Source organism: Catharus ustulatus, chromosome 1 (assembly GCF_009819885.2).
Source record: "Catharus ustulatus isolate bCatUst1 chromosome 1, bCatUst1.pri.v2, whole genome shotgun sequence".
Taxonomy (NCBI): Eukaryota; Metazoa; Chordata; class Aves; order Passeriformes; family Turdidae; genus Catharus; species Catharus ustulatus.
Window position 1 is genome coordinate 4,817,144 of NC_046221.1, and position 71,540 is coordinate 4,888,683.

The 71,540-nt window shown below is 47.0% G+C and overlaps 1 protein-coding gene across 1 annotated transcript; it reads left to right on the plus strand.

The window, feature by feature from the left end:
- The first annotated feature begins 39,943 nt into the window (after positions 1–39,943).
- Positions 39,944–54,912, plus strand: CSRNP1 (cysteine and serine rich nuclear protein 1). Its single transcript, XM_033075847.1, has 5 exons — positions 39,944–39,979; positions 46,685–46,880; positions 49,113–49,372; positions 49,808–50,104; positions 51,055–54,912. The coding sequence occupies exons 2-5, from the start codon at positions 46,709–46,711 to the stop codon at positions 52,036–52,038; spliced, it is 1,713 nt and encodes a 570-aa protein (XP_032931738.1). The 5' UTR covers positions 39,944–39,979; positions 46,685–46,708; the 3' UTR covers positions 52,039–54,912.
- The last annotated feature ends 16,628 nt before the right edge of the window (positions 54,913–71,540 follow it).

A 71,540-nucleotide genomic window follows, 5' to 3' on the forward strand; every position in this document is an offset into this window, starting at 1 on the left:
AAAGCGGTTAAAAAAAAATAAAATTACAGCAGCTCTTCTCTGCGATTTTTATCACAGGCAGACAGCAAACCCACACAGCTGGGTGCTGGTGTCTGCCCAGCCTGGGAAGAGGAGGGAAGGGCTGCTCTGGGCAAGGTGCCTACCTGTGCTGAGCCAGCTGCATGCAGCCATCCTTGGGACAGGGATGGAGCTGGACCGTGGGGTGGGCAGTGGGAGGTGTGTGGTCCTTGCCCAGCGTGCAAAACTGCTGACCCTGTGGGTCAGAAAGAGAGGTACAGTAATTTCATGATTATAAACCGCACCTTACAATACAGAGTGAGATAAAAGGTATCTGTTCTATCACCATCTGTTCAGGGTGGGGCAGGGATCCTTATCTCTGTGGGAGATATTCTGCTAATGGGCCATCCATTGAAACCAGGCAGGGCATTGTTCTTTATCTTTTCACAACCCATCCTTCCTCCAGCGAGTCATTTTCTGCTCATGGCCATTGAGTCCCACTGTGGCACTGATAAAATTACTGCATCCCATTGGGAGTTGCTCCAGCCAGGGGGAAGAGCCCAACATTTCTTACCAAGATAAAAACAGAGGTTTTGGGACACTAAGGGAGCCCCTTTCTCCACTGGACTCCAGAGGAAAACCGGATTTCTCCACATCACCACTGGAGCTCCGGAGGGAAACTGCACCTTGTACAGGAGCACTGCTCCAACTGAGCCACATCTGTCACTGCAGGAGGATGCAGCCACCATGGGATGGGACTGCTGCCAACACCCTGCCTGACGGGTGTCAGGTTGTACTCTGACTGTGTCAGGGTTTGGGGTTTGTTCTTTGTAGTACTGTATTTCTATTTTAATTTCCCTAGAAAAGAACTGTTATTCCTAATTCCCATATCTTTGCCTGAGAGTCCCTTGATTTCAAAATTATAATAATTTGGAGGGAGGGGGTTTACATTCTCCATTTCAAAGAGAAGCTCCTGCCTTTCTCAGCAGACACCTGTCCTCCAAACTAGGACAGCAACTTTTCGTTCTTTGTCCATATATAAGCCACACCTGATTATAAGCCGCACTTTGGGTTTGGACCAAAATTTTAGTCAAAATGGTGCTGCTTATAATTGTGAAATTACTGTAATGGCCTCAAACTGCACCAGGGGAGGTTCAAGTTGGACATCAGGAAGGATTTCTTCACTGGAAGGGTTGTCAAACATTTGGACAGGCTGCCTGAGGAAGTGGTGGATTCAACATCCCTGGAAGTGGTCAAGAAATGAATGGACGTGGCACTTGGTGCTAAGGTTTAGTTTGGCCAAAGGTTGGACTCAGTTATGTTAGAGGTCTTTTCCAGCTTTAATGATTCTCTGATTCTGCAGTGCCTGGTCCCAGCATCTTCATCCCTTGAACTGTCATTCCACTACCTCTCACCCAGTGCTGTGCCTTCAGAGTGCCAAGGCCAGAGTTTTAGTGCAGGTAAAACCTGCTCTGAGGGTTTTCCATCAGCACTCAGCCCTGGCCATGCTCAAATCACACCAAGGCTGGCTGTCACTGATGCTGAGGGATCCCAGCCCCTCTTTTTGCCTTTCTGAGCTGAGGGGTCAGGCTCAGACCCAGTGCAGACTCCAGGAACAAAGCTGGCTCTGCTTGACCTTGTGCAGGCTGTTCCCTCTCCTCCTGGGACCTGACAACCCTGTTAGTGGGAAATGTCCTCATTGTCATTGGTGCCAGGCAAATCTGCCCAGGGCCACCTACTCCAGAGGCTTTTTCCTGGTAATTTTGCTGGCACAGTGTGTGCTTGGACAGGTCAGGTAGCTGTAGAGCTGTCCCCAAAGCCTGTCTGAGTTTGCACCTGGGTTGGGATTCTTGACAGGGAAATGAGTTCCCATTAAATTAGCCAACAAACTTAGAGCAAATTGCATCCCCTCATGCTAGGTATGCTCTGCTTCAGGCTGAAGGAAACCTCTGAGGACAAACACAGAGGAGGACACAGCATGATAATCAACTCTGCAACGTGCTGCTCAACACAGCAGAGCAGGGGAGCAGTTGTGAAAGAGTTTGGGAAGAACAAAAACCCAGTTGGAAGTTTCATTACCAATATTTATGATGCAGAGCCAAAGGCTCTCATCAGGATTTGGTGAGACAAAGTCCTGCATCTCCCTCCTGAGAGCACTGGGGATCTCAGCTGGTTTCTCTCCCAAGGCGTGACGCCAGGCATCTTGCACGATTCCCAATCTTTGCTCATGTTTGCAGGTTTTTGAGAGTTGCAAAATTTCCCCTTCCACCCTCATCCCGAGGAGGGTGGACACTAGCACTGTTCCCAGCCCCAGGGTCAGATTGCTCAGCCTTTGAAGATATTTCCTTGGAGTCCTTGAGCCTGAGTTTCTTGGCTTCTCTTTGAAGTTTCCCCTTGATGTTAGTGCATCTCTGGGTGACTCAGTTCCCTCCCTCTCTGAGTGAGATCAGATCTTGTTTGCCAGCTTTGTCTTATATCCCCATGTTCAGATATGTGGTCTTGGGCCACTGAGTCCAAGGGCTCTGAATTTATGGTGGACTCTGAGTGCACCAGCATCATCTCATTACTGCTTGGTAGCACATTTCTCTGGGACAGGGGTTTTTGAGGCATCCTTTCTTTCTGGAGTGAAATTCTACAGCCCAACTTCTTGGGTCCCAGGGCTCCCATGAAAACCCTCATTTGCTCCCAGTTTTGCTGTGTGGGACTGAAATGAGGATGAGAGAGCCAAAACACTTCTCCTAGAGTCATGAGGAAAATCCCTTTGACCTTTTTATTCCTCCTTCAGGAATGACTCCTTTGCTCACATCTTTCCTGGAGAACTTTTCCAGCTGCAGCTGTCTCCTGAGGGCTGTTGTGGTCACCTCCAGCAGCAGGACTCAGCCTTGAGCTCTCCACACTGCCCAAGGCTGGCATGAGCTGCACTCCGGGTGTTGTTGTCCGTCCTGCAGCCACAGTGAGCGTGCAGAGCTCACAGCCACACAGAGCCAGGTTTGAGGGGAGTTGCCCTTATCTGACATCCACTGATTTATGCCTTTAATCTGGGAAGGAATTTGCTGCAGGTCACAGGAAGCCAATGGATAATTCCACAATCCTCATGGTGTCCCAGTCCTGCAGAGTCAGCCTCTCAGGCATGTGTTTCACCAATGCAGATACTTGTGCACTTCTGGATGAGGAAACCAGTCCCTCACTCAGTCTCCTTATACCCACTGACCCCTGAAACCTGGAATCTTTTTTGGAAAAAGCAAGGATGTAAATGCTAACAGCCAGAGGGCAGAAAGCAGAGCCCATCCATGGAATGGAGTGCCATGGAGTGAGAAGGATGGGATGGGGAAACCCAAGATAATCAGGCTCATATTAGTGCTGGTGTCCCAAGCCAGCAGTGACTGCTGCCACATGAGAGTAACCCTCACTGAGCTGGGGAGCTGCACTGCTTGTGGAGTTACAACAAAAGATTCAAACGTGTTTCCTCTTGGAACAGGATGAAGCAAAGCCCATCCAGTGGTCAGGTTGTCGTCCCCCCTCTCCCTGCCTCCCTCCAGAGAAGCAGCTCTGCTTCTCATCCACATCCACCCTCCCCTTTGAAAGCCAAGCTTCCTGCTCTGGGTTATTTCTGACCTCCAGAGCCAGACTGCCAAGCACCCAGGGATGAGCTGGCTGAGCTGGTGGGGCAGGGACCTGGAGAGCTGGGGGGCATTGAAACAACTTTTCTCATTGAAACAGAAGGTCACAGAATCATAGAATGGTTTGGGTAGGAAGGGACTTTAAAGATCACCTACTTCCAGCTCTCAAGTTGCTTTCCTGGTCAGCCATGTCCAAACAGACAAAGTTCTCCCACCCCCATCCCAAGCCAAACAAGGAATTGCCATTTTTTGGCCCTCCTTTTCAGATGTTCTGCTGTTTCTGCATGTGCATTTATTCCCTCCTATTCACACGGATGTATAACCAGGCAGCAGCTGTAATGTAATACCAGAGTCCTGTATATAACTCTGAAAACACCACTGGAGCAGCCCTATTATCGTGAGACCAATCTGAGCAGGAAATATTATCATTACCAGGGGGCATTATTTTTTCTAATCACACTTCATATCAGTTGTCATCAAACCCCGTGTTTTATATAGTGTTACAATAGCCACAGTTGCCATGAATTGTCTCTGGATGGACTGTAAGTATTAAAAACAAAATAAGAAGCATATGTTGGAATGTCTGAAACTAGCAGACAAAACTCAAGGCTTTGACAACGTTACGGGTTTTTTGGAAGGAGCCAGATTTCAGCAATAACATTCCACTTTTGTGAGTCTACCCACCAGCATCTAACCTGCCCTATAACATCTCACTCGAGTTTACAATTTCCTTCACCTCCTGTTCATCTCTAATGTAAACTCTCTGGCTTTTCTCGAGCGTGTGGCTTGGAACAGGAGCAGCTCCAGCCTCCCAGGTGCCAACTGGAAATCTTCCTTCGCAGTGGACAAGCAAGAAAAAAATGTACAATCTAAGAGAAGTGCTCATCCATAGCTCATATTTTTCCCCCCTGCTCCTGTTCTAGCTGTAGCAAAATGTCAAAGGCATGATGCACGCATTCCTTTGAAGCCACTCCATCGCCTGATGATCCATTTTGCTTACGAAAGGAATGTACGCTCGGTGCTGGGATTTTTGTTGGAAGGCCTCAGCAGCAATGGAATAACTGCAAGGAACACTGCCAGGTTTCTCCCCCCCCTTCCCTGTGCATTCCAAAACATCCATCCAGCGAGCAATAAATAGCAAAAAAATATTAATTACCCAAAGGAAGAATTCTCTCCTGAACAAATATTGGCTTTGTGACAAGAAGGAGCTTGTGAAATGTGTGTTTGCCTACCAAGCCCACTCAGTCTATTTCTGATTCCCAAAGAACATAATGACCTGTGTGCCAGATTTTAGTTGGGCTTTTTTTTTTTTTTTTTTTTTGCATGGCCAGCAAGAACTGTAACAAACATTCAGGAAGGAAAACACTCCATTGTTGCTTTTGGTCTTATGGTGGGTTTTGTTCTGTGCTTTTAACTGTGCTTCACTTCTGGAGCAGCACAGAAAAAAAAAAAAAAAACCCTGTTATGCTTTTTTAACTTATTCACCAGTTCTCCCAGCTTTTCCTGAATTCATTTACTGCTTAAAAGTGTTCAGTAAATGAGCTTGGGAGAAATCAGTTTTGAGCTATTATATACAAGACACAAACACAGAAGTACATGCATACTATATATATATACACACACACACACATATATATATACACATATACATATATATATGTTCACAGATACATGAATAGAGCCACGTGGGTTGATTAAAAAGGATAAATATATAAAAACTGCCCATACACACTCCAAAACAAAAATGATGGTCTCCATCCAGTGTGAAGTGCTGTGCACTGAGGTCAATCTTTGAAGAGCTTGCTGCAAATGAAGGTGAGTAGCTGATTTTTCTGGTCCTGTGGCAAACACCAGCCACCCTGATCCCTGCCAGCCAGGCTGCAGGAGCTCAGCTCTGGGAGCTGTGGTGAGCATGAGAATGGTTGAACTGGGCCAGGGAAAAGGTCCAGCCTAGAGCTCAGCACAAAGCAGAGATGCTGTGGAAGGATGCAGGATATTGTCCCCAGGGTCTCCCCCAGCCTTTCCCAGCTCAGGGGCTGCCTGAGCTGAAAGTGGGGTTTCTGTGTTTAATAATCCATCGCCTTCAACTTCTCCAATGTCCCCTGAACCTGCAAACTCAGGAGTTTCCTGCAGACTGGGAAGGAAACAGAGCTGGGAAAAGGGGATGGTTCTGCTCCCACTTTGGTTTGCTGGATGCAATCCCCCTCTGCCAAAAGGAGTGTAGGTCACCCTGCTGCAAAACTCCCCAGCAGGTCCCACAACCTTCACTGGCTCCTTCCCTTTGTGACAGACTCAAATCTTTTGGTCTAACAGGAGCTAAAAAAACCACGTTGGCATTTGCTCCTTGCCTCACTTGTTTTGGGGCTATTCTTTTGGGAAAACAAACAAACAAACAAACGAACATACAAAAACCATCACTTGGACAGGCACTTGGAGGAAGCCAGGAGGGAGTTCAGGTCTGTGTAGCCCCAGGGCTTGGTAACCACAGTCCCAGGACATGGAATGCCAGCCCTCTCCTGCACAACAGCACGGCAGTGACATTTGGAGTTGAAGCAAAATGATGGCAGCCTTCCTGAAAGCAAAGCCTGCTTCAAAACACTCAGAGGAGACCACCCAGAGGAGACATGCCTGGAGTTCCCCATGAGCAAATCTCTTACATCCTCAGCTATCCCTCATCTAAGTTGCCCAAGGCAGGACAAGATCCATTCATAGGTTGTGCCCTTCCCTGCTGTGGGGAGCCGGTTGTATTGTAAAGGCAGTCAGCAGTTAGGAGCAGTTACATAGAATTATTTATCCACATAGAGATCTTTTCATGAACAGAATAGTAAATCTTTTCATTCAACAATTTTTAGACAAAAGCTATTTGTTAATGTGACATTTTTCAGCTGTATCAGTGCAAACATCCATCCATTTGGTTTTTTACACACAGAAAACTTCTTTCTTGCTGTTTGCAAGAAAAAAGAGAGGGAGGGTGAAGGAAAACTGAATGTATTTTTGTTGTTGTTGTTGCTGTTGTTGTTTGGGGTATGTTTTGATGGAAAATAAAAAAGATCAAAAAAAGATGATGCTATGAGTCTTTAATTTAGGGCAAAGGTCATTTTTCACCATCTAAAATCCCTTGATTCAATAATTGTTGGCCAGACCCAGTGTCATGCTTTGCTAATCAGATTTCAGGAGGCATTCAGTGCAGTAAATCACACTGCCATGTCTTATCAGCCAGACTAAACGTTGTGGTTCCACCATGAGGAATAGCACAACTGGAATACTCTCCACAGCTGGCTCTGGTAGGACCCTGAGCAATGCTGCAGGTTTTGGGGATGTGCAAAAAGAGGAGCAAGAAGACAGGAAGGCAGGAAAGGGATTGCAAAGGTCAGCATTCATTGGGGTTCTTCAGGGCTGAGATCCACCTTTGTCTTCCCTTCCTCACCTTCCCCACAGCCACTGTCTAATGGGAGGGATGCCATCCTCTCTGCTTGTCATGTTTGCTCTGAATTTGTGCTCTGGGGTTACAATTTCTGACCACTGCCTTTTTTCCCCCTGTGCCTGTCTACCCGTTCACCAGGATTCTTTTCCCCTCCACCAGCAGATGTGAGAGTGGATTACAAAGTGATTCAGCTGGAAAAACTACCAGGAAATGAAACAAACAATTGTTTTGTGCACAAAAAATCCAAATTCTGGGTTGAATTTCTAGGGCTGCAATCCCACCCAGGGGATTATGTGCAGTTATCTCCAACCGCTGGGTATTCATCTTCCCTCCTAGTGTGTTTCTCTGATCATCAGTGGGTTGTAGCAGAAGATAAATTTCTTTCAGTTTGATGCTATTCCTGGGGCTTCCTTGGCGTTCCCACACAAAACTTGAATTGTCACAAACACCTTGAAATCTGTGGCACAGAAAGAAATGAACCGATTTGACAAACAACACTCATCGCACCAAGGTAAGCGCAGACTTGATTTCTATCATGCAAAATCAGATGTGGTGCCAGAGTCAGAATAGCAAACAGGAGGTTTCATGGGAAAGGCTGCTTGTTTGCAGCAGGTAGGATGCCTTTGAATATTTTGGGTGTGACTCATTCGACGAGAGGAGACACCCAAATTGCCCATCTGAGCAAGTCTCCCCAGTCTCCCTTTGCAGTCGCTGGAGATCTCATCAAGGGAGGCTGGGACTCCTCCACAGGCAGGCACCTAAACCTGCCTGGGTGTCCTGTGCTCTCCAGGCTGGCCATGGCAGTGTCCCTGTGGCTGGCAGAGGTGTTGGGTTGAAATGGGTTGTTTTTTTTTTTTTGTTTGTTTGTTTGTTTGTTTTGTGTGTTGGAGCAAATTCTGGCATGCTGCAGGGCATGTTAACAGCAGAAATGATAAACCCAGACCTTGTGCCTCTGTAGGAACAAACATCTTGGTTCTGTGTCATGTTTAACCCCATCCAGATCTGTGTTCAGTGTGAACTTTCTCATTTGATGCAATGAATTTGTGAGTTTTTCATGTTCCCATCACTCAAGAGGCTGTTTGTTTGCAAAGCCTTGACTCTGCAAGGAAGATTTGGCCAAAATCTCTCTGTCCTTGGTCAAACCTTGAGTTGGCAGCTGGGTATCTTTGGGGTAAGATATTCCCCTCCCTGGTCCTGGTGTCCAGAGTGGGGCTCAGAGATTGTCTTGGGCACATCTTGGGCTCTGGGGGAAGGACAGACCTCCTAAAATCAGACTCATGAAACCACACAATGGTTTAGGTTGGAGAAGACCTTTAAGATTGTCAAGTCCAGCAGTGCCAAGTCCATCACTAAACCCTGTCCCTCAGCATCACAGCTACACCTCTTTTCTGCACCTTCAGGGATGATTACTCCACTACTGCCCTGGGCAGCCCCTTATGACATCTGACAACACTTCCAGTGAAGAATTCTTCCCTGTATCCAATCTAAACCTCCCCTGGTGCAACTTGAGGCCATTTCCTTCTCCTGTTAGACAAGCATGGCCATGGGGAAGGTGAGGACAGGGAGCTAAGGCCAGATGGATCTCTACCAAAGATTAATTCTTCTGCTCCCAATCTTCAAAGGAAGTAACCTCCTGTCTTGCCAGCAGCCAAACATCTCTTTTTGGCCAAGGCAGCCCTGTGAACCTCTTGGAGTAGTCAGGAATTGCAGGGAAGAGCAGGTCTGGTTTATCTGAAAGATAAATCACTGTTCTCAGCTGGCCCCTGGAGCTGTCAATACCTTGACCACACCTGGGCATTTCCAACAAAATATCCAGTTTTTACCCAAAATTTGCTTTGAAATCCACCAAAATGCATCCACCACAGTTTCTACCTCTTGCTCTTCTTGTGTGGTGATAATCTGTGTTTGAGCTGCACAAAGACCTCAGGTGTGGTATTTATTTTCTCCTGCTAAGGCAGAGACAGCCTGTCTCATCCCAGTGTCCTGCATCCCCTAACACAGTGTGGGGGCACTACAAATAAACCTGAAATTCATGGAGCTTCAAACTTTGTAAAATCTGATCTTGGCCCAGCCTTGTATTCTGAACAGATTAGGGGTTATTTTGCTGTTTTTTGGTTTTTTTTGTTTTGTTTTTTTTTTTAAAAAGAAACCCTAACCCATTGAAAAAAGTTAGAGGGAAATTTCAAATGTTATGCCTGTCTGAACAGGAGTCACTCTGGGAAATACACTATAGACATACTAATTTCTGAGAGGTTCCCCCCACCTTCCCCCCATCCTGTGTGTAACTCAGACAAGGAATGTTCTGGTTTAGCTTATTCCCATCTTCTAATGCACACACACTGCTTATCAGAGATGCACTAGTTAAGGTGGAGGAAATTAAGGTGACCTCTACTAGTTCAGGTCTTTATGCAATTTGAGATGGTCATTAGTCACATATCTTGGCATGCAGTGAATTAAGGACTCTGACTTACAGAGCATCTCAGACCTTTTGTTTTGTATTTTGCTCTCCTTTGTGTGGCTGAACACCCAAGAAGGTTATTTTATTCATCTGACTCTAAAAACTGATTACTTTATATAATTTAAAACAATAATATGCAATCTAAAAATCTGTGTGACTTCTCTGGCTCTTTTAGCTAATTATGTGTGAAAAGTCCTTCCAGACTTGGTGGGAAAAATGTTTCTCAGCTATTAATCAAGTCATTGATTTAGGAATTTTGCTCAGGGAAAGAACTTAGCCCTCACGCAGGGAAAGGACCATAAATCTGCGAGAGGAAGAACTTCTGGGGCTCTGTTACTCATCCTCTTCCTGCCTGTGTGAATGGAGTGACTTTTGCAGACCAGATGCAGCAGCCAGCACCACAAGAGTGGCAGGGAAATCCCTGCTTCCCTCTTGGTATGGAGGAGACACAATTTGAACATGTTTGGCTGCAGCCAAGGAGGAAAAGGCAGAAAACAAGGCAAAAATCACCCCTGGGCTCTGCAGCTGTGCTGACACACAGAGAATGGACAGCAGAAAATGCTGCTGTTGATAGAATATCCAGGGATGGAAGGGACCCACAAGGGTCATCAGTCCAACTCCTGGCCCTGCACAGGGCACCCCAAGGGTCACACCATGTCCCTGAGAGCATTTTCCAAACAGTTCTTGAGATCTGTCAGGCTTGGTGCTGTGACCTGGGGAGCCTCCTGCAGTGCCCAGCCACCCTCTGGGTGAAAAACTTTTCCCTTATAAAGTGGTGGGACACCCACACCTGTACCACACGTGAGTCTAAACACTGCACAGTGAGATGCCACCACATTTCTCTTTGCAACACACCTGGATCCACATCACCATCCTAATCCCAAAGCTCCACAAAACTCTTCCTCCTCCTCACCCCACCCTGGCCAGTGCTTCCACCAAGGCTGAGGAGCCCTGGGACAGAAACCCAGCAGAAAAAGCTCAGTAAAACTGCAAAAAGGAGCAGCCAGGAGTTGTGGGGAAGGTCCTGAATTCGCGCTTTCATGGCTAAAAAGGGCTGTGCACAGCTGATTCGAGTGAGTTATCTCGCTGTTAAACAAATCTTCCTGTTTGGGAAAAACATTACTCAAGAGCAAAAGGGCCAGTAATTGCTTTTAGCAGCTGATTTTTTTTGTGTGGGCTTCCACACTTTCTGCCTCTGTCCTAAGAAGCACAACTCCCACTGACTTACTAGAAATATTAGGAACTAGTGACTCAATTTCTAAGAATAATTTTGGTTGTTTCTATTTATAGGTATCAGCCCTATGCTCAAAAGCACTGGCAACACCCAATCATCTATTTTTCCATCATGCTTTAATATCACACTGAAATAGCCTGGAAATCAACACTTTCCAGTGTTCCTTGTCTCTGGATATCTGCACTTTCCAACCCAGATAGCTCACAGCACTCAGGAAGGGACATGAGCCACCAACTATTTTCAGGAAGTGCCTGGAAGCCCAGTTTAAAATAGAAATGGAGATGCTGGTGGACAGATGCAAAGTTGTCCTTCTGTGGTGGATTAAAGACATTAAAGAACATTTCTGAGGGGCAGCTGGTGGGCTGGAAGTGTCCCTGGTGGAAAGGGTGTGGGGCTGAGGGTGGAGAAGGAAAGGATGGAGGGACAAGGCAGGGCATGCAGAGGAAGAGGCTGAAAAGGCAGGGCATGGATAAACAGCCTTGAAATTATTTCAACTTGTGGCAACCCAAGTACCTTCAAAAACATCCCCAAAGATGAATAATCAGACCCACTCCAGTCCCTTTTGGCTGCACTTTTCAAATGTAACCCACGATTTTTAGAGGACAGAGGATCATAGAATCACTGAGGTTAGAAAAGCTCTCTGAGATCATTGAGCCCAACCTTAACCCATCACTGCCAAGGTCACCACTAAACCCTGACCCTGAGTGCCACATCTGCATGTCCTTTAAATCCCTCCAGGGATGGTGACTCCACCACTGGCAGAGTCAATGGTCACCACTTACTAAAAAATTTAAGTTAGAAAGTCATTCTTGAGCATTTAGACCAAAGAAATCAGTAGTTCATATCTGTAACCAAATAATGAAAATAAACACCTACAGGACTCAAAAACTCAGCAGAAAGGAGAGATATCTGCCTGTTACAGGAACCTCCCAAGCCACTTTGTGCCCTTTTTTCAGGATTATAGCACACCTATTGCTTTAGGGCAAAAAAACCTGCTTTGCTCATGTTTGTGGGGGCTGATCCCACTGGGAAGGTGCTCGGGGAGGGATGGGCTCAGCATCTCCAGCTGACCGAGGTGAGCTTTCAGAAGAAACCCTGAGTTTCTCTCACCCCTCCTCGGTGCTGCCCTGGGCTCGGGTGAGAGGCAGGATGCCGGATGTCAGCGTGTGACTCATTCTCTGGGAAACCGAGCGTGGTGCTGCTTTCTGAGGAAAGAGCCCATGAGTAAGGGCTTTTTTTTTTTTTTCCCCCCTCACTTTAAAAATTTTTTCTCACCTTTTTTTTTTTTTTTTTCAACTGGAATTGGGCAATGCAGCACAGGTTACATCAGTTTGCCAGGGAAGAAGGGCACTGCAAGAGCCCAGAACTTCCCCCTTGCTCAGAAGCCACAGAAAATTTAATGCTGTGGTTGGGGGATGTTGCTTTTACAGGCTATAAAAGCTCATTTTGAGCAAAAAGAAATAATATGAAATAAAATACTGTTGTTTCTCAGAAGGTGTTGTCCCTCCTCAAAGGATGGATTTGAACAATATTATTTTGTTTGGCTACTGCAGGATGTTGTAAGAAGGCTGGGATGCACATGGACCAAACAGGTTTGAACCAGCTTTGCAAAACCAATAATGTGTATTTCCTTATAGGACTTCAATATATTTTTTTTTTACCAGTTCTGCTTAATTACTGGTTTAGATGGCAAAACCAGTCCATCTCTGATTTTTAGGAGAGATGAAACAATCCTTCTAACAGCACCTCCCTGCCACACCAGCTGCTGTGAACCTGTTAGGAATTATTATTAGTCACATAGACACTGTCAGTGGCCTAACATGCCTGGATGGGTTAGGCTTTTTGTGGGGCATCCTCTGCTCAACACCCTCTCTGAGCATCCTGCTGCCATCAGCCTGACCCAGGCACTGCTTGCTGACTGCTCCTGGGCACGGTGACACGAGTTAGAACTGTCCTAACTCTCACACAAGCTCATTTTGGCTGTCCCAGGTGAGCCCACAGCCCCAAAACTGGGAGGAAAGTGGGCTCCAAGAGGGGCTGAGAGGGTCTCAGAGGTGGTGTGAGCCCTGTCCACGCTGAGCTGGGGTCCTGCCAAAGAGCCCTCCCAGCAGCCTTTCCCACAAACAAAGCAGAAAGACCAGAAAAAGCCAACCAAGGTTTCTAATAGGTGCAGGAAGGCTGCAGGAGCTATTTCACCTGCTCACACTATGCCTAAAGAAGGGGTTAAAAATAAAAGGGAAGGAGTCAGGGCTGGGGGGACATCCCTGTGACAGGACAGCTTCAGTTAATGCTCTGGGGAGGGGGATTGTGACAATATCCCCCAAATAACCACCCAGCTTTTGCAGGGGAGCTCACCCCAGTGGCACAGAGCTGGTTGAGGCTCCTGCAGGTGTTTCCCTCTAATAGGCACTGTCAGGTACCTCTGCAGCCTCAATGACCATCTGGTTGCTATAAAGAATGGTTTATGGGATCTCATCCTGGCTTTTGATGACTATAACATAAGTATTGAGGGCCTGCAAGGTACAGCTTCATAAAAATAACAGCTTAATAATGAGAACAACTTTCCCCTTCCAGAACACGGCAAATTCAGGTGTATTTTCCGCTTTCATTAGGATTGTAAAACGGGACAAGAGAGACCCAGTCGTCTAGGAGGGGAAAAAAGCCACAATCCCACAAACTTCTTAGAACTTAAGCAAGGTCCAAGCAGCTGTCTGCAGGGCAGGACTGAATCCCAGCCTCTGACATGAAGAAAGGGAAACTGAGGCACAGGGGTGTGAAGCAGCCTCATCCCCAGTGGTCAGCACAGGAGCCTCAGCTCTCACTGGCTCCTGCACTCCTGTAATTAAAGATATCAGCACAGCTGCCCAAGGGTTGTCACCTTCTATCATGGCTCTGTCTTGATCTCTCAAATCCTTTTTTGTATTTCCAGAAAGCACTAACTCCCTTCAGTTCATTTCTCAGTGGTTTGTAGAATATCAGGGCAGTTTGTAAATATGTGACTTTCTCTTCCAAGAAATGCTGCTATGTCTGACCCAAAATTCCTTTATTTTCTCACAAAGGTATGATGGACCTTCTACTATGCATTTGTTCAGGACACTGAAATCCTGGATGTGTAAAATCAATGGTTTGGAGGTTTTCCTTGGGCATTCCTCTCAAAAATATTTTCTGAATGTGCTCTGGCAAGAAAATACCCCAAAACCAAAACCAGAACAGAAAACAAACGAAACCAAACCAAAACAAAGCAAGACAAACAAGAAAATCTCCCGAAGTTTTTCATGCAAGTATTTTGAAGGAAAGATTGAAATGCAGGTTTATTTATATTTATTATACATATATATATATATATATATATGTATGTGTGTATATATATATGTATTTATATTTATTTATATTTATTTATCTTTATTTTTATTTATTTATTTATTTATTTATTTATTTATTTTTATATTTCTATTTATTTATATTTACTGGTGACAGAGACAGCAATTTCACATGGAAACAGGGACGTAAGACCATCCTTTGGAGGCTGTTTTGTGCACTGTTTGTGCACAGTGGTGGGCTGAACACACAACCCAAGGCTGATCCTTGGATCAGTGGGATCAGCTGGAAGTGCAGCCTCCCATGGAGCAGGAACACCCAAGCACCGGGTCCTCCTCTCACCCTTCCTTTGCAAACCAACCAGCAGAGAGTGGGTTCATCCCAAAGTGACACCTGGCCAAGAGCCAGGATGGGCTGGGGACTCCAGCCTGATCCTCAGAGCTCAGAGAACAGCCCCTTGCACGGGGGTTTGGTGGTCCAGAGGCAGGGAGGGCATCACTCCCATCTTTTATCTACCACAGAAAACTCCCTCTTTTTCATTTTCAGAGCCAAGGCACCTCCTGAGCTCCTGAGATGGGCCAGGGCACTGCAGACCATTGGCTGCACGTCTGGGAGGAGGTAGGAGTGGGATTATCTTTCTTCTGCCTCTGGTTTGACCTCTTTGCCAGCAGATTGTTCTGATTTTCCACATGGAGGGATCTAGGGACCCTCTCGAAAGTTCAAACTCCCAGAATCTTCCCTGCTGGCAGCAGCAGAGCTCTGGGCTCTGCAAAACCCTCACAGGGAGCTGGGCTGCACAGCAGCATCACTCACCCAGATTGCTTCATGCACAAATTTGGACATTTCATGACTTTTTTTACACTGGACCATTTCTGCTACTCAGAAATTTCCATGGAAAAGTAGGAATTCGTGTTTGCTTTATTTTTTTTGTTGTTGTTGTTTTTTATCATCTCGCCAAAAGACCCGAGGGGAAATTGCTGAGATGATTTCAAGTCGAAGCAATTCCATTTTTCTTATTGCAACAGAATTTTCTTGCAAAATTTGTGAGCAGTTAACAACCAAAAAGCTTAACAAGTGAAAAACAAGAAACAGGATTGTTTCTTTCAGATTTTTCCTTGGCTCAGAATAGCAAAACATTTCCATCTTTAGTTAACCTGAATTAATACAATATTTAATTTTTTTTTTTTAGGCTTGAGTCAGCCAGCAAACCTGAAAGATCAGCTCTTTGCACAGCTCATCTGACAATCCCCTTGACTTCCTCTGTGCTGGTAAAACCATGGCTTAGCTAAGTCTTGTCCATCAGTGCAGCACAACACAAAGCTATAAAACACGTGGGAATATCAAGCACTGTCCTCCTGCCCTTTCCAGCTCAAAGGAAGCACTGGGGCATCTAAAACCAGAATTTCCCAGCCTGTGGCTGGAGCACAGAGTCTCCACAATCACATATCTTAATAACAGGTCTGACCCAGCACAGGAGTGCTCTGTGGCATGCACGTTATTGCTCCATCTGCCCTGGCTGCAAACATTTATTATTCTCTGTGACACACGTTGTAAAATTGCACTGAGGGAACCACGTCTAGTCAGTAATTTCCATTCAGATGAGCTGAAGGAATTAATGAATTTGGGAGATCTCAGATCTTTGGAGATAGGGACAGGCGATGGCACGCTTGGAAATAATCACCCTCAACTGTGCACAAGCTTGAAACCACCCTGCTAATCACAGGCAGCCCGAGTGCTTATCGGGGCAGAGGGAGAGCTCAAGCACCATTCAAACTCTCTAATAATGGTAAATGATTCCGCAAACGCACGTGTTCGGGGCTCGGACTGCTTCCAAGGCTAAGTGCTTATGAAAACTTGAAGTGCTCCACTGGTTTTAAATCACTGTGCAGGGCTGACTGATTTAAACTACCAGAGCACTTCTCTTTTCCTTGCATTTTCTTTTCTCCCCCCAACCCTCCCCTTTCCCTTTTTCTTTTTTTTTTTTTTTTTTTTTATGAACGCTTCGATTTGGAAGCAAGTCAAACACTCCAGTTTAGCGGTTCGAGACCATATTGAACCGATTTAGAAATATGTCAAAAAAAGAAACAGTAAATTACGCTTTAAAACCCCGGTGTTTCAGAGCATTTAAGCAGCAGAGGCTGCAGCTAGAGCTGGGATGTATTAGCAGGGGCTGGTTGAAGGCATGGACGCTTATCTCTTTGATCACATACCTACTGCAGGACTGATCTGCTCATGTGCTGCTCCCTGCCCTGCACCTTTGATGTGCTGACTTTTTCCTCTGATCCTCAGTGGCCTCTTGCTGCAACCGGAAAAATTCCTCCCTGGTAGGTGCAGTGCTAAAAAAAAAACCCCAAAATTTAAGTGCTGTGCATGGAAATGGGAAAGGATGCATCCCTCATACAGGGCCTTTAATTGAGCAGTGTTGGAGTCTTGGCTGCCTCCAACATCGACAGCATCACAACCCGAAAGTGAAACTTTCTTGTGGATTCATAACTCTCAAAAGACAGAATAAAACTGAAGCAGACAGCATAAATAATGGAAAAGCGAATTAGACTTTAAAAATTCTGTCCTGTTTAATAATTCAGAATGATTATAACATGCTGAAAGGAACTTTTTTTTTTAATTACTTCTAGCCTGGCAATCTCCCATTAGTGCACACACATCTCCATCAAAAATCATCAGCTACCAAGAGCTGCATTAGTGTGAGACAAGTGGCAAAGAGCATCCCTTTGGATGTTTATTCACACCAAGGACATGCCCTGCACAGCCTCCCCACACCTACAGATGTGTTCAGGGTGGAGGAGATGCCACGGCCCCCAGGACCACAGCCCTGCTCTGGCTGCATGAAACATTGAAAATAAAACTCCTGGGAGCCAGGAAATCACAGCTGCTCGTCACCCTGGCTGGGACACGAGCTCAGGTGGTGAGCTGAGGTTTCCCCCTCATGTCATGTGGCGAGGTTGAGGCACTGATAGAGCCGCAGCCAGCGGGGGAATTGAGGACATGGGAGCACAGCAGGCTGAGTGCTGAAGGCAATTCAGCAGAGCCTGAACGATGAGTCCTCTGTCCCTAAAATGATGGCAATCCTCGCTCAGTGACTCAGCTCTGCACCCTCCCTTAGGATGCTGTAGGTACAGAGAGGTGCTGGCTGGTGTTGGCATGGATTTGGCAGTGGAGGCTGAAACACAGGCAAACCATCAGCATTCCCACCACCCTGAGCCACGTTTTCCTCCTCCCAGAGCAAGGAGCTCCGGAGGTGAGAGCAGGGAAGCACGGCCCGGGTGATGCTTGCCACGAGACGAGGAACCAAATGGCATGTGGGTGAGGAGCAAAGCTCTGGAGATGCCAGAAAGGAGGAGAGCAGATGGCAGGAGACGAGGGGTAGGTGTTGTGATTGAGAGCTGAGGGCTCTGGGTGGCTGAGGCCAGCTGAGTCACCAGCACTGGCACGGCTGGAGGCAGTGGGACAGCGGAGCACACGCCTGAGGAGCAGGAGAAAATGCACAAAGGACCCTTTTGTACTGGGAGGTGAGCCTGGCTCCGCTTGCACGACTCAAACCTGTGGTCACAGGAGCCAGGCTGTGCTCTGAGGCTGCAGCAGACTCATTTAGCGTTTTGAGGGCCATAATTTACAAGCAAATATAAACACTGGCCACCCACAGAATATACCCAGCTCCTGTGGCAAAGCTGGTGGGTGGGGAAGCACGGCCACCCCTCAGCCATGCCTTCCCTGTGCCATCTGGCTTGCTGCTGCCAGGCCCCTGATGGCCATCTGCCTGGGGGCTGCCATGGAGAAAGTTAATTATATTTTTTTGTAGAGTCGCCACGGCAGCTGGAGATGCCAACCCAGCATAAGTGAATCAATCACACCCAAATTCCATTGCCAGAACTCAAAGGGAAGTTGTTTCTGTGTTAGCCATGCCTCAGCCCCACCACACCAGCAAGGATGAGGATTTCCAAGTGTTTAGGAGCTGCTGTTGTGTCATGCTTAGGCTTGGCCATGATGCCTCAGTGTGGGGGAAGCTCTCCTCTGTCTGAGGATGTGTGGTGGGGCAGCCTGCTTCAAATCCTGCCTGGACTTGCTGGGGGACAGGAGGAAACACCCCTTCACCTGATCTCCCAGTTCCCACATCCATCAAGAGAACACAGCCATTCCCACTTCCTTTGAAAAATGCCTCAAGCAGGAAAAAAACAGTGTGAGGACAAAGTACAAGAAAAACAGAGCTTTCTTTGGCTCTGCTAAAAATGCCTGTGAGACAACACAGCTATGCAGGGGCACTGAACAAATCATTTTCTTTGCAAAACCTCCCCTTTTTTGCAGCAACCAATATTCATTAGCCACCTTCAGCCTCACAGACATCCTCACTACCACCCCTGGTACATCAGCACAGTCCTGAGCATCTTTCCTTGGGTTCTGGGGGCACAGAGGCAGTGCCACACATTGCTGGCATCCCTGCACTCACCACCCTGTGCTGTGCTGACACAACTCTGCATCTTTTCATTTTGTTTCATAGGTGAGCCTCCAGGGATCAGCCCTTTCCTCCCCTGTGATTTTCAGGGCACGAAACACATCCTGACAGACACTCAAGAGCCCTGCTTCCATTTAGGTCTGGAGGAAGCTGCCTTGCCCTCACACAAAAGAAGCACCAGGGCATGGATTAAACCCTCTCAAGAGACTGGAGTTTTCCAAACTGCCTCATAAAGGGAGCAGCACGTTGTGAGAGAGAAAGCTCCTTTGTTTTGGATAGCAGCTGTAATCTCCACATCAAGCACGTTGGAATTTGTAAGTGGCCATTTAGCCATATTCTGACAGCAGAACAAGGAACCTCGGGGCAGCAGCCAGGCCTATTTATAGAGAGGAGTTTGAGGTAATATCCTCACCTTGGATGCACTGTCTCCACTTAAGAGCCCAGCTTATGAGGGAAAGTGATGCCAGACAGGCAGCCAGCAAGGAAGGAAAAGAGTCACAGCTCACTCTGCCTGGCTTGCTCTGCAGCAGAGCAAATTGCATTTTACAGCAACAATAGAATTGTCTGAAAACTCGGTTTCTTCCCAGGCTTAACAAGAAAAGGAATGGCAGAAGATAAACAGCTGGAGAGATTCCTCAGGCTGAACCTGCACCAGCTTATCAAGTTAATGTATCACCGTTGTCACAGCGCCGAGCGTTGGGAAATCATGAGCTGCCCAGAGGTCAGAGATCTGCCCACAAAATGTGCTGACCTTTTCCTTGTTGACGTTACTGATGACACCCAAAGGCTTAGGAAAGCTCTTGGGGCACTCACTGTCATCATGGGCTGGGGCTGTCCCCCCATATTGCATCAAATATCGATGCCCTGAGCCCTCCAAGGCCGTTTGGTGAAGCCCAAGCAGTGCCAGCTTAGGTGTCCCATGGAGATGGGACAGATCCAAGCCCAGCTGAAATCACAGGGCTGCTCTGGGACACCTGAGAAATGTGGATTTTGTCCAAAACAAACAGGAATCTGGAAAGCACAAGAAGGGGAGAGGACACCAAGGTGGTGGTGAGGCAGAGATCTTTGAAAGGCTGTGCTCAGAATAACAGGGTGTAGATAATTCAAGGGTGAACTGTGGCTGGAAACGAGGCATGGTGGGATGAGACTCAGCTCACAGACACAAAAAAATCGAAATGTGGCCATTTCACTTAAATTTATTGCTACACTACCTGTAGGTCTGCTACAGGTGCTGCCTGGAGAGGGATCCCACTGCCCCAGGTGAGTGGTTGCCTTCAGGTGTGTTGCACAGATGGGGTCTTTATTCAACAGCCCAGCACTGATTTTTTCCAGAGGAAGGATATTCCTTTGTACTGACTCTAGAAACCATGCCAAACCTTTAGGTCATGCCTGTAATTAACCTGGTCTACTGCTGAAGATCCTCCTCCACAGAAGTAAGATGTTTTCCCAGTATTTTATTCATCAGGTAAGGAAAAGAGAAATATGTATAGGAAAAAAATATAAAAATTATATATATATATAATTTATAAATAGAATATAATATATAATTGATATATAGAATATCAATTCTAACATCAAAGTTGCTGTAAGGACTTTTAAGAAGTTCCCAACAGCACATGGGAATGGAGGAATATCCCTCTGAGACACCTCTGAGTCCTGCTGTTCTCCTCCAAGTTAAAAGTTGCTGCTGCTGCTGCAGGGACAGCTGAAAAAATCCTGGTGTGGGAAAGCAGGAGAAGCTGGCAGGTATCCAGGACCAGCTTCTGCCATGGGGGGAGTGTCCTGCTTTCCAGCAGATGTTTGGCTTTTACAGCTCCTGAGCCCAGTTCCTTTATCTTCCTAGGACATCTCCAGCTACTCCTTCCCTGCCTGAATTAAACAGGAGCAGGGATTGAACTGGCAGTGTGCAGATTGTCTAATGTGCACACAAAAAGCAGCAGATTGAGGAGAAAATCCATATGCATGTGCACACACACACGTGGGCACACTACATGTTGTGCTGCTAAAAATGGCCAGCTTCTTAATGCTGATATCAGTTACAGGCCCAAAAAAGTTAAAAGAAATAATTTAAGGAAAAATGTGACTGATAATTACAAGTTCAGTGAAGCATATTTTGCCTTTGCCCCAAAATGCACTACCCAGAGGGGAATGTCTGGGTGACCACTGACAGAGTCAAACATTCAGAGCAAAGAAAAGGTTATTTTAGCAATAAATGAAAAGGAGGGGGGAAAAAAAATTGTAGGATATTGATAAAGGAGACAAAAGGACAGAGGCAAGAATTGTTCAGTGACTACTTCTGTGCTGTATTGGTGAAACAGCCCAGTGACAGAGTCTTATTGTGTGTTGAAAATTAAATACCTCCGCTCCACCAATACTTGTTGTGGTCATTAAGCAGCAAGTGACTCAAGCTAAATGGATAACTTGAACCCCAGGATTTTCACCAAGCTGCCTGAGGGCTATTAGTATTGAATTTCATTATTTCCAGAGTGTCTGTGAGTTACAATTGGAGACTGTATCAATTCTAGCACAATAATAAACCGCTGATAAGTACATCAGTTCAAATGTACCAGATTAATAAAGACACTAATGTAGTCAATACCAATCAGCAGAGGTTCATGGAAAGGAGATCCTGTCAAAGTAAACTTACCTTTTCCCTGTTGATAGGGACAACAGTGCTAATAGAGTTGGCACTTTATAAAGGTATCAGTAGCACAAGGTATTTTAAGCTGATTAAATCCACTTGGCATACGTAAAATCTGTTAAGAACTGGACATTTGATAGATCTCAAGCTCTAATTGCAACAGGAGACAGTTCATTGAGCTCCTGTGCTTCTAGTGGTGCTTTGCAGAGTTGTTTGGGTCTCACACTTCAACCTCTTCCACTGATATTCTGGAGAAAAACATGTTATCACTGTCTGCAAGTAATGGGGAAATCTGGGAGCTGCCAAACAAAGAAGAGATTGGGGTAGTGGCACCCTGGCTTGGTTGCTGTGCTCATTGCAGGCAATCAATATTTAATATAAATTGCACATCTATCTTTTGAGCAATGAAGATTTTCTGTCCAAATTTACTGTGCAGCACAGGGAAAATTTTGGAGAATACCTTCCAGGGGTTTAGAGGACAAATTGAAGAAGTGTTAGTACATTGGAGGGAGTCACAGGAGTGATGGAAGGATTTAAATATATATCTGGCTTGCACTGAAAGGCTTAAAGGGCCCTCAAGATGTGTAGGAAAGCAGGGAAACTGCTAAGGGGTGGCTTGATTCTGGTAGGGCATCAAAAGATGACAGAAGGATATTCTGACATGGGCATAATAAGATTGGACATCAAAAAAAAGTGATGGACAAATTTGTATTAGAAACAATATTTATTTATTTATTTATTTGTTTATAAGTTTGCTTATTTTTCCAACAATAAGAACTGCCAATCCCAGCAAACAATTTCTAAGGTTTGTATTTGATTTTCCATTCTATAGAATTACTGTTTTATTTACATGTTTTTTCTTTTCTTCCTAAATTATCTGTATTTAGGATAAACCCAAGAATTATTTCCTCCAGACCATATACACTGAACAAACCTAAATAAAATATAAATCTATTAGCTTTATATCTCTCTGGATTCCAGGAGACACCTAAGGGACCATGAAGTAACCTGCTCTGCCTCTGAGACCTGGGATGGAAAGCCAGGATCAAAGCAATCCCCTGATGGAAAATTCACTGCTAAATCAGTTCTTCTGCAGGTCAGTCTTTATCTGCCAGGTCATGGACATTGTCTCCACTGGGTTTTGTCATTCTGCCTTTCAGGTTCCGCAGGATTTACCTGGATTCTGTGGTGTGCCTGAACCCCTGGATGTGCTCATCCAAATGGAAAAATAGAGGAAATAAATCTGGAGTATTTCTGTCCTCTCCTCTAGTCTGGCTCTTCTGATTCATCACTTAATGACATATTTAATCACATTAATGTTTTCCCTAGTCCTGGTGAGACTTACTTGTGTGCTTAACTTTATACTTTACCAGGTTGACCTACTATTTAATGTAAACCAGGTACAACCTGGAACTTCCTCCCTCTGAGCTCAGATAAATTTATCTCCTAATGCCTTAATGGTTACTGTGCCACATGCAAGAGCAGAACATGATAGCTGGATTTTTTTAATTAATTAGTTTGTCAAGCTTATTTTTAAAAGGAGAAACCCGAGCCTAAGTTTGCCTGTCAAGCAAAAAAAAAAATACTATGGCGCGGTAGATTTTCCAAAGCATGAAATTCAAGAGGAGTTAGGTTTCCTTTTGTGCCTTTGAAGAGCTCTCCTTCGTGTCCAAGAGCTTCATCTTGGCTAAAATGCTCCAGGCACTTCCCCACAGCCATTCCTGGGATGTTTGGCTGTTTCCAGGATCCCTGTGACCAGAGGAGTCCCGTGGTGCCAAAATGTCACCGTGCTCGTTGCGGCATCCCTGAGTTCATCCCCATTTCTTCCCCCATATTTAAAGAGTCAGTCACAGAAATGCCTTTGGCTACACACTGGGAATCAGACCACAGCATGATGGCTCTGACCTATTTTCTGTCACAGCACATGTCTGCTTGACAGCACTGCCTCCAGAGCTCCGGAGTTTTCCAGCTGGGCTCGGAGCAAGGACAGTGGATACTCGACAGTGGACATTGAGAGTGGCCTTCCCAGCCTCTTCAGTCAGTCCCAAACAAGATTTGAATACAAGCTGCTGTGATTTTAATTACATAAAAACAGGATCTGGGTAGCTTGCATGTGATACTCACATAAAATATCTTATTTTCTAATTCTCAGCAGTGATTCCAACAAAGCTGCTTTGCTGCAGGAGAAAAGGGAAATTCTCCACGTCACCAAAGATGAGGGGGAACCTATTGCAATACCAGCTCAGGTGTTTTTGGAGTGAAGTTCAACTGAATGGTAGAAAAAATAGACATTTATATTTGCTGGTTAAACCGATTTTATTAAATAATAAATACAATGGGGCAAATGATGCAAACACACTTACATGAAAATGTTAAAACAAAGTCTGGAAACATCTTATGAGAGATTTATCATAGAATCATCTCCTGGTTTGGGTTGGAAGGGACCTTAAAAATCATCTTTCCACTATCCCAGGTTACTCCAAACTCCATCCAGCCTGGCCTTGGACACTTCCAGGGATCCAGGGAAATCCTCAGCTTCTCTGGCAACCTGTGCCAGTGCCTCACCATGCTCATAGAGAAGAATTTATTCCAGAAAGCCAATCTAAACCTCCTTTCCTAGTTTTAATTTCTGCTGTGCTGGGGAGGACTCTAATTTGCTTTCCAGTCTTAATTAGCCTTGCCTTGGATATGTGTCTTAAAACCTTCCATTGTCCTTCTGAGAGGGCATTTTCAATGTCAGTGCTCCTTAAAACATGAAAATTAACCTCCAAAACAACCCTCCAGATGAATCCAGATGCTCCTCATGTAGCACATCCTCCCTGATGTGCTTCCATTTATGTTCCTTCTCCCTTTTTCCTAGCATGCTTTACCCTTATGGAAATGGAAGTACAGAATCCAGCCTGCAAGCACGGGAGCCACATTTTGCCATCTTGCTTAAATTAAATCTCCAATCCCTCTGCAGAGAGCCCAGCCAGCTTCAGTGGAGCCAGGTGACAACCAAGACATGCCTACAAATTGGGCATTCCAGAGCACCCTTCAAACATTACAGGCTCAGGAGCACACCCCATGTCCTGAGGAGTTTCCAGTCAGGACAGAGGAAGAGCAAGAAGTGAGAAAAATGAAGTGCAGCAAAGGCTAATTTGTTCAGGAACACTGATGCATCATGTATATTTTATTATTCCCGCTTTGTAGGATTCTCATAGGATTTCCTGGGAAAAAAAAATTATGCAGCACATGAATATCCCAGGCTTGTCAGAGTGCTGGAAATGCTCTGTATGGATGGGCTGAGCACACAGAACATCTGTGGCTGGGCCAGGCTGAAATCCCAGGCAAGTGTCTGACATCCCAAACACACGGAGCCTTGATCTCCGCTCAGAGACACACGGGCTGGCTGAGAAAACCTGGGGAAATATTAACCTCCCCCACTCCTCTCTCCTTTTTATTTCCTTACTTTGAAGTTTTATAAGGAACCAAGACATCAGTTTTTAAAGATTGTTGGAGGGGGAAGGGTGTTCATTGTGACTGGCCATAGCTCAAGGAAGGCTTTAGGCACTAGGAGCCATATCTGGTGTTTTTGCACAAATGTGATGCTAATTTAACTGCCTATTTTCCTTTTCATATGGGTTTTTTAGCCTTTAGGGGCCATCTTTAACTCCAGTCAGAGAGTTTGGCTGTGGCTACAGCACCAAACCAAGCATGGCCAGATTGACCCAGACACACCTGGCCCTAGAGATAAATACAAGAACACAGCTCAGATATACAGAGTTACCTCCTTCCTGACCCTTCAAAACATCCTACAGGTCTTTCCTGTGAGGTCAGACCCCTGGCCCTGGCAATGCCCTGAGCAGTGCCCAGACAGGAGCCTGAGCATGGCCCAAAAGCGATGCCAGGGAATGAGAAGCATCCTGGTGCTCTTGGGAGGGTGTTTGATCCTGTGCCCAGGCTCTGGGGAGTTACCAGAGCATTCAGCCCACCTACTACCAATCCTCATTCCAGTGCTGCCATCACCTCCCTCCGTGAGGAAGCAGGAACATTCTGCCAACCTGGGGTAGCAGCAGCCCCTTTGCTGTCTGCAGTGAAGGTGTCCTGGTGAGGACAGTGTGGGCAGCCTGGATGTGACCTGAGCTCATCCACCAGCCCCTCCTGATAAGCTGTGTGTGGGACAGGGAAGTTTTACTGTTTGTACCTGATGGAGATCAGGGAAGGCAGACAAAGGCATCCTCTCCATCTCCCCACCTCCCCTGGGCTGCACCAGCTGGGCTCAGCCCTGCTCTGTTCCCCTCTGCAGCTTAACCTGGGGGTGCAGATCAGTGACTTTGCCCTGCCAAGATGATGGAAGCATTCTGCCTTGAGGCTCAGGCTACTATTTCTTGTGAGAATATTTATTAATGTGCCACCACTGCCTCTATTGTATTCTGGAGTGGGGAGACGGATGTTTTCATTCTCAGTTAGACATGAAGGCTCAGCATGAAAAGCTTCAAACTTTTCATCTCTAATGCCAGAGGAGTACAGAGGGGTGTTTTTCAGAGCCAGGCTGGCTAGGAAGCCTTGGGAATACATGAAGATATTTCAATACTTAGTCAAGCAACATTCAGATAATAAGGATAATTTCTTTGCCAGACCTTAAACTATGTTTTCCATCTGATGTCTAAGAAAACAGAACCCTTTATTTTTAGATTTTAAGTTTTGATTTCTTAAGGGCTCTGTCTAGTAGGATGTGCAAGGTAGAAATAACTTGCATGGCTTCTAATGATGCCAGTGTTAGGTTTTAGGGCCCTTTCCTTATTTAATGACAAAATAGGGGCTCAACCTGCAGCTGTAGCCTCATTGATCCCATTTGCACCCTGCTGTACTCTGAGTGAGTGTGATTGTTGATGTGTTAGTGAGGTACTGGTAATTTGAATGATACATGTGATCTTAACTCCTTTTTTTTTTTTTTTTTTTTTTTTTTTTTTTTTTTTGGTGCTTCACAAGATCTTGGGAACTTTATGTTTTATAGATGATTTTTTGTCCTTTCTGAATGTGAAGAAAAGCTTCTTAACCTACCAGGGAGTCATCTGCAGATTCAAAAACCAGAAGGCATGAGCAGAACTTAAAAAGTTGAAGATTTTCCATGAAAACCTTGAGATTCTGAATTCAATCTTTTCCTTTCAGGGGGGACTCATGAGGCTGAGATGTGACACAGCCACAGGTGGATTTTGCTTTCAGTGAAGAAGGTTTAATGCATAAACTGAGTACCTGCAAAGGGGTGATCTGCTCCCAGCTCTCCCAGCCTCACTGCTGAGGTGCAGGAAAACTCAGTTCTGGCTCATTATGGACTCAATGGTATCTGCCTTGTAAGTTACTAAACCCATTTGGTTCATTTTGCAACACATCAATTTTATGGCTGAGGTTGAAGTATTTACTCGTCCTTGGGGTTTGCAGTTGTTGAGATACAGGATGGAAAAGCAGCCTGTATGTAAAATGTGGCTGAACTCTGCTATCCATTCAGCAGAGAGTCAATAGTTCAGGAGTTAATTCATGAGAAGAAGGGAGTAAAAACACACCAAGGTCAGGATCTCATGACCCACAGGCTGTCTATAGCTCCATCTGAAAGACCTTGTAATAGATAGGTATGTGGCTTGGAAAATGCATAATATTGTGGTTAAGCGAGGCATTTCACAAGTTTTGTAACATCACACTCCTGGCAAACCTTCTCAAGTGCATATCATATTCAGATCAGAGCTCTCTGCAGGATGGGAAATGTTAGGGTGATGAAGGTTTTAAATCTCATGACACACAAATTGGTGCGCCAGGAAAATATTTACAAGCCGGTGAGTGTCCCATAAACTCCCACCAAGGATTTTTCTCTTCAGGAGCTGTGCTGATTTACACCAGAGCTCTGGTCCTCTCTGTACCTTATCCCAGGAGCCAGGGAGTGCCAAACTCAGGTATTTTCTCCCAGCTGCCCACTGGCTGCTCCTCCTCACAGCACCGTGAGATTTGTGTAGTGCCAGCACTGACAGCCAATTTCCTGGTGTGCTGCAGATAAGGTTCAGGTTTCCAGCCCTGCAGATCCCAAAGTGCAACAGGCTCACCTCCAAGTAGGATTTCAAGGCATCCTCCTTCTCTCCTTGCCTTTAAAACACCAACCTGCCCCAGCCCAGGAGAGATGGGGGAACAGAGGGGATGGGAAGGGGGGATCAGAGAGGATGGGAAGGGGGCTTCTCTGTCACCACTCCCTCAAGCACTTGTTTCATGATTCCTTCAGCTGCCACCAGCCTCCCTGACTTTCTGCTCCTCTTGTGCAGGATGAGGCTTTTTAGCTTCCCTTCAGACCTGTCCTGCTTGCTTGCAGTGTGGCAGAGATGTGGCAGGGAGTGTCCCTTGCTGATGCAAGCGCACAGCTCCCAGCACCACAAGCTCCCTTCAGGGCCCAGAGCTGCTGCTGTAAAATTAACTCAGAGGAAGATTTGCACCCCAGCCCTCAAAGTAATCTGTGCCCATGGTGGGCCCCTCCTCTTCCACTTGCAGGTTTTTCTTGCAGCAATTTGAAAAGCAAGGGGTAGGAGGAGGAAGAGAGAGAGCATTAATGGAACAAATGCTCCAAAAGCGGTTCCAAAAACATTTCCATCTTCCGGCAGAATAGCAGCTGTGGCATGTCCTACGCCGTGTTCAGTGTAATGGTCACCAGCTGTGAGGAGCTGCTTTTTTATTGACCAGAGCATTTCCTTGGGGCTGCAATGGATACCAAACACCTCCAGCTCCAAGTTTTGCAGGTGCCCTGAGCTGGCTGTGCCTTCCCTGTGCTCTGCCAGGAACTCCTGGGGATGAATTTCCCCCGTGCCACCCCTCTGCCCACGCTGCCCTGCAGCCTCCAAGCAGCAAGAACCTCACTCAGGATGGGAGAGCTGCTGCTGAGCTCTCCTTGCCCAATTCTCCCCAAAGCTAAATGCACACCAGCCCTAAAGCCACAGTAATTAAAGGACATTTAATGAGGTAATACCCAAGATAAATCATATGGCAATAATAATTTAAAAATAATAAAAGCTAAGGCTTTTATTTCAGGAAGATCTTTTGAGGAGGGGGGCTGGATAGAATCTTTTTGAGTGCTCTATTATAGGCTCTGAGTTATAAATAAATCCATATTTTAACATCTGGGATTCATAACATCTTGCTGACAGTCAAATCTCATAAAAGATGTGGTGACTCCTACAGATGTGGGAAACCTCATTCAATGAGCTGCGTAACAAAGGAAATCTAGTTCTTTTTCATTATTTACTGTTAAATCTGTGTCTCTCTGGCTCCAGAGAGGGAGCAAAGCTGTGAGCTCACCCTTTCTTAAACACACTTTTGCTAGGAGACTCAAGAGCAGGGGTGAAACCAGCACTGTGCATCCTGGGCTGCCTGCAAAGCCCAGGGTTTTGATCCCTCCTGATGCTCCAGGCTGGGAGCTCATGCAATAACAAGCAGTCCCTGGGAAGCTGGCAAATGGTGGGGATGAGAAGGTGAGCACTGCCTGGGCATCAAAGACATGTAGATTGGCATGAATGCCTTCAGCCTCAGCTTGGGATTTTAACAAAGTGAATCAGGGGAAAGGTAACCCTCAAGAGCATCTGACTCTTCAGAGAGGATGTAACTACACTCCAAAACTTTACAATTAGCTACAATTCCAAAGGAAGGAGGGGAAAATATTGAAGTATTTTCCAGCAAAACTTAGTAACAGCAACCATATCCTCACAAATTGCACCCAACACTTGCACTGGCACAGGCATCACAGCAAACTGGAATCTCCTTTCTACTGGGTAAACCCAAAGAAAGTAAACAGTTTATTATGGTCACATTTAATTTGGGCTTATACAAAGCTGGAGCACTGCAGCCTATGTTTAATGCAGTTGTGGTGGAGGGGATTTGTTTTTCTCCCTCCCCAAATAGCTTGCTATTGATTTTCCTCTTAACAAGTGCTCTTGTTCTGACAGTCCATCTCACTCTCTGTGTTCAGACTGAGAGGTTGTAATCTCCATGTCAGTGATACCTGAATCCTCTGGCCATGGGCATGTTATGTTTTCACTAAAATAGGATTATGACCTATTAATCAATAAAGATGAAGTGGGTTAGCTGAGCTGCGACAAAAATGTGATTTTTTGCATGGTCCTGAAGAAGCAAGCAGGTGTCAGGCATGAAAGAAAACAGCATTTCAGCAGCCTCATCCTGGGTTTTCTGTGTCCAACAGAAATGGGTGGTGTAAAAAAAAAAAAAAAAGTCACACAGAGAGCTGCTGTTTGTCTTTGAGTGATCAATCTGCTCTTCTGCCAGGACCCACACAGGAGGAGATGCTTCCCTGCTCTTCTCAGTGCCAAACCTCAAAGCACTTTATAGCAGAGAATAGAAATCTCTGTATTTGACAGAGGGGGAAACCGAGGCAGGCAAAGGTGATGGGATTTGCTGGTGAGCCTATAGGAAATGGGAGCCAGGGCTGGATAACAGAAAATAGGCTTTGTGTGTTCAGTGAGTCCAGCCCAGCTGGCTGCATTGTGTGACTTGCACTAAGGGGCTGGCAGGACTCTAGAGCTCAGCTAAAGCACTGGAACCATGAACTTCCAAGCTTTCAAATATTTGGATAGCCTATAAAAATAATTTTAAGCTCCTAATCCCTCCCTGTCAAATGGTATAATTTTTTTTTTCCTTCTTTTTGGTTTCAACCTTCCTCCTCTTTTGGTTTTGCTAAAGCAGCCTCAGCTCTGACATCATCTGAGAATTTCATTTAACAAAATGTTTTGAATCATTTGTGCTGGTTCTGGAGACTTTGCCAATGGAAACATTCCCTGCAGCAAGTGATTTTAAACCTTGAATAAGATTTTTTTCCCCCTCCCATAGTTGTATTCAGAGCAATACTATTCCCTTGACTTCAGAGGAAAGGGTTGCCCTGGGATGTCAGCAGAACATGATTTGCACAGCCTGGGAGAGCCCATCTGAGGACAGGGCAGCTTCCACCCATGGCCCTGTTCCCTCTCAGCCCTCCTGGGTGGGTAAGAGGAGGATGAGGATGCGCTGAGGGAATTTTGAGCATTTTTGGGGCTGCATCACAAAGTGCTGGTGAGACTCTCAGCTGGTAAAGGGAGAGGGCACAGCTGGGAATGAAAGCTGTGACCAAACCACACTCTGTACCCACCAATAGGATGTTTTATTACAGCAGGGTTTGCATGTTCTGCTGACCAACACTGCTCCAGAAACTGATGTTCTGGTATTGGGTTCTCCTTCACCCCATTTTCAATGGTTGTGAAAGTCAGAGCATCATGTCCTGGAGCCAAACAAGGCAGCGATGCAGGGACCCATCCTGGAGGCCACATTTAACACTCATCAGCCTTCAGATACCAAAAACAACCAAACCAACCCAATGTGGCCCTCAGATATCCCTGATGCACAGCTGCCAGGTGTCCTCTTTGTCATGATGCACAGATATTTGGTGCTTCAGGTCGCCTTTAGGAAGCAGGAATGTACCCTCCAGAACACATCTCTGACCTACCCAACCCAAAAGGCACACATTAAAAGCCTGGTACTAAAAAATCAGGACTGGAGGAGTGAAGTTACAGATTATTTCCAAACAAAATGTTCCCTGAGTCCTTCTGCACCCCAGAATGACCCCATGAAATCTTTGGGTGATTCAACATCTCTCTTCCAACAGCAAAAGAGACTCCAAAAGGAGAGATGTGGGAGATTTTATGGCACCATTGTGGCTCTAGTGATATTATTTGAAGCAAATGCAAACACACTCAGGCTTATAATAAGAGGGTGTAATAGATAGTAAGTGCAAATGACTCATTCACTGAGATTTTCCAGGATTAGACAGCAGCAGAAGGACAACAGCTGTGTAAAACGGACTTTAAAAAATAATCTTCTAATAAGATTTTAATAAACCCGTTAGTAAATTATAATGCTTGACTTCAAGAACTATTTCTCCCCTGCAGTGTTTCTCTGTGGAGCTGAAGCTGTGGTGTTCTCCAAGTTTGCATGGTACAACCTCGACTGCACCCCAGGCAGGGCAGGGATTTCTCAGGTGCATGGATGAACAGAAAATCACATCTGTGGGGAGAAACTGAGCCCTGAAAAGCTACTTCAGACCTCCTGCAACATTAACTTTCTGAATTAAACTCACCCTCAGTTTTTATACTCTTCTTGTCACCTTTTTCTTTCTGTTGACCCAAGTAGATTAATTCCAAAAATAAAATAAATAATGTTTTATGAAACAAAAAGCCTGCTCTTTTCATTGCACCCCAGACTGCATGTAGTCAGTGCTGGCTTTCCAAAGCCTTCCCCTAAATCCCATGTCTGGACATGCATGTGCACATTGCCCATGCAGGGAAACTGCCCCAGTTTTGGTCCTTTTCTCTCTCCTGGGCTCACATCATTACATGGCAATCCTGGCTTTTCCTTGGAGGAGAGAACTCGTTTTTGCAGCTGCCACGGTTTAGGAGAAAATCCTGTATGTGTAAATGTTTAGGAACTCAAAAACCAGAATGGAAACCAAAAGGACTCAGGTTTATTTCCCTTCCTTAATCCTCTCTGAATTGCAGCATGGTTGGGTTTAAGCTGGACTGGCCAAACTGCTCCTATTTCTTATGAACTTGTGGGTATTTCAGCCTCAACAGAGCAGAACTCCATTTCTCCCTCTGTCTCTCGTTCAGTGAGGTGCCAATCATCCATCCTGTTGTCTTACAGAGGTTTCTACCAACCACAGGTGTCCCCACAATGTCCACACTGTGTTAATAAGTGTATCTCTAGGTGTGTGTACTATAACCTGCATCTTCATTTCTACTCTTTGGGGAAAGTTAAGAGGCAGAAGCATGAAAGCAGCTCCTCAGTTTTACAGGATGACTGGGGAAGGAAACCTTCATGTGGGGTGTGATGCATCGAACCCCAAACCACCCATCCTGCTGCACTAGGGCAGGTTATGGTGTGGGGGTGTCTGGCTCTCTTTGCAGGGTTAATGGGACACTGTGTGAGCAGAAGGATTTGTCCTCCAGGACTGTGAGCACTGCAGATTTAGGAGGTGCTCATACCCCTGAGAGTGTCCCAAAAAGTGAGATGTCCCTTCATGGAGGGGCACAGTGCCAGCACTGCCTGCCAGACAAGACCTGAGTCACACTGCCACCACCACCACGGTGTTTGCCACCCCTTTTGTGGGTTTGAATTTACAGCAAGGAGTGTAATGGCTCAGACAGAGCAGCCCCAGCGAGGCAGGAGGTCTCTCTGTGCCCCAATTTCTGCCCTTTGCACCCCACATGAGGTCAGGGGGGTGCTGAGATGCTGGGGGCACAGCCCCATTTCACACTGGGACCACAGCCCCATTCCATGCTGGGACCACAGCCCCATTCCACTCTGCCTCTGCAGCAGGAATCACCTCCTGCAGACTCAGCAGCAGCAGCTGAGGGCTGTGTAACCTTTCAGAGCACAGCAGCCACTGCTCTGTGAAGAGGAGCCAGAGCTAAGCAGCATCTCGAGGTAAGTGCAGCGTGCCAGGGGGCCAGCTTTGCAGAGAAGCTGGAATGGAAAAGCCCAGATCAGTCACAAATTACTTAAGCAAAACTGATGCAAGTGGCTCCTGGCTGCAGATGGGAGGAGAGGTGGATGCTCCCAGGTCCTCTGAGGTCAGGCCTCCAGGTTTTGAAGGTAATCTCTTTTGTCTGGCAATAAAATTACCAAAAGCTCAATATTTTGCCATATTCAGAGGGGTTTTTTCTTGCAGCTTCCACCTTGCAGGGGGTGCTTGTCCTACCTGAGTAGTTGTGTTCAGTAGGTGCTTACAGTGAGGGTTTAGGATTCCTGCAGAAACCCCTGAGCTCCTGCATGGGGAAATCCAGAGTCCCTGTTTCTGGAGATTTCACTGATGTCAGAGCAGCTTGGCTACAGCTGCTTTAGACTCAGCCTCAAACTTGGGCCTGTGCCCCAGTTTCCCACTGGTAAAGGTGGGGGAAGAGCCAGGACCTTGTCCCAGGGAACAATGAGGGTGGCACAGCTGCACTGGGAGCACCCAGACCCCTGGACATGGCAGCTCTGTCACCTCCTTGGGAGATAAAGAGCTTTACAGCAGATGGGAATTTGGCTCAGAAGTCCCAACATTGACCATAGGACTTTGGGAGCATGACCTGCCACCAAGCCCATACAGAACATGCCAAGACAAATAATAATTAGCTCTCTGTAGTTGATTCCACACAGCTGACCTTTTCAGAGCAAGTTTTTCATGCCACCAGGATCTGACTCTAAAACTCAGTGACCCTGGGCATCCTGCAAGTGTCAGAAGGATAATGACAGCTCACAGATAAAGCCAGCACACAAATGTGGACCTGGTGTCCTTTTGGTAATTTCCAGTTTTAAATAAGCATCATTATCTAGAGCTCTGGAACTGTAGAAAAAGCACTGAAGCATCACCTGTAACCATTGTGGCCACCAAATGCTGCTCCAGCTCTTGGTGATGCAGAAGCTTTTTTTAAGCTGGGAGATTTGCTGTGTGTCCATCAAATAAAATATAAAGAGATACACACACACCTACCTGTATATATATTTTTTACATGGATTTTACTGCTGTTTCAGTCCAGCTCAAGCATCATAAGAGCTGCTCAGGGGAAGCAATGCCATTGCCCCATACTGTGGGCTTGTGAAAGGAGAAAATTGAGAGAGGAGAGGAGAAAATTGAGCTTTAGTCATACTGTTATTTTTAATGGATTTGGATCCTGACTTCTGTGCTCTGAAACTCTTTACCCTTAAGGAGCCACTGCAGCCCTGTCCTGTGCTGGAGGCTTCACCCCAGCACTCATGGGGCAGGTGTGCAGCACCCCACATGTTCCCATTCACTGTTCAGCCCATTTGCTCTGGCTTTGCATCAAAATAGGATCATGCTGAGATCCCAGATCAACTCCTCAGCCTTTGCTGGAAGCAGGGAGTTGTAACTTTTTCAGACAGCTCAGGTATTTCCTCCAGAGCTCAGTCTGTCACATCACTGCAAATATTCCTGCTCTGGATGGGTTTTGCTGGGAATGGGGTGTGATGAAGGTTTAGGGTGCTTCTTGCAGGGGCTGATTGGGGCCTGCAGGCAAAAGGCAGACAAAGCAAGTGAGGCTGGAGTTGTGATGCTGCCATTGAGAGCTATCAAAGTGACAGGGCAGAGGCTTGCCACAGCTCACAGGGAGACACTGCAAGGGTAGAAACGAATCCCCAGTGTGTCTGGCCAATGCCCTCACCCTACACAGCTCGGGGTCTGGAGCAGCTTCACTGCAAAGTGGCAAACAGACAACAAAAATTGCTTTTTCTCCCTAAATGCTGTCACCAGCCAGCCCAGCAGAAGTGAAATAACCCTCTCACCCAGTCTCCCCCAGAGTTTATGATAAAGAGCCTTTTGTTGCAATTTAATTTGCAAACTTTCTCTTCTCTGCTATTCTCATGTGCCACGGATCTGGAGACTCATATAAGTATTTTTACAAGAAATGCTTTCAGACAAATAAGTCTGGGGAGGTTTGTAATTTCTGTTACCTCATGGTGACTCCATTGATAGACAGCAGCACACCTTGGGAGAATTAGAGAGCATAAAGTAATGGAGGTTTTTGTCCTCTCAAGACAGAGCTGTGAGTGCTGCCTGGCTCACGGCCAACACCACCAATTACCAACCTGGAGCAGGAGACAGGTCCTAGCGCTGAAAAATTGCATTTTTCCAACAGGCCTGCTAATGATGGAGCTGTGCTGTGAGCTAGCATTTCCTCCTGGGCCTGTTAGGCATCCAGGACCGTGCAGGTTTTGGGCCACCTCAATATTGTCCTTTGGGGGGAAAAGGATGGAGTTTGTGTTGCTTCCCCTTGCCTTTGCTGCCGCTCACAACTCTTCCCTGGCTTATTTTTACAGAAGCCCTTTCTGCCAGGAGACAGAACAGTCGAGCATAAAGAAGCAATTTCAGAGGCACTGTCATTGGCAATTATGCTTGAAAGCCAGAGATTTAATTATTGTGTGAGAGCGATACCCTTGAAAGAGAAATTGCAGCAGTCCCATCACTCGAGACGTTTCAGCGCTCAAACAGACGACTCCCGAAATGTCAAGGAGCGAAAAAGGCGGCACTCCCCTGCTTCCCACCTCCAAACCCTGGTGTGAGGCTTTCTGATGGCACCAGAGTTAACTGTGGGTTGGGTTAATCGAGGACACAGGTGCCCCACTTGAACCCAGCTGTCTGCATAACCTGGGCTTTTGTCATACTTATTTTCCTTATTTTCCTTGCCTGCTAACCATGTGGATGAAGTGATGTGGCGCTCTCACAATTCCCATTTCGTGCCTGCATCTTAAATTAACACTGATTCGCTCAGGGTGACGATTTTTGTGTGTTTGTTGGGAATCTAACAATTATATCAGCGCTCACCAGTGAACAGGTCACATTGTGCATCTCTCTCAAGCTGACAGCGTGCCTGTAGATGTAGGAGAGCACTGAATTACCCTGTCCTGATCTCTACCAAGGACTGACAGCATGAAGAAAACACATTTCGGTAAATGCATAAATAATTAGCCAGCAGGTCTATAACAGCACAGCACACAGTGCTTTAAATCCTATGGATGTGACTGTCTTAGAGCATCAGCTCAAAACAGGAGCAACTTTGCAGAGGGTGGAGTTGTGTTGGTGTAAAATCAATGAGGAGCAGGGTCAGGAGGCAAGCTGGGGACACAGGGGTGATGCTGGACATCTGACTGCTCAAGCTGGGCTGGTTTAGACATGATTTCTTTTCCCATGTCCCCGTGTTGTCACTCTGAGATGGGTTGTTACAGCTACACGACCACAACCAGATATGAACTGCAGCAGGGATGTGACATAAAACCAGGGAAAAAATCCCTATCTCCAAGATATCCCTATTTATCCATCCTTAAGCACCTTTTACCCCCAGGAAAAGCCTTTCTCCCGCTGCAGGCAGTGAGGAGCTCGACATCCCGAGCTCGTCCAGCTCTCTGCTCTTATCTCAGCGCTGTGCATCGCTCCGAATCCTGCCCCGTCCTTCCCCCTGCGCTCTCGCTCCCCGGCTCGCTCCGTGCCAGGGCACTTATCCCTGCCGGTCAGCAGGGAATTTCCTCCCGCTGGAGCAGCGCTCTCCTGGAGCCCAGCCAGGGAAACCAGCTCCAGGCTCTGCTGCCAGCAGCCCTTGCCAAAGCACAGAGGGCTTTCCTGGGAGCAGGGGCTGCGAGCTGCTCTGCATTCGTGGGGAATGGAGGATGCTCCTCCAGAGGTGAAAAAACCGCGTTAAAAACCTCACCGACCTGGCTCAGGGTAAAGAGAAACTGATTTTCCCACCCCCCATCCCCCCTCCTTCTCGTGAATTAATTTGTTGGAGGAGTGAGGCTCAGAAAAGAAACAACGAAATACACGTTGAGTCAAACTGAGATGTTTCTTTTAACCTATTTCTTTCAACACAGGAAAACATCTTAGAGTGGTTGAGGGTTATTTGTCCTCCTGTGTAAGCTCCCAGTTATTGAGATAGTAGTGCTTTTAGGTTGATTTTTAAAAAAATAAAATAAAAATTGCTACTTGAAAAATAAGTTTTGTTTCAGCTCCTCCTCCTCTCTCTCTCTCACACACACAACTACGGGCAGTGTGGAGGCAGAATTGTTCATCGCTGACTGAATTGCTAAATCATTTCTGCCCTGTGTGGGACTCTTATCTCACAGTGCCTTTACTTCCATTAAAACTATTAGAAGCACAAGAGAAAATGGGTAACCTGGGGGTTGCTGGCAGCCTTTCCGGCTGTTTTCCAGGATATCCCCTTTCCCCCATACCCTGGGTTTCATGCCAAACTCAGCTCAGGGAGGGCAGCAAGTGACCCCCCTCCATCCCACAGACAGACAGGTGACATTATACCCCGGTCTGGTCCCATGGAAGCTCTCTGGATCCCCAGGGGCTGTTGGTGACACCTCCCTGGCGCCAGGACCCGATTTGGGCTGAGCCCAGCGCGACTGCAGGGTGTAGCCCGTGAGGTGGAGGAAGTGAGGAGCCAGTGTACAACCTGAACTTGGCCACCTCGACCCAAACCCCAAAGAGGAAAGCCTGCATGCATGACATCTTCCTGTTAGGAAATATTAATCACGGCCATGTCCAAACATGGTAAGTGAAACCTCAGGGAAACCGCTCCTTTGGCCATCGAGGGCTGTGTGCTGGTGTATTCAGGAAGGCCCTTGTGCCTCAAAGACAGGACCCACCCGTCATCAGGGCACCACCTCCAATTATGGATTGCCTCCCTGACGTCTGAAGCAAAATCTCAGCTCATCCCTCCTGTGCCTCCATGCCCAGCTGTTGTTCCGTGGGCTCAGGAGAGAGCCATGAGGTGAGACAGGTAGAGGGGTGAAGCACCTGGAAAGGAGAAGGATCAACCAGCAGGAAAATCAGCTTGAGGATGTTCTCAGCTCACCCTCACCCTTGCAGTGGTGTTGTTGGGGTGACAAGTGGGGTGTCGTTCCCACAGGAATCACTGACATACACCGGGACAAGACCAGAAGTGAAAATCCTGATGGCACCACTTCCCATGAGACACCTGTATTGAAACAACAAAACAAAACAAAACAAACAAAAAACCCAACAAAAAAAACCCCAAACCCAAACAAAAACACACACCATGAGCAGCATCCCAAGAAGTTTACAAGTAAAATAATTTTCCTGGAAAGAAGTTTCAGCACTGTGGCTGGTAGCACTGTGTGGGCAGCCTCTTGGAGCTAAGGAGCCCACAATGGAGCACAGGAATAATCCCACACACCCCAATCCAGCCTCCTCCACCTTCTCAGGCAGGGTAAATCCAACCTGACTCCCAGGTCTGGATCCCAAACACCAGGGACCAAAAACCTTTTTGGGGCCAGTTCTTACTTGTGGGCCAAGCTCTGCTTTTGGACCTCAACCCAGAGTGGAGGCCAAGCTTCTCCTGTGGAACTCAAACATATTATAGGGCTCAAATTCCTTGAGGGGGGCACATCCTGCTTGTGGATCCCTAATCCCTGTGGGACCGACCATCCTGTGAGGTTCAAATTTGTTCCAGGCTTCAAGTCTTTCTATGGGTCCCAAATTACTTGTGTCTGTTCTGGGATTCAAGCCTGTGGGTCCCTGTCCATCTGCAGGGTCCAGACATTTTCCAGGGGTCAAATCTGCTTGTGGGTCCCAAACCATTGTGGGGTTCAAAGCCTCTGTGTTGCCCAAATCTCACAAGTTTTGCTTGTGAGTCCTCAGCCCCTTGTGGGGCTCCAAGCCCTTTGAAACAGCTGCATCCATTCTGGGGTCCAAGTTGTGCCTTTGGGTCCAAATCCCAGGCAGAGATCCAAGCCATGTGTGGGGTCCAATTCCCTTCCAGAGCCCAAGCTACTTGTGGGTCCCAAGCTCCCCATGGGACCAAATCTGTTTGGAGTCCAACCCTAGTGTGGGTCACCAAATCTTTGCATGGCTCAAACCACCTGTGGGACCCAAATGTGTGTCAGGGTCCAGTCTTTGCCTGTGGGAATCCAATCCTTCATGGGCTCCAAAGCCCTTGAAGCACCCAAACCCTTTTTGGGGTTCCCACTCCTGCTTCAGGTTCCCAAGCCCCCTGTGGTATTTAACTGCATCCCCGAGTCCAAGTTGTGCCTGTGGGTCACAAATTCCAAACTTTTGCAGGGGCCCAGACCTTCTGAAAGGTGAAAATCCCTTGGGGTCCTCAGCCCTCAGTGGTGTCTGAATCAATTTTGGGGCCCAACCTTTGCCATGTAGGTGTTCAACTCCTTGTAAGACCCAAAGCCTCTGTGGTAGCCAAATTTGTTTTGGGGTCCAAGTTTTCCCTGTGGATTCACAACCCTTTGTGGGCTCTAACCTCCTTGAAGTAACCAACACCCTCTGGTGCTTCAGGGCACCAGACTCCTGTGTGGCCAAATGTGTTTTGGGGTCCATGCTGTCCCTGTGGTTCCCCAGCTTCTTGTGGGACACAGCTTCCCCAAGGGACTCAAATCCATTTCGGGGTTCCCAGCACCCCACACTTGGGGGTCTAAGCAGTACCTGTGGCTTCCCAAGCCCTCATAGTGTAGATACCCCTCTTTGGGACCTAAATGCATTTGGGGTCCCCAGCCCAGTGTGGTACTCAGACTCACTTTGGGGTCCCTGCTGTCCCCGTGGCTTCCCAACCCCTTGTGGGACCTGCAGCAGTGCAGGGAGGTGTGGGGCGGTGCAGAGGGATGCGGGGAGGTGCGGGGAGATGCGGGGTGGTGTGGGGCAGTGTGGAGAGATGCGGGGCAGTGCGGAGGGATGCGGGGCAGTGCGGGGTGATGCAGGGCGGTGCGGAGGGATGCGGGGCAGTTTGGAGGGATGTGGGGCGGTCCGGAGGGATGCAGGGCGGTCTGGAGGGATGCAGGGCGGTGCGGGGCGGTCCGGAGGGATGCAGGGCGGTGCGGAGCGATGCGGGGCGGTGTGGGGCGGTGCAGAGGGATGCGGAGCGGTTTGGAGGGATGCAGGGCGGTGCGGAGGGATGCGGGGCGGTCTGGAGGGATGCGGGGCGGTCCGGAGGGATGCAGGGCGGTCTGGAGGGATGCAGGGCGGTGCGGGGCGGTCCGGAGGGATGCAGGGCGGTGCGGAGCGATGCGGGGCGGTGCCTCCCGCCGCTCCTGACTCAGCGCCCCGCCCGGCGGGGGCAGGAAGCCGGGCGGGCCGGCCGGCCCCGCTCCTGTCACCGCCTGCGTCAGAGCCCGGAGTTTTCCACTGACGGAAAAGGGCAGCGCGGGGCGGCGCAGCCCGGCCCGGCCCCGGCAGCGGAGCGGGAGGCGCCGCGCCAGGCACCGCCGCTGCAGCCGGAGCCGCCACCGCCGCCGCCGCAGGTAGGGAGCGCCGGGCAGCCGGGATGGGCTCGGGGGGAAGCGGCGTGGGGGGCGAGCGGGGGGCGAGCGGTTCAGCAGCGAGGGCTGCGGGGTCCGGTCGGCGCTGCCCGGAGCGGGGTTCGGCCGCCCGGAGCCGGCTCGGAGCCGTCCCGCCGGGCGGGGGTCGCTGCCCGTGCCCGCCGCCCGTTCCGGCGGTCGCGCCGCCCCGGCGCCGTCTGGCCGCGCTGGTTGTGCCCGCGGGCGAGCGGAGCCCGGCGGGGCTGCGGCTGGGGCTGAGCCGCCGGGAAGCTCCGGGAGCCGCCGGGACAGCGGGACGGTGTTCCTTAGGGGAAGGGGTGAGGGTTTGCTGCGCCCCCGACTCGCCCCCCAGCACTTTGCCATCGGCCGGGCTGTACGGACACCCGAACATCTTTATAATATTTATTAGGAGTAGCGCAGAGTTCCCCTCTCAGCCCCGCCGCGCTAAGTCCAGGCTCCGCTCCATCCTCACGGTCGCGGTTACAATTTTTTGATGTTGAGAGAAAGGTTGTGGGGGGGGGTGGGGGGAGCTTTGCCGGCTCGCTCTTCCCCAAATCCGCCCGGCTGGGGATGCTTTCCCGTCGCTACAGCAACACCTACCGACGGGCGCACGGAGGGACCGACGGGCGGACAGACGGAGCGGGGCACCCCCCGCACCCCCCGCCTCCCGAAATAAAACATCGCGGCTTTTACAGCCCACCTAAAAAAAAAAAAAAAAGAAAAAAGAGGGAAAAAAATAAAAAAAGGATACCTCGTCCCCCCGCCCCCAACTACTAAGTTTTCTCAGGTTTTTATAATTTTTTTCTGCCTGCCCCCCCCCACTCCCTCCTCTACCCCCGGCATCCTCAGAAGTGTCTGTCACCTCCGAGTTACATAATGTCGCTGTAGGAAGAGGCTGACACATAGGGACAGCCCTTTCCTAAAGCAGCTCAGCCTTACGAACGCCTGGAATGCCAACGCCTGGGTGGGATGGATGGAGAGAAAACCCTCACGGCCGTCCCCAAACCTCGAAGTCACAGAATGGGGGAATCCTTAAGGCTGGAAAAGCCCTCTAAGATCCCCGAGTCCAACCCTTAACCCAGCCGGGTTGAGTCTTGTCATTTGTTACCAGGAACTGATGACCAATTATTATTTCATTTTATTACTTTATTTTAAAATGAAAATGATTCCAGTTTTCCTCTGCTGAGCAGTTTGCAGATGTAGCCGGTCAAGGTGTGTGTGGGGTGGGGAGGCGGGGTTATTTTTCAGGATGGTTGGGTTTGTTCTCCTCCCGGAGAGACTCCGCAGCTCCCGGCAAAGGCTTTAATAATTCAGCACAGGAAATGCGTGCGTATATATAGCAGGGAAGGTAACGCACAGCGTGTACCTACAGGAGGACAAATATGGAAACCTGGTGTGAATTATTCATGAGGTGTGATCAAATAGAGGATTTTCCTAGACAAAGCGCACTTCGCTGTTTTCCTGTTTGTTACAGCACAATCTGCGCCGAGTACATCCGAACCTCCTTTCATTTTGGGCCGTGTCAGATAACCTTTAATGCATTTGCTGAAAATTCTTACTTGCCTTTCAAGCTGTCAGCAAGAAGTAATGGGTTGATAGAAAAATCTGACAAGCTTTTTTTTTTTTTTTTTTTTTTTTTGCAAAAAAATTAGGAGATGGAGTACCCACTTGTGCTGCTCTTTCCCGGGAAGGTGTTTTTTGCCTGTTCAGGCTGTGACAGCAGCATAAACTCGTGGTGCTACGGACTGATTCATGCTCCCACTCCGCAGCACGACGTACTTTGGGTTTTGCTGTTGCATAGTAGGCAGAGGCTATTTTTAACCGGAGCAAGGTTATGAAACCTTAGACCCAGCTGGGTGAAAATAATCTGGTCTGAACTGGAAAGCACAGCATTATGTGGCTGGGAACACGCGTGGGACTGTCCCCTGGAGGGTCCTGGTGGAATGATCCCGCTCCCCTTGGCTCCGGCCAGCCCCGAATTTGGGAAGTGTTGTCATCACGGCGGCACGGGGGAAACCACTTCAGTAAATATGCAAAGAATTAAAATAGTTAAATGATCGAGCAATGAATCAGTGCTGATAGTGTGGCGATTATTAAATAACCCGGTGCTGTTAGGCAGCAGATTTCTGGGATAGCCGAGCGGGGAGCTCAGCTCCGCTGCACTTGTGGGAGATTCTCACACCAAAAGAGAGATCTGCTCGCCCACAATAAACGGCAGCGTGCAAACAAAACATCAACCCCGCCAGCTGCCTTCGCAGCCGTACCTGGCTAAAATATGCGGTGGTGTTTTTTAAACTAATATTTACTCCTGCTCGACCTGCACAGCCACTGCGGCTCTGGGGGAGGGAGCGGGGCTCTGACTCACGGCTCGGCACGGTCCTGAACTCGCTCCCAGCTGCTCCCGGTGTGCTGGGCACCATCCACCTCACTCTGCTGGAATAAACCCACTTTGTCCTCCTGGCCTGCAAGCAGATGGCTGAGCTTTAAAGTCAGCAAACCAGCTCAAAAAGTCGCTGGAAAATAAATACTTTTAGTGCCCTGTGCTGAGTTTTGGAGGGGGGGTAGAGGGATTGTTGTTTTCTTGGTTGGCAGAAGAAACTTTGTTTTCAATAACTCGTGCACAGATTCCGGATCCTTCAATTCTGTAGGATGCTCCACTGACATAACCCCCAACATTTGAAATATTCTTGCTCCTGGGTGTTCTCCTGCAATACCATGGGAATTATGGCCCGAGCAAAGGCAGCTGCTGGACTCGCTGTGAGGAGTTTGCTTTGCTTTGCTTGCACTGCTGTGATCTCCTGACGCTTCAAAGCACATGCACAGCCCCAAAATGCAGCACTGAAACATCTTCTAATTCTGCCCAAAGCTGGGATGCCTCTTTGTGCAGCCTCCTGGAGAGTGGACACTGGTAGGCGTTTTTAGTTGCTGTCCTCTGCACTTGGCTAAACAAATGCCAAACCTTCTTAAATCTAAATTACTCGAAATATTTACTGTTGAGACGTCGTCCAAGAGGAGGATAGTTAAAACATTAATTCCTTGCATTCCACTGTATTAGGGCTTTACCCTGCAACTTGCTGGGTGCCAGAAATGAGACTTTGCAGATTGGATTCCCTTCCCCCAACTACACTGCTCCCCTCTATTCCCCCCACCCAAACTTTAATGCTTTTTTTTTTTTTTTTAAAAAAAAAAAAAAAAAAAAAAAGGAGGGAGAGAGAAAGAAAGGAATGCACATCTGGGCTAAATATTTGTTAGAAAGTATTCCCAGGATAGTGGGAGTTCTGGTGCCAGAGAGGAATTCCTGCGGGTTTGATCCATTGCATTATGTGCTTGTTCCAAAAGCTGTTTTCAGTAAAATAGATGAGTAAGAACTCTTAGCCAAGAACAGAATGTCTTTTTTGGCAACTGAAAGGAAGATAGGATTATTTTATTTCAGGTTATGTAAAAAAAAAAAAAAATGGAGAAGGTGGTAAAATCCTGCACTCAGTGGTGCCTGCAGAGATTTGCAATGGCAAACTCAGAAATAGATATTTATTTTTTCCATGCTGCTGTGGACATTTTTGGGACTTGCTTGTAAAACACCACTGTGGGTTTAAGGTTCCTTGCAAAATTACTGCAATTAAAATATCCTCATTGTGTCTGAATGGGCCTCTGGGCTTTTTTGGCTGAGTGGCCAGTGGCCTTGGTGACATGGCTTTAAAGGCAGCATCCAAATTGCTGGTGTGAATTCTGTCTCCATGTGCCAGGGTGAGGAGGGGAGCAGAGGATCATCCTGGCTTTGACAGTGGAGGATTTTTGGGGTGGGACAGAAGCAGACACCGATGGGTGCAGCTCCACTACATCGCTCCTGAGAAGGATTTGAAAACCTGCCTTGGAAAACGTTTCAGCCATAAATCAGCAATGAGGGAGAAGGTGTAACAGGAGAAAATTACTATATTTTGGCTGGTGGGCAGCAGGTTCACCAGCTTTTTCCCATTAGCTGGGAATCCTGTTTGCACAACACCTCCTTTGCATTAACAAAACAATAGGTGTCTTGAAGAAGACATCGTGCCAAAAGTGTTTTTTTCCCCAATCCATTTGGCTCATTCTCATAGATGGAGAGCTGCACACACCTCCCTTCATCCTCCTGGCTGGTGATAGTATTTAAAAAATAAATAAATAGAATTGCACCATCTTATGCACAGCTTGCTTTGGCTCTGGCTTGGTGTTTGTGTTAGCTGGGTTTGCTGGCTGGAGGAGAGCGCTCTGCTTTCCCTGTGGGGTTTTTTGGGGGGATGTGGTGCAGCCCCTGATGGGCTGTTGGGTTGGCAGGTGACCTGAGCAGCAGGGCTGCTGCATCTTTGGTCCAGACCTGGGAGTTCTCCCTGTCTCAGCAGCATGACCTTGGCTGCTCCAGCACCCTCCTTTGCCTCCCACAGGACTTGGATGTGGTCAGCATTGCACCTCTGAGGGTGTTTGCTGTTGGACATGTGTCCTACAGGCATTTTAGGGAGCTGGTTCCTCCCTCCCTTGGCTGTAGTGGCATCCCTCACTGTCATCCTTCCCTGTCCTTTGGAGCATTTTCTCTGCAGCAGGAACTGATGCTCTTTCAAGCCACATGTGGGATTATTTTTTTGCAAAGTTTTTGCCCGTTCCAGGTGGACAGTGGGGTCTGCAGCCCAGGCTTTGATTTGGAGATTTTCTTTGCTCCTGGTTGTTTCTTCAAGCAAATATGAGACGGGGCAGGAGGCACATACACAAAAATAATACAAATTAAATGTTTGTTTTTTGCTGTTTTGTGAGCTCAGCTTCGCCATGGAGCAAGCAGGAAGGGGTTAATCCAGGTGTGGGTAGGACATGTGCTGCTGGGGCTGGAGGGTGGCCAAATCCACCTTCTCTGCATCTATTTTGGATTAAGGCCAAAACAACCCCTCTGTGGCAAAACCACCTGCAGCTCCAGGAGGAGGAGGAGGAGGGATGGAGGGATTGCTTCTCCCCAGGTTCAGGGGGTCGTACTGGCCCTGGAAGTGCACCTTGCAGGGAATGATTAACTTCTCCAGGCCAGGGAAGTGCTTCATCCAGGCACTTTTTTGACCTTTTAGGTGACTATTGTCTCCTGGGAAGTTGGTGGTAAACATAATTAGGGAGGGTTGGTGCAGAGCTTGGAAGGAACTGTGTGTGCTCCTGTCCTGCAACGTGATACTGCTTGGTGCTGTCGGGACACTGAAAATCCCATCCTGGGGAGTTTCTGAAACTGCTGTGGTGCTGTGCTGCCTCCTCAGGTCTGTCAGAAGGGCAGGTTTAGAGGGTTTTTTGCCTTGTTTTGTTTTTTTTTTTTTTTTATTTTTCAGAGACTTAAATTAACTTCAGACATGCAAAGCAGAGAAAGTGTTTGGGTTGCAAAGAATGAATTTGGCGGTGGAGAGGTTTTGTGTGGTGGGAGGGGATGTGGACTGGGTGTCTGGCACCCCTGTATCTGCTCTGTCACCATCCCAGGGCTGCCTACCATCCCAGATTTATCTAAATTCTAGGGATGCTTTAGGGATGTTTTATGGGGTAGCTGTAGCATCCCTCCTTGCTGGAGGGAGTTCCTGGGCTGGGGCTGCATCCCTGTCTGGTGGGATGGGGTCAGAGCAGGTCACCCCTCAGGCAGCAGCTCTGGGGATGGATCACTGGCTCCCAAATTAGCTGGCAGTGGCTTCTGCAGGAGCAGGGGAAGCTGAGGTGGTTTTGCCAGAGTCTAAAAGGTGGAATGATCACCATCAGTGTAGGAGCATCTCAGGATGGGTGGGTGCTGATGCCCATTAGAATCACAGAATATCCTGAGGTGAAGGGACCTGCAGGGATCATCAAGTCCCAACTCCTGGCTGTGCACAGGACCACCCCAAAAATCCCACCCTGTGCCTGAGAGCATTCTCCAAATGTACTGCAGGCAAAGTCTGTAGCTTTTGTGGGTTTTTTTCATCTCCCAAATTTGCACAAACTTTATAAAAGCAAAGTTTAAAAGATGCAACACAGTTATTTTTGGCTTTCTTTTATTTTTTTTCCTTTAAGATGAGCAGGGGCAAAGCATGCAGGAAATTTAGGAATCTAGGCAAGTACAGAGCTCCTTTGTTTTTAATTAGCTGCGTTGTTTTTAATTGCTTCTATGCTTGATACATAACCCAGCCTAAACAAGAATAGCTTATTGAATGGGGGACTGACTATGAAAGGCACCGTGAGGAGAAGGGCTGTTCTTCACAGTTGATATATTTGTATTTCAGTGCTTCATTTAATAAGTCTGTTTCCCCGGGGGGCTGTAGCAAGTAAATCATGCCAACAGATTGTTTTCTGCAAACTGGCTTATTTTTGTAATTAGCAAGACGTTAAAGCTGTAACTGCATAGAAAGCGATCTGGGTGAGGAGTGAACATAAAAGAATTAGTAAGCAAAATGTAATACTTACTGTTTGATGACATTTGTGTTGATTGGATTGGTTTCTGGACAGTTTGTTGTCTGGGATAGTTTCTTCTGCAGTGTTGTAAAATGGAAGAGAAATTCACAGGTGTGCACAGGAGTGTAGTAGGATGAGGTGATTTAGGGACAGCACTTTTTGGGAATCACATCTGCCTGGCCAAGTGGATTTGCTGGGGGTTTCAGCTGTCCTGCTCATCACCAGAAGCTGACAGGATTTCCCTGGCTTCATGTTGCTTTTTTTTCCTTTGCTTTCCAGTTATATGACAAAAACGGCATCACCATGAGCGGAGTATTGAAAAGGAAGTACGAAGAGCTGGGGGATGACAGCACCTACTGCTCCTCCTCCTCCTGCTCCCCCCTCTCCTCCTCAGCATCCTCAGGCTGGGACACTGATGAGGAGAATTCCCGTGGAGAGCCCAAGCCCAGCTCTGCCTTAATCTCCAGCTTCACCCGTGAGTAGCTCTGGCTTTGCCAGGATCAGCCATGGCTCTGTGTGGGGTTTTTGTAGGGTGGGGGGGGTCAGCACCCCACAGAGACCCCCTTGGGACACACCTTCGTGGGTAGAAGTGGCTGTGGTGCCAGCTGCCTGTCATGACACTGATTTGTAACCATCCAACCTGCTCACAGGGGTTTTCCTCAGCCCTTCCTTCCAGTATTTATTATTCCTTTGGAATGGTTTTGCTGAAGTCCATATTTCCAGGAATGGAAACCCAAGGATGGCTGTGCAGAGGCATGTGGGTGCTTCCCAGCCTGTGCTGCAGGACCATCCCACCAACCCTCAATTCCCTGTCAAGCTGTTTCACAGGCAAAACCTAATCAGACAGTGAAGGCCTGTAATGCTCTTTTTTAAAAATGATTAACCAGTAGCGTAATTACCATTTCAGAACTTGTTTCCTACGTAAATTGGGTACTTTGCCAAAGAACATGACACGTTTGACATTGCCTCCGCTGCTAGCACAGATAAAAGCTATTTTGTTTTCCCAGCAATATAAGTTTTGAGAGCTTTTAGGAAAACACACAGAAGGCAGTGTTGTAAAGCCCTTTATCTGCTGTGTGAAGGGAAAAATAAAAAGTACAATAGAGGAACATCTTCATGGAGGAGAAATATTCCAACCTAGTAAATTATACTGAACACCCACTGTATATAGCAGTTAAGGTCCACTTAGCAGACATACACAAACACGCAGTGGTCTGAAAAGGCTTTAGAAGTCTTGTAATAATAAAGAGTCTCATTCTTGCTTGTCTTCCCAGGTTTTGTGACAAAACAATGAACTTTTTGTATTCTCTGGCTCAATTGGAAAAGGGTCAGGAATGGGAAAACAATTTTGGAGGAGGGGTGCAGGGAGAGAGAAGCAAATGCCAAAGTGCAGCAGCTCGGCCGATAGATGATCGTGGTGGTTAACTTGCCTTCTGATAAAGAGCTCATGTTTTAGGAGATTGAGTCAAGGTTATTGTGAAAATGCAACACACAGTGCAAAGATATGATCAGAGTGACTGCAGGGCCCAGTGTGAACCCCCAGCTATTGAGCAGAAGCTGCTGACACAGCTGGGTGAACACTTCTTTTTTCTCTTTTATTTTTTTTTTTTTCACATGAAACCGAAACACTGTATTTTGGCAAGTGAGACCTGTGAAATGTGGGTGCAGTTAACTGTCCAGTCTTGCCCTTTCACAGCCTTTGAGGCCCACCAAAGCAGCTGAGCCCCTTGGCTTGTTGCAGTCTTTTCTTTGGTGCCAGTGTAAGGCTGCTTGTGGCTCTGCCTCCCCAAGAGCAGGGCTTGATCCCAGCTCTGCAGCAGTCATCCATCCTTTCTGGGTTATTTTTTTCCATGGAGGCAACCAAAGCACCCATGCCACAAGCAGAGAATGGGACCAGAATTCCCTCCCCACCACAAATTTGGGTGGTGCTGGCTCTCATTTCTGCCACACTCATGGAAACTCACTGACTGTGAACCTGCCCTGATTAGACCCCTCCATCTACTGTGTTTGCACATGCAGATGTGCAGCCATCTCTGGAGAGGCTCTGCTGTGAGTGGTGTGTAGCATGTTTCAGCAGTTTAAGATAAACCAGAGTCATGTTTACCCGGGGATCACCTGCACAAAGATTAACATCTTTGCAGCTGCTCTCAAGTGAGTCTCTTGAGAATAAACCGTAGATTCAGAGTTCCTTCCAGTGGATGGTGAAAGGAAGTACCAGAAAAAGGCAGTTATTGGGTTATTTTCTGCCCTGCCACAAAAGCTGGAGCCATGAAGCACTGGGAATGCCAATGCCACAGCATCCCAGGAGCAGACCAGGGGCTCCTGAGCATGGGGCAGAGGGGATTTGGAGAGACAGATGTGTAGGATGGCTGGTGGCTTGTTCATTATGCTCTGCCACACATGAAGAATAAGCAAATGGATGTTCCTGGGGGAAGTCAGGTGGGAAGGAGAAGCAGCAGCCACCTCGTAGGGTGAATCTCATCAGTGACTCTGATGCAGCAGGGCTTGGTTTAGCTGCCTCTCCATCCTCATCCCACCTCTGCAGTGTGAGCTCCTCAAACACTACCAAGCAATGTTGTGGCCTTGTCCCATCGTGTCCCTGCTGAGAGAATAATTGCATGTCCTGCCTGTTTGTAATATTTCTATTCCATCATGGCAGCACTGACTTAGTGCTCTTTGTTTTTTTTTTTCATTCTCCCCTTCTCAGCCACGTCAATCCTGAAGAAATCCAAGCGGCTAAAGAAGAACAATGTGGAGTTTGACCGGGTCACTGTGTTTTACTTCCCACGCTGCCAGGGCTTCACGAGCGTGCCTAGCCGTGGGGGCTGCACCCTGGGGATGGTGAGCAAACACAGCTCCTCCCGGCAGTTCACACTGGCAGAGTTTTCAAAGGAGCAGGAAAACGTCCGTCGGGGCAAACTCGAAGAGAAATTAAAAGAGGAGAAGTTGGAAGCGTTGAAATGGAAAGTGAGTTAGGAGCACGGGGCTGGGTTGGTGGGGAGCTGGTGGATGTCGTTAGTTAATTGGTCAGTGTTTAATAAGAGCCTCTGAGACCTGGGGGCATCAATCCTTAGCTCTCAGTTTGAGTCTCCGAAAAACACAGGCTCCAGTGGGGGATTTTCCTTTAGTTCTCTTTGAAAAGTGAAAAGACGCAGAAGACATTTTTGCTCTTCTGGTAGCACCTCTCTGGATCCACTTGAGACTCTTCTTAGCATCTCCCAAAGTCTTTTCATTTCTGATTAGATACTTGATATCCCAGAACACATCCCCAGTCAGGTCTTTGTGGGCTCTTAGATGTTGATCCTGAAGTTGGGGCGAGAGGTCATTCCTTTCTTGTTTCCCCTCAGCTGGGGCTCGAGTCCCAAACAAGCCCCTAATGCTTTGTCCTTTTCCTGCCCTCAGCTAACCATGAACGGCACCAAGGAGTCGGAAGAGGCCAACCAGCTCACCATCGAGGACATCTCTGACGATGACATCGATGTCAGCAACGTGGACCTGGAGGACGGCTTCTTCCTGCAGCCCTACCCCGCCAAGAAGAGGCGCGCGCTGCTGAAGGCCGTGGGGGTGAAGAAGATCGACAAGGAGGAGAAGCGGGAGCTGCACAGCATCCGCCTGTCCCGGGAGGACTGCGGCTGCGACTGCCGCGAGGTCTGCGACCCCGAGACCTGCAGCTGCAGCCTGGCAGGCATCAAATGTCAGGTACAGCCTCACCCCTGGGCACGGGGGACAACGCGGCTCCGGCTGTGCGGTAGAGCGGTTGGACAGGGTTAGGGCAGCCTTTAAAGCCATCTGTGCTTGGAGGTGAGGAAAGCTCTTGGAGCATCGCTCAGGCTGCAAGGCGGACGCTGCTCCAAAGTGTCCTATTCCCAAATCACATGTGCAGCCATCCCCACGCTGCCAGTGCCCCGCTGTACGTCCCCACGAGACCCATACCTGCTTGACCTCCTGTTGGAGGTGAGCACGTGGGAATGTCTGCAAGGAGGAGCTCCTTGCTCCTCACACGAGGCTGCGCTTTCTCCCCCTCCTCCAGGTTTTATTTTTAATTCTTTTTTCTTTTTGGCGTGTGTCACAAATCCCAGCGCGCTCAGGCGAACGTGGGAGTGTCAGCTGAGTGTCAGCCCACAGCGAGCTGTGCAGGCCTCCTGCACAGTGGGATAATCCCCTTGTGTTCAATCAGTGAGTTATATTTTTCAGGGTGTTTCTTGTGGGTGCCTGCCCAGCTGTATTTTGGGAGCCTCACTCCCTATTCTGGGTGCTGCTCACTCCCTCGGTGCTGTATTTGGAGGCTGGGGGTGGCGGAGGTGGGTGCTCCATGTGTGTGTCACAGCCCCCCTCTAGTGGCTGCTGCAGATCAGATAGTGAGATCATTAAACAGCAATAAGGAAAAAACTCACTTTTACCCTCTTATGACTCCTTTTGGACCATTATATTTTGATTTTTTTTTTAATCCTTTAATTTTCCTCACTTTTACTGAAAGCCAGCTTTTTATGACACCTCTTCAAAAGAGCAGGGTGTCATTTTTTTTTTCTTCCTGCTTTTCAACCCCTCAGCTCTTACTTGGTTTCTCAGGGCAGACGAGTCGCAGGCAGTTTTGGTTTTATTCCACTGGGCTCAATCCTAACCCTGCCCCTGTGCTTCCCCTGTGCCAGATGGATCACACCTCCTTCCCCTGCGGCTGCACCAAGGACGGCTGTGGCAACACCGAGGGCAGGATCGAGTTCAACCAGGCCCGCGTGCAGACACATTTCATCCACACCATCATGAAGCTGGAGCTGGAGAAGCAGCAGCAGAGCAGCGAGAAGGTGGCAGAGGCTGAGCCCCCCTTCCGGGAGCGGCTCTCTCCGCTGGGATGCGCGGCGGGGAAGGGCTCGCTGGAGGAGCGCGCGGTGCCGCTGGCACCTGCCTTCCAGTTCAGCCCTGACCTGGAGGCCCTGGGGGAGAACAGCTGCAGCAGTGACATGACAGACTCCTCCATCTCCTCCCACCCCAGCGAGGACCTGGAGGAGCCCTACGAGAGCCTCCCCTCTGACAAATCCCAGTCGGACGTGGACGACGACGGCTTGGCGCGCATCCTCCACTTCAACGACTCGGATGCCGAGGAGGAGAGCAGGCGCGGCCAGGACGACCTCGGCTGCTTCCACCCCACCGACTTCTTCATCGAGGAGCACGGCAGCGAGGCCAAGCCTGTCCCTGGCCACTTGTCCCACCTGTCGGAGTGCCTGGATGAGAATGCCAACCAGGACAGCGGGGGTTTGCTGGAGGATGCGGCCCCGGTGAGGTGCGATGGGCTGTCCTGCTGCGCCTCCTCCTCCTCTGAGCCCTGCTCCAAGAGCTACGCCGACCTCAGCCTTTCCTCCGATTCCTTGGATTTCTTCCAGTCTTTCTCAGACTATAACTTGGGACCCCTTTACAACTCCTTAAAGGAGTATGAGAACCTGGATAACTTCTCAGCGTTACAGTTTCAGTTGCCTAATTTCCCTGGCTTCCCGCAAACCGGAGATCAGGGCTCCTGTTTCTTGGAGTCCCTCATTGGTTTGTCCGAATCCGTCCCTGAAACCCCGGCCCCTTTCACAGACAATCAACTTTTGGAGGATGCCATCAAGTCATCGCTGATGGAGACAGTGAAAGTGTGAAACACCCACGTGGCTCAGGCAAGGACCGATGCCAAAAGGAAAACAGGAATAGTTGGACAGGCAAACTTTCACTGAAAGGATGGTGTGCTACTCAGATATAAGGAGGAAAAAACAGCAACAGCAGAAGACTTTCTAAGCAAATTAACTATTTTTGGTCTTTATAGAACGTGGACGTTTTGACATACTGCAGCTACAATCAGTTCTCTCGCTGTTTGTGCAAAAATTTCTAAACTTTCGTGACGGGGTGGGGAAGGGAGGGAGGGAGAAAGACTTTCACATGAGAATTCCCTTGTGTTTTGTATGAAAAGACCTGTTGAGAAATACTCCTCACTAACGTTGCCAGTCGTCCATACAGCCCCTTCTAGAAACGTTTCAGTGTTGCAGGAACTTTTTAAGGCAACTTTTTGAAACTGTATTTATTGTGAAAATTTGTGGTTTGCGTAAGAGTCGGCCCAACACACTCTTACGTTTAAATCTGACGAGGTTTACAGAAGAGATCCATACACTATATACATAATCATTCTTCATCTATTTATTGCAAATTCCAGAATTTAACTAGCCACTGAAGCTTGAACTAGCATGAAACCTTATTTAAATTGGTAATACCTCAGATGTATTATGTGTACAATCATATTTTTTTGCATAATATATCTGTATTTATTTATTTTCTACCTGTAGTACGTGAATAGCACTGTGGTTTGTCGATGACCTGGAAGGGCAATAAGGTCTTCAAGAGGAAGATGACCCTGGTTTTTCTGACTCTGAATGATGTTGGCTGTTTGGTCTTCACTTCACATTTCTAAAAACCCTGAACAGAAGTGGTGTGGGAGGGGAGGGACGAGGGAAGAGTTCATGCAACATCCCTTGGTTTCTCCCAGCCTTGTCGTAGACATGGGGATGGTGTCTGCTCTCCATAAAGTCACTGTGGAGAGCAAAGCAAGCAAAACCTTCAACTATTTAAGAAGTAACATTAATACTAGCTCGAAACAAAACCCAACCCCTTTCTGTAAATTATTTTATAATTTATTTAATTTCCTAAGGATTTGGCCATGAGATCTTTCCCCATCAGTTATGGTGCCTGAAATTGCAGAGGAACTGTCAGCAATGGTGGGGAGGTGTAACCACAAGGACCTTGGCAGCCCTCGTGGGGGGCTTTGGGAGAGCAAAGCCAAAACAGCAACACTGCTCAAGCTCCTCAGCAAGTGCTCCTTAGGACTCCCCAGCACCGAGGATGTCACAGCTCCAGAATCCAGTGGGTCACACTGATTGTACTGTATTTTTTATATAGGTGAATCAAGTAATTCAAGCAAAACAGATGGATTTGAAGTCTATTGGGTTGGTAATCCTGTGGGTGCAGTTTTTGAAGGCCTGAAGACCAAGCTGAAAAACTGAAGGCTTTTGGTTTTTGAAACGAGATAAATCTTTGTGTTTAGGAAGGATACTGGAGGCTGCCTCGGCCTTTTGCTGTTTAAATCAGTCTGAGAGCATGAGACTGTTTGGCCACGAGATGTAACTGGACAGAAAATCTGTGCATCAGTGATACACTAAGTGCCTACACCAGTGGTATGGAAAAAGCAAAACGGATTTAAAACCTACCGGCTTTAAATTCCCCCTTGGAAAGTTTGGTGATGGGAGTGATTCCTGGCATTACCAGCACAGGAGGAAGAGACAGTTCTGGTGTCCCAGCCCCGCTGCCCTGGGAGCAGCTGGAGGGAACTTCTGGTGGTGCAGAGACACACAGACAAGGGAAAGAACCCCGAAACACGGATTTGAGGATTTTCCTATTGGCTGAACTGTTTCTATCCCCGACCACAGGGATGGTGCTCTTGGATACCTGCTCACTGACAGGTGCCTCACTGCAAACCTGCCGGCAATTCAGAAAACTTCTGGCGTACGAAACGTGGGTTGCTTGGGGTTTTTTTAAATCCTTATTACTGCTATTTAATTGTACATCTTCTCTGGTATTGAGCCAGTCAACTTGGAAGTGGAGCTGACCCCCCAAGTGCTCGCCGCCGCTTCCTCCCGCAAGGCATCGCCCCCGGGGCAGGAGGGCGACTGTAGGAATACTACTGGCAGATGGAGGATTTCCTGGATATATCTATTATTATTATTATTGTTATTATTATTATTATTTTTTATTATTATTATTATTTTTCATTGTCGTCGTTGTTTCCTTAGACTGAAAAATCCCCCTTTCAGTTATCTCCTAGGTGGTAGTTCCTTATCCTTCAGACTGCATCAAAAATACTGACAGGTGAAAGTCTGGTAGCGTTGTGTATTTATTGGCACTAATGTATTTTGTAACATTCCTAGGTTTTTCTGCATATATATATTTATATATATAAAATGTATGCCTATATTTTATATATATATATATATATATATACACACACACACACACTTGTTTTTTAAATGAATGATTGGGATTGACTCCTGCCTTTGTGGATTTTTTTTCAATAATTTATTCTTTTTATTTGTGTTAGTGCCAAAAAGAAAAAAAAAGGATTTTTTTCTCTTTTTTTTTCCCCCCAGGGCACTGAATTGTAAATATATAATTTTTTTTCTTCTTGGTATCTGTGTAAAAAGTTGCCTGTTAAACAGTTTAAAAACTGGGTATTTATTGACACAATCTGTAATTATCTAATGTATTGGTTGAAACACTTTGGTTTCAACATAGCTTTATTTTAGCTTTCTTTGTGTATATATTGTGATTATGTTGCTTAAAGGTACAAGTTAAAAAAAAAAGCTTTATTTTTACCTTATCCATTTGCATTTGTTTATAAAAAAAGCATATTTGTCTACAGCTGCTGTCTCTCATTTCATCAAAGCAATATGAAGAAATTTCCATTACACTTTCAATAAAAGAATTTTGTTTGAATATGGCAGTGTCTTCACTAATATCCTTTGTGTGACACAACAACCTATTCTCTTTTCCCTAAATAAAAAATAATTGCATGGGATGTGATTTTCCCAAACTTTTTGGGCTTATGGATGTTGGCTGCTTGTCTCTAAGGGATGATGGAATAGACAACAGTCATGATGGCATCCACATCACCAAGGAGAAATCTTGGGAAACCCTGGAAACCACTTTCCCTCCTGGGTTCCAAACCATTTCTCATTGCCCCATGGTCCCCCTGGGACCTGGAAGGATGCAGCTGGGCAGAAGCATCACCATGGTCCTGTGCTCCAGGGGAAAAATAGAAAAAATACTCTTGGTCATGGCAACAGCACGGAAAGAAGAGAGTAGCATGTGAAGCAGCCCATGGTACAAAGGAAAAATGATGAATAAATCCCAGGAATCTAGATGGGGAAGAGCACACCTCTCCCATGGGTCTGTGGCTGTCAGCACAGGCATAAATCATAACCACTGCCATTGACCTGAAAGCAAGGGAAATTGGCCAAAGAATGCCATTGTCTAGTTTTCCATTGGGAATCCGTTTTTAAAGGTTGCCATCTGCCCCCAGAGCAGAGAAGCTCAATTAATTGAATAAACTATTTGTTACAAATTATTGGCTGAGCTGTAAAAGTAGAAATACTGAAAAGAGGCTCATCCATGGAGGCTCTGCAACACATGGAGAATCTCAGCCTGTTTACCCACCCAGAGAGATGTGTTTGGTTGTGGGGTTTTTTTCTTTTATGGGGTTTATGTTTGTAATTCCCTCTTATATTAATTATTTTCTGACTGGGAGTGCAGTAGTCCCCAACATACAGCTCCAGCTGCAGCATTGGTGGGATTTTGGCTCAGGGTGGTGACTTTGTGTCATGCCCTGGCACAAGACATCATCACCAGGGGACCCATCACCCCCAAGGGACAACTGAAACAACCCCAGGGTGCTGCATCCCATCAACCAGCCCCATGGGGAATCACAGAATCCTAGAATGCTTTGGGTTGGAAGGGATTATATTAAAGATCACCTAATTCAACCCCTCTCCTGATGCTTTGACTTCACCACGTTGCTCTAAGCCTCATCCAGTGTGGCTTTGAACACTTCCAGGAATGGGGCATTCACAGCTTCTCTGGGAAACCTGTGCCAGGGCCTCACCACTGGCAGAGTAATTAATTTCCTCCTAATATCTAATGTAAACTTGCCCTCTGTCAGTTTAAAGCCAGCTTCCCTGTCCTATCACTCCGTGCCCTTGTCCAAAGTCCCTCTCCAGCTCCTTTGGGCACCCTGCTTTGGATGCAGCCCAAAATGTGGCTGGGGCTTGCTGGGCTGCCAGTGCACATTGCCAGATCGTGTCCAGCCTTTCATCAATCAACACCCCCAAGTCCTCCCCAGGGCTGGTCTCAATCCATTCTCCACCAAACCTGTGTTTGTGTTTGGGATTGCCCTGACCCAGGTGCAGGACCTTGGGTTTTTTTCCCCATCCCATTCCAGTGACAGGCTAAAACTCAAATGGGAATATGCCAATAATTGGAGATTCTGCAGTGCCCTTTCCCTGGCAATGCCAGGCTGACCTCCAGGTCTGAGTTAAAGCCTCAGATCTGGCAAACTTCTGCTGAATTCCGTGGAAAATGCTCTTGGATGGGCAGGGGAAGAGCCTGTTGGTGACATGGGTCTCAAAGCCCCAGGAATGCATCACCTGGGATGCTTTTATTGTCTCTAGAAGATCTGACACCCTGTGCAGTGTCACACTGCTCAGACACGCTTTACAAACTTGCCTTTTTCCTTCTATCAGCCAGACAAGTGACAAAAAAAAAATATTTCCCCCCAAATCTCCTGCCTCCAAGGCAAGCACAAGACCCTACGGATTCCCTCAGCGCTGCAGAGCCAACACCCCTGCCCTCACCTCGCCCTGCAGCTCGTTCGGTTTGTTTATTTTCATATTTATTTATTTTCCTCTGCCGGAGTTAAAGTCCATCCTACCCGTCATTTTATAGCTGTTCCGGACGAGAAAAGTCCTCGGGACTCGCATTCCGCACGGCGCCAGCTCCGGAGCCACCGCGCCTGGCGTCACAGCCTGTCCCCGTCCCGGGTGACAGTGACTCATGGCTTTTCCGGGAGCAGGAAGGACGGGATGCTCTGTGCTCAGCCCCACTCGTGCTGGCAGCTCGGGACGGACCGAGAGCAGCGCTGAGTGAGGGATGCTGTGCTGAGGGATGGATGCTGTGCCTCCGGAGAAAATGAAAATAAAGGGAAATAAAGAGGGGGTGAAGCCCTGAGCAGCACACGGATGGGTTTATTTGGGGTCGGTGAAGCAGTGATTGCCAGGGATGGGGGAAGGAGCAGCGCTGCCTGCTAAATCTGTCCTGGTTTGCAGGACAGGTGTCTGCTGAGAAAGGCAGGAGCTTCTCTTTGAAATGGAGAATGGAAACCCCCTCCCCCCAAATTATTATAATTTTGAAATCAAGGGGCTTTCAGGTAAAGATATGGGAATTAGGAATAACAGTTCTTTACTAGGAAAATTAAAATAGAAATACAGTACTACAAAGAAACAAACCCCAAACCCTGACACAGTCAGAGTACAACCTGACACCCGTCAGGCAGGGTGTTGGCAGCAGTCCCATCCCATGGTGGCTGCAGTCCCCTTGCAGTGACAGATGTGACTCAATGCTCCTGTAGAAGGTGCAGTTTCCTTTTCCAAGGTCCAGTGACCGGTGCCAGACAGGGTAGGAGTGCCAGCAGGGTGTCACCGGGCTGGGACAGGGCTGTGTGCTGCTCTCAGCCTGCCAAGGACGGGGAAAGTCGTGGCTTGCAGCTGGTTTAACCCTTACCAGCACAGGTTCATCTCCAACCAGCCTGGAAAGTCCTGCAGGGCTTCTCTGGCCTCACACTTCAAGGGAAATGTAAACTCCTCTTGGCAGAGAAGCTGTGACAAATTCTGTTTCCAGTAAATGTGCTGCTTCCAGGCCATGAGGATGCGCTGAGAGCTGGAGCCTCTCTGCTCTGGAGCCGAGCTGGGAGAGCTGGGGGTGCCCACCTGGAGAAGGGAAGGCTCCAGGGTGTCTTTAGAGCCCATTCCAGAGCCTAAAGGTGTCACAGGGGAGCTGGAGAGGGACTGGGGACAAGAGCATGGAGTGACAGGACAAGGGGAATGGCTCTAAAATGAAAAGGGAGAATGGCTTTCAGCTGAAAGAGGGGAGGTTTGGATTAGATTTTGGAAAGAAATCCTTTCCTGTGAGGGTAGTGAGACACTGCCCAGAGCAGTTCTGGATTCCCCATCCCTGGAAGTGTGCAAGGCCAGGCTGGACAAAGGTCTGAGCAACCTGGGACAGTGGAAGGTGTCCTGCTCATGGCAAGGGTGGGAACTGGATGATCTTTAAGGTCCCTTTCACCCCAAACCAGGAGATGATCCTATGATTCTCCTTCACAACTGGAAGCATTAGGAATTTTCAGGGCTGCTTAATCCACACACTCCCATCAGTTTGTGTTACCCCTCCCAGCCTGCTGCTGAATAAATGGCAGTATTGCCATCTACTGGGCAGCTGCCTCCTTCTCCCAGCCTCTCACTGCTCCTGGGCAATGCTCGTCCTCCTCTGTGGGACCAGACACACCATGTATCCCACTGAGATATCACAGTAAAAGAAAACAAAATACAGCTTAAATGGCCCCAAAATGGGTTTGGAGAAGAGATGAGGTGTCCTGGGGATTGACTGGTCTGGCACACACATCCTCAGCTAGGTGAAAGCATCTCCAGAGAGTAAATGCTCAACCTCTCCCCCTGGATGCACCTCTGTTTTGACCAGGGAAGCTGAGTGAGGACAAAATGTGCTGGACAGGCCTGGCTCCATTACATCAGTAGGTGCATGAAACCCACCAAAATTAGAATATCTGCAACCACAGAGCTGAAATATTCTGTCACAAGCACAGAGGCTTTCAGTCAGCCCAGTTGAGAAGGCTGAAAGACTTGAGATTCCCTGCAGACCACATGAGCCACACACTGGGCTAAAGCATTACAGAATTAATAACATGCAAGGAACTCCCTCCAAAATAAACCTGCTCCCCTGAGATCCTCTGCAAAGGAAAATATTATCTATTACATTTCCCTGGAAATAAATACTTGGCTACTTCTTTGGAGTAAACAGAGATGGAAACTTAATGGTACCTAAGTGCTTTTCATAGTCAAAGCACCCCAAAGTGCTCTCTGGTAATTAAGACTGGATGGCTGTCAGGAGGCAACAGGGCCCCTTATAGCCACACTCCCAAATATCCATCACTTTAACCTGTGAGTGAGCAAGAATTGATGGGTGGAGGAATGGTACAATTTAAACTGCAGAGATTTGGGGGATATCCTGATAAAGGACAGCACTGCCTAGTATTTGGATGAGGAGCTGTCTGTAACCACAACAATTTTTGCAGCCATGGTGTGGCTGAGGGTGAGCTGAACTCTGTGTGACTTGAAAGCTTCCCAGCTCTGTTGGATTTTAGGCCAGCTGAGGAGCTCAAGGGTATGAAGACAAGGGAGCTCAGGAGAGCTGTGCCCCTTTGACACAGAAGGATGGATGGCATGGCATGGCATGGGATATAATGGGATGGAATGTTCTCAGACCCTTCTAATGGCACTGACCCCTATATTTGATCTGTGCACCCCCTGTTTCACAGCATCTGCAGCCTCACCTCCCAAAATATCCCCAGGTGTTGCAGCCAGCCTTACACCTGACCAGAACACCCTACACCTGAGCAGAAGCAGCCCCCCAGGAGCTAATTCTCCTGTTGCCATAGCTGTCTCCTTTTTCTGCTCTCCATAAACACATGGACAGCACAGTTTTCCAAAATTGAGTGAATTCCCTGGTTCAGCTGCTCCCTCACCACTCAGTTTTGGGAGAAAGGATGTGGACATTCCCTATGAGCATTGTAACACTGTGCCCAGCAGTGTTTTCCCAGCACCAGTGGACATTATATTGCTGTTAAATCTATCATCTCCACACAGTAAATCCTGTGGAACACTGCATTTTCCACAGGCTTTCCAAGGTGGGCTCCTGGGATCAGTGCTGAGGCACACACAGCTCCAGCCAGGCACTTGGACAGTGAGAGGAAAAGCAGGCACAGGGGAGGCACACATGCCCTGCCTGTGTGCTGCCAGCTCCTGCCTCCCCCTTATCCTGCACAATAAATCATGGCTGAGCAGCACAAGCTGTTCCTGTCAGCAAAACGCAGAAAGAAAACGCTGCTCTTGGCACAGGGGATGTGATAATGACCCTGAATTAGAGCTGTGTGTCTCCAGCACCTGATTCTCCTGCTCCTGCGGGTACAGCCTGAGGTTTCTCCTCCTGGCAGTTGTAGGAACAGGTCCAGGAAGGATTTAAAGGAGCAATGTCCAGCCTGGATTTCAGGGCAGCTTGTGACCAGAGGTTTCAGGCATGTGATGCCCTGTGGAAAGCACAGTGTGGGCAGAAGCAGGGACAGCCTGTCACTGCTGTCACTTCAGGGGACAAACAGGGGATGGCTGTGGTGTTTTGGGTCGTGGCAAGGCATGTGCACACTCACTGAATTCCTGGTGTGGTTCCAGCAGCAGCAACACCCCCGGTGATTCCCAGCTCTGCTCAGCCCTGGCTGATGAGAAACTGGGACCCCCTGGGACATCCCCAAATCCCCCCTTACTCAGGGATAGACCCCAGGCATCAGGCACACTAACATTTCACTTCTCAGCATCTGAGCAATTTTTGGAAGTAGTTTGAGAGGCTCCCTCTGTAAGCTGCCATTTGATCTTGTGAATCTTTAATTCCTTCTGAAACTCGGAGGGAAAAACTTGAATACAGTCAGGCAAGATCCCAGGTGCCAGTGAGCTCCTGACAGATGGCTGCTGAGTGTTCTGAGAATGGGCTTTCCTGGGACAGAGCACACCCAGGCTCTTTCAGAAATGTCCCTGTCCATGGCAGGAGAATTAAATGAAAACTTTAAGATCCCTTCCACCCCAAACCATTATGGGATTCTGTGATGCAGCAGCAGAAATCACACATGCTGTCCTAAAAGGAGCAAGAACCATGCTGTGCTATTAATGGACAGAAAAACTGAGGTTCAGGGGTTTTTAATTTATCAGAAGAGGAGAGCTGCCAGACTGCTGAGCACCCAGGAGACACTGCCAAGTGCCAAGAACACAGCCAGGACTTTGCTCCTTCACAAGCCCTACAGAAAACAGCCCTGGTTTCATTTTCGTTTGCCACAGTAAGGAAGAATTAACTGCTTGCAGAGCAGAGCTCTGGGAAACAGAGGTGAAAAGCAGCTCCTGTGTGTCACTGCTTATCTGTGGGTCTGCAAGCAAACACGGAGGGCAGAGTGCAGGGCTGAGACACGGCACTTTATCAGCCTTGACCCACAAAACTCCTGCAGAGGTCTGTGATAACCGTGTGGGACATTCCCTCGGTTGGCCAATGCCCTCTAGTGGCTTCTGGAGAGGAGAATTGTGCATTCCCCAAAGAGAGAGGATTTGCTAAAGCAGGGCTATGCCCCAGGTGTGTGCAGCTTTTAGGAGAGATAGGACACAGGTGGTTTAAAATTATTAAAGAGCTAAATCGAAATCCTTCATCCATAAATGTGCATCTCACACACAGCAAAAGGGAGAGAGGGGAGGTTGTGGGATTCCCTGGGTTTTCAAAGAGGATGGTTTTGAAGTTTATAGAATCATGAAGTGATTTAGTTTGGAAGACACCTTAAAGGTCACCTGGTTCCAACCTCCTTGCCATGGGCAGGGACACCTTCCACTGTCTCAGGTTGCTCCAAGCCCCATCCAACCTGGCCTTGAACTCTATCATCAAAAGACAAATCTTGCTTTATTGTTCACATACATCTTTTTCTCCATTCCCCCTTCTCTCCCTTACCACCTCTGCTATGTGTGCAATAAGGACAATATTTGGAAATATTATTCACTGCAGACAGGCTTGCCCAGCTGACTGAATAAGGGCCCCTGCACACCTAACAGCACAGGGGATTGTTTTACATGGAATTTATTGCTTCCTGCCTGGAGGAGCACACACCAGAAATACCTTTTTCTATGCTCTCAGTCTTAAAAAATCATCCTGCACAGAGTGAATTTCAGAACAAGTTGGATGGATTGTGCTTTCTGTGGGTTGAGTTTGCCAATACACCTGAGGGAAATGCTCTCTCTAGGAGCATCTCTGTGGTTGAAGCTGGTTTTTGGGGGATATGAAGAGAGCCCAGTTCTGCAAGCAAAGCATCCCAAAGTGCTCTCTGGTTTAATGAGCCAGAGAGGTGCAGGAGGGGTGAGAGGAGGGTTAAAGAACACAGGTACTTAATTTTATCTCATCTATTCATGCACCAAGCAAACTTTCCCTAGAAACTTCCATTATTCTCCATAGTCTGGAAAGCAAAAAAACAGATTAATTCAGCAGAAAGACAGAATAAGGCATGTCTCCATCCCAGGGAATGGTCTGAAGAAGAGCTTGTTCCCAGCTGAACCAGCAGCTCTAACAACCTATTCCCACCCAAAAAGATTTATGGACTGCAGTGGCCTCCCTCTACCTCACATTGATTTAAATTACCCCTCCCCACCTTTCTTTCCAGCAGAAATGACTCAGAGCAAAGGATAAATCCACCTCAAACAAAAGATATTTTTACTGAGCAGAAAGATTTTCACAGGCAAACAAAAATGCCATGCAGCAAGCAGAAAGACCTCAAAGTTTTCTACTGTGAGAAAAGTGAAAAACAACTTCTAGCTCAAACTGCAACATGTGATTGGAAAATAGCAACATGAATATGGTAATGTTGATTGTTATGATGGGCTACAGGTGATAGCAAAAGTATTGATTTTTTGTCATGTTTTAAGATGCTCTGCAAAGAAAAGTGCATAATCCATTGTAACCAGAACTAGAGTTGGCTTCAGACAAACCTGCAGCTGATGCTGGAAAAGCTCTGGGCTGGGCTGGGCTCTTGTCACTCACAATCCATGAATTGCTGCATCAGCTGGATACAATAAAGAGCATTTAAAGAGCCTCCTGGAGCCCCACATCCCTCATTTCGGTTCTTACACTCTTCCCTCCCCCTTATTAACCACTGACCACTCCCCAGCCAGTGATTTAGCAGGGGTGGTCATTGGGCAGCAATTCTCCCTTGGGTGGGAGAGCTCCCAGGATTCCTTTGGCATTGGGAGGAGATTGGAGGCACAGCAGGGCAGTGTCAGAGCTGAAACAGGGCACAGGTGAGAGATTCCTTACTGAAAATCCTGGGTGAGGCGTGGATCACACATCCTCACTGCCCTTTTATCACTCACACAAGGCTCCAGCCTCTGAGTGATGATAGACAAGCACCTTGCAAATAAAATTAGTTATTCCTTGTAGCTATCACAGGTGACAGGAAAATAAGAGCAATGAAGAGAGAAAATTCCATGGTACAGACTGATAGAGGGGTAACTCTCCCCAAAAGTCTCCTACAGGTTTGGGGTGAAATTTGGTGGACAGGCATGTCTCTGAGGGATGTTGGGACAATCCTTCAGCATTTTCCTGTTGGATTTCCTTCATCAGATGCACACAGGGACTGCAGGCAAGCCCCTGAATCTTCAGCACGTCCTGGATCCATCTGTTTTTCCCAAGAAGGGGAAATCAGACCCATCTCTTCCTCATCTTGGGTAAAACAGGACTGAGCTCATCCATGGAACACCTCCAAGAGAGGAAACCATTTGGGAAATCTCTTTAGCAGCATCTTCCAGTACTTCCCCAAAAAATCCAGCCTCACTGGGACTGAACATGCACATCAATGCTGGTGAGAGAGGATGCTCAGTATTTTTCAACTATCTGGCAGTAAAAATAATTACCCATTGGCAATGTCATTGGGGTTCCAGCCACTATGGATGAAGATTGCATTCACACCAAGGTAATATTCAGTGCCATCCACCTCCAGGAGGTTGTGCTTGCTCAGAACCACCTGGTAGGATGATCCTGGGGGCCTGGAAATGAATCACAGAGAAATTGGTGCTAAATCCACTCCCCACTGAGTGCAATCCCTGCACAACCCAGACCTTCCACCAAAGGATTTTCAATGCACTGTAGCCAAATCTGCTGTGAGGGGTCTGGAGAAGGGCAAGGAAGGGGGTGAATGAGGAGCTGGGGGTTTTTACCCTGGAGAAAAGGAGGCTCAGAGGGGACCTTGTTGCTCTCTGCAACAACCTGAAAAGAGGATTCTAGTAAAGTAGGAGTTGGTCTCTTCCCCCAGGTAACAAGTACAGAATGAGAAGAAATGGCCAATGGATTTTGGGAAAAATTTCTTCAGTGAAAGTGTGGTCAGGTGTGCAGATGTCCTTGGGGACAGGGTTTAGTGCTGGGCTTGGCAGTGCTGGGTTAATGACTGGACTCTATGATTTTAGAGGAATTTTCTAACCTAAATGCTGTTTTTAAGTGGCCTTATGAATCAATCACGTGCTGCCTGCCATTTGCTGGGGAAGAAACTGAAGGTGCAGCATCAGCTGCTGCAGTGCTGAGCTTGGTCTTGAACAATAAGGTTCATTTTCCATTTCTGCACCTTGCTGGAGCAGAGTGTGAAGGATCAGCTGGTTCCACTTTATTTGAAGTGCAATGACTAAAGGCAGGAGCTATTAAAGGGGAGTGTTGCCTTGCTGGTGTCCCATGGCATTGACACGTTGTACAGCCCAACCTGAGAGCAAACAAAGCCCTTTTGTTCCATCTCTCCTCCTCTGTGCAGGTCTCTCAGGATGCAAACCCATGAGGAATGCTCACACTCATGCAACTGCACCTCCCCTCATGCAAATCAGCAATCAGCTGGATTTCCACTCCCAGGAAGTCAGAGATGAATGTGTAAAATCAAGGCTGAAGCCAGCAGAGTTGAAGTGAGCAGGGAGATGTCCAGCTGTGCAAGGCACAGCACCAGTGGGGAGCTCTGGGTACAAAAAGGGCCTGGCTCCCATCTGCAGTGAGGATGAGGAGCAGAACAGGAAGAGTTCAGTTGTACAGAACATTTTTTATCCTATTCACACACTGAGGCACTGTGCTGCAGGCAGGACCCATTTGGTGCTGATAAGGATTCCACCACAAGTGTGGGTGTAGTACCCCAGTTCTTGGGGTAGGAAATCTGAAGTGATACCTGGATAAAACAACAACATATTTTACACCCAGGCCATGCCATGCCTCTGCAGAAACAGTGTGTGTGGCTTTGGACAGTGGAAGCTGTTATTTTCTCACTGTTTTTTGGTTTTTAAATGTAAGACTCCAGCATTACCTACCACTTCCAGCTGTTTGGTTTGGGCTTCTTGGCCTCCCATCACCCCCCTGCCAGCTCCTCCTTCTAAAAAGCATCCCCCAGGGGAGTCCCAGGATTGCCCCTAACACAGAAAAGGAAGGAGAGCAGTTTGTCCTGTAAATCCCTAAAGAGAAATAGTCACCACAGCATCCAGGTGTGGAAGATGGAGTGGTTGAGGCTTGGATGTGGTGACACTGTGGTCACTCTCCATCCTGGAGTGAATTTTTCACCCTCCATGAGTGATAAAGACCATAAACAGGCTTCAAGATACAAAGCTCTCATATAAATTGATTTGTTTCCCACACTCCAACCCCACCTTTATGCACCAACCTACATCCCCTTTCTTTTGGGTTACAGGTTTTTGGTTCCTCAGAGAACTCCCAAATCTTTCTCATGGAGATAATGCTCCCACATCAGAGGAAAACTCTTCCACTTCAGGCTTTGCCCTAGCACAGAATTGCTAGGGCAAATAAATAGGGAAATAAAATTGCTGTGTTCTAATCTGCACCACTTAGAGGTTGACAGCTTCACCATTTCCCATCTCAAATAAATTGCAACTTACCCAGGCAACTGAGAAGAACCAGAAACTGAAACATCTTTAGTGAAATACTTGCATTTTTTTCCAAGTAAATGTATTTTTATACTAAAATATCTGCCAAGAAGCTGTGTCTAAATCTGGGATCAATGCAGCTTATCTATACCCATAACTCATTAAACTGATCAAAAATGTTCTCTGTGTGGAAAAACCCAGCTGCTCAGTGTAGAGCCCAAGGCTACACAAACACCTCCACACTGCATGGTTCCCATAGAGGCAGAAAAATCCTGAAAAATTTGGAATTCTCTCAAATCAAGTCAAAACCAAGGCGGGGCAGAGCCAGGCTGGGTGCACAGGTTGTATTATTGTCCACATGTTGTGTTATCTCTCCTGTGAGAGATTTATTTGTCAGTCCAGCTTTCTGCTGCTCCATGTGACATGAACTTTGTCAAATAGATCAACAAAACCACAGCTCTTTTTATACCCCCATTAACTGCAGTCCCTTTTATTTTGTGCTTGTGGAACGCTGTGATTTATACCCTGTAATGGTTAAAGGTGCAATCAGGGAGCATAGCAGATGCATAAGTTCTTCAGTTAAATATAGATATAGATAATAAATCTATATAGATAGATATAGATGACATAGATATAGATATAAATATAGATACATTAGATATAGATATATAGATGATATAGATACAGATAATAAATCTATATAGATAGATATAGATGATATATAGATATAGATGACAGATATAGATTAGATATAGATATAGATAATACATGTACATAGATATATATAGGAATATAGATACACAGATAGAAATAGAAATAGAAATAGAAATGAAATAGAAATAGAAATTAAATAGAAATAGATATATATAAGCACAGCTTTGCTTTTTGTTTCCAGAGAGGAAGGAAAGAAGAAATGCCTGCAGCTGATGGAAATGCAGACACTGGCTTCCATGGTCAGGGGAAATTCCCTTGGGACACACAGGCCATCAGTGGGTGGGAAGCAAAGCTCACCTTGAACTGCAGTCAGCTGCCAAATAAAAAAGGGAGAGTTCAGGAAATGAACTGGAGAAGACAGCAAGGATCACCCAGCCAGGTGTGCTAATGGGATCCACTCTCCATGGATCCAGGACCTTTCCCATACATTCCCTACAGTCCTCTGTCACAAATCATTTTTATTTTAGTGGGAGCCATAAAAAGTTCAGTGTGATGTTTCAGCACTGGGACCCTGTTTTAGTCCTTGAGCACATTTCCCCCCTTACATCCCAGATAATTTTTAGTTCCCAGTTACTTTTGGTGGGAGGTCAAGCAGTCTCTTCCCTCACCTTCACTGCATTCATCATCCCTGGCCAGCTCTCTCATTTCCTACCACTAATTTATTTTTCCAAAGGCTGTATGTGTTCCCTACGTACAGTCATGTTTAAGAACGCAGTTGTTTATTCTCCTTTTGGACATCAGGCATTTATCTTGAGCAGTTGTTTGTCCATAATCTGCCCTCCACAGCCATGCACACGCCATCATCTCTGTGCCTTTGATGCTGGGCTGTGTTGTAATGCCCAAAGGAGAAATAAATTACACTGGGGATGATGAATTACAGCTGTTTTCAGAATCCCTCCACTCCAGGCATTGTTTCAGTGCAGAGCTCTTGAGGGATGTCTCCATCTCCCCTTGGGACCCACAAGGATCATCATGTCCAACTCCAGCACCACAAAACCAGCTCAAGCAGCCCTGTTTGTGTCCTTATGCAAAACCCTTTTATCTCTGGAACAGAAAGGTCTCACCCATGCTGCCTCTGGGCCCTTGTCCATACTGGCTTTCCAAACCATGTGTAAAAGTTGCTGTGAGGAGCACAGGCTGGTGCAAACCAGTGTTATTAACAATTAACAATTTTCTGTCAAGAAAAAGCAGAACATCTGGGTTGGTGCTCCAGCACTGTTTAGTTAATTGAACCTCTGGCATTGTTTCAGTAATTTGTGATCTAGCACTCTTTAATTAGTATACAGCCTTGTGTCCTCGTTCATAGAGGATCAGGATTAAATATTTCGATGACAGAAGCATTTTCAAGGTGAACAGAATATTTTAGGAGTGGTAGGAAGCATGAGGGGGTTGTGGGGGGATAGGAAGGATCCTGGGGGAAGATTCCAGGACTGTACAGGCAAATAAGGACATTTGGGTGGATTTGATGAGATCCAGTGTGAGTTATTTAGCACAGAAATGAGGATGAAGTCATCTTTCAGAGAGGCCTTAAAGCACAAACTGAATTCCAGACATAAATATATATATATATATACTCACTTTAATGTTAAAAACGTTTACCAAAGTTAGTCTCATGAAGTACAGACACTTAATCCATGTTTGCAGATGTGTCACAAGATGCTGTTTGATGGAGAAGGCAATGGACTGAGCAACATCCCAGTTTAGCACGCCTGGGGACGTACACATTCATGAGAAATGCTGCCTGATAAATTTATAGGGCTGCTGAGGTTCAGAAATGCTGCCTGAAAAATTTCAAGGGCAGCTGAGGTGCAGGGAAGTTCTACTGCACACAGAAACTTCTCTGAGAGTGATTTTTAAAACAAGTTTGATGGACACACTGTCGAAGGCACGTGGAACACGGAAGCATCTGATCCCATAAAGTTACAATTATCAAGAGATTTTAATTCACAGGTAAAAGGGAAAGGGATAAACAAAAGCCAGGGGCACAGACCTGGCAGACAAGGGATGAAAACAGGGGGGGATGAAGAACAAAAGTGTCCAGACCAGCACTGATGGGCCATTAAGGAACTACAGGCTGAGCTTTGTGGGGAGTTAATTGGGAAGGTGCAATGAAAAGAAGGGAAAAAGAAGGAGAACTTGAGGATTTGGGGTACCCAAGAGGACTATGCAGGACAAGTGGTTGGAATGATGATCTCAGAGGTCTTTTCCAACCTCAGGGATTCTGTGGTTCTGTGACTGGAGGCAAGGAGGAGCTCACAGAGCAGGAGTGAGGGCACTGAGGGCACACCAGGCTGGGTTCCAGCAGCTGGGAGGAGAAATCTCAGATTCTGGAGCTGGCTGGAGATGTCAGACCTTACAGAATGTCCTTAACACACACTGCTGCACGTGACAGAGTTTTATTTAAAGCCTTTGTGCACCATCTGGGAGGTGATGGATTCAGAACTGCTTTGGCACATGTTCTACTCAGAGAGTAAACCAGTACATAAATTTGGTGAGTGGGAGATGAGTAACAACAACTAACACCCCACTTTTTATCAGCAGCATCATCTGACAACACCAGACTACTTTTGCTAATTGATCAAGCTGAATTCTGGACTTGGACACCTATTTTAAGTATCACATGGACTTGGGTCACTGTCAAAATAATTTGAGTGTTTTCTTTCCAAGAAAAGAGCAGCTTGGAGCACCTTCCAGAACCTTCAGGAGCTACAAGTGAGCTGGAGAGGGACTTCTGACAAGAGCATGGAGAGTTGGAAAAGAGGAAAGGGCTTCAAACTGACACAGGGGAGGTTTGGATTAGGTATTTAGGAAGAAATTTTTCCCTGTGAGGCAGTGGCACAGCTGTGCACCTGAATTCCTACAGACAGAATCTCCTTAAAAATGAATTTATATATGAAATATAAAATCTATATATTAAATCTTTATATTAGTTTATATTCAAACTAAATGGAATAGATTAATCAAACATTCTTATCATTAAACCTCCCATAAAATCTTTTCAGCTTGTCTGAGCACAGAAGATTCAAAAAGAAAACCATTTCCTGGTACAGGCAATGATACAATTTTCAGGAATAACATTTCACAGCTGGGTGCTGTATGAAGAATTAGGATGGTTAGACTCTTAATTATCCAAAACACTGCTCATCAAATCAAGGTCAAAGGGCTCCTTTAAGCAGCAAAACTTGCTACCTGCTTTAATATGTTTAATGATTGATGATTAATTTTGAGCATTCATAAAGCTCCATTAAACTCATTAGCTGTTCATTTGCAGCTCATAATGAAATGTTTTGTTGGGTCAGAGCAAAGTGCCCAGTTAGTTGTAATTTCACTCTGTTATTTCTCAATATTGATTTGCTTACATGGAAAAATCTAAAGAATTGAGCAAAACATCAATAATTCAAATTATTTAAGCACCACACAGAACTGAAAGAAAAGTCTTGAGAAATAATGTCTTATTTATTTACTTCTAATAACTGACTAGCTTGATCTTGCTCCAAATTCTGCAGAAGCTTCAGTCTGTAACTCAATCTCCCATTTCAGTATTCAAGTAACCATTGCACTGGGAAGCAGTTTACTGAAATCCACAGTTTTCATAACCTTTAAGAGGTTATGGGTATGATTTTTTCTACGAGCAAATAAATTGTATGCTTCCGAAAAATTAGTCTGTGGAACATTATAAACATTCCTAACTCAACTGAAATGAAAGGAAAAGTTTAGTATTTATGACATCAGAATCTCACCCACTGTGCTTACTGGAAAAGTTCACTTTGACTTTAAGTAAAGAGGAAAAAAACCAAGATAAACAGCTTACATTCTGAGTCCTTACTCAACATGGAAAAAGTAGTAAAAACGTTCATATATACTATTTAAACATGCTTATTAATTTAATTTTAGTGCTTTTTGTTTAAAGTGAAAAAGAAAATGCTATTCACTGTGAAGAAAAAAGGTGGAAAAGCAAACCAGGAGCTCATGTGCAATTTGTAACAGGAAGGAATGTGCATTAAAAGATCTAAAGATTATTTTAACTATTTTTTTTCAATTTCTACAAGTAGACTGAGAGCTTTTTCTACATCTTTTCTGTCTGTAGTAGCTATTACACAGTATTCCTATAATATCTTTAGATGATTTGAGCCCTCTTGCAAACAAGGACAAAACTCCTTTAATCACTTTCCTGCTGCTCTTACACCCTGCTGCCCCTCTTCCTTCTGTTTATCTCAATTACAACAACATTAAATTCTCACTGGCATTTCCCAGTTTCTCAAAGAGTGACTAATACAAAGCAAAATGCACTTTTTTGTCTACTCTACTCTAATCCTGACTGCCCCATGTGTAAACAGGGTGGTTATGCACTTGGTTTTTTAATTATCTCATAAATCACACCTTGCCCCAGACTAGAAATTCATCACCTTAAACTTCTACAACCCCCACACCTGCTCTGTAGCTGATCCCATCCTACTCTTGCAGCATGGAGATTTTTTAGAAGTGCTGCAATTTCATTTATTATTTAAAATGAAAAGATGCTAAAAAAAAAGGATGTCTAGGAATTAATATTCTGTATCTAAGTGAGTTGTCAGTGTGTACATTTGTGCTTTTCCTGCATGTGTATTCATGCACTCAAGACTGACAAATTTTTATCTCAGCTGTATGATCAGGGAATAGCATCAAGGCACCTTTCTCTTATCTTCCCTCCTTTCTTCTTTGTGCCATCACTCATACTGGTGTAAAAAAGACAGGCACACACCCTGCCTTACCTGTTCTTCTCAACATCAGAATTTCTGAGGAAAAAAAAAACCAACTTGTGGCCTCAAAGTGATGGATGGATGCAGGAATAAACACACAAAAACATCCTGAAAGAACAGGATTTCAGCCAATGTCAGGAAGCTCGGCATAAAAGCAGAAAAAGGCTGAGTGGTTCCATGTGTGGATGTGTGGATGAGGCTCAGTTTTCTCTGGTTGCTGCAGCCCTGCCCTCCCAGCCCAGGGCACTCAGCTGTCTGTGCTCAGCTCACTGTGGAAACTGCTCCACTGGAGGTGATGCCTTTAAGTTTTCAGATTTTCCAGATTCTGTACTGCATTAGAATATTACTCTG

Bases quoted from the DNA above. Each gene is read 5' to 3' on its own strand.
- CSRNP1 (XM_033075847.1), top strand. From the start codon at position 46,709: ATGAGCGGAGTATTGAAAAGGAAGTACGAAGAGCTGGGGGATGACAGC. The intron at 46,881-49,112 runs GTGAGTAGCTCT...TCCCCTTCTCAG, and splicing joins CTTAATCTCCAGCTTCACCC to CCACGTCAATCCTGAAGAAA. The intron at 50,105-51,054 runs GTACAGCCTCAC...CCCCTGTGCCAG, and splicing joins TGGCAGGCATCAAATGTCAG to ATGGATCACACCTCCTTCCC.